Here is a 60,948-nt window from a genome sequence, read left to right on the forward strand (position 1 = left end):
CGCTCTGTTTTTAAAGATCCTCCTTGGAACACCGTCCGTCCTGGAACACGTGCAATTTCCATGCTGTGGGTGGGAAAATCTATAGCCAAGCTCTACCGATTATGTTTATTACGTATCTTCTGTGCCTCTAACACGTCTACGTTTCTGCCCCACCCGCCTTCGTTCTCATAGGAAACCAACTACTGCTGCCGCTGACATAATAAATGCCTGTTGTTTTAAGCCACTGAGTGTGGGGGCATTTCGTTATGCAGCAATAGATAACTGATGTAGGTGTTATTGTCAACTTAATTTTTTCAATTTTAATAAGAAGCCTTCCTGCTAGCAAGAGTCACCCAACAGCGGTTGGGGGCCTGAGGGAAGAGAAGGTTGGAGGCTGGAGAGATGGTGGCTCTCCTACATTTGGAAGCCTGAAGCCTGCTGCAAACCAGTGACGGGTTTCGCACATCCTGCTGGCATGGCCTCATCCTGTTCACCATCGCATCTGCTCCACTAGTGCAACACAAACCCAGTGAGCGCCAACTGAGCGTTGGAGGGACTCAGGGTAAGCTAGCCAACGAAACAAGCAGGGACCCCCACCCGTGCCGGGCAGCGTTGGAGGGACTCAGGGTAAGCTAGCCAATGAAACAAGCAGGGACCCCCACCTGTGCCGGGCATTGTTGGAGGGACTCAGGGTAAGCTAGCCAATGAAACAAGCAGGGACCCCCACCCGTGCCAGGCAGTGTTGGAGGGACTCAGGGTAAGCTAGCCAATGAAACAAGCAGGGACCCCCACCCTTGGGAGCGTGCTTCCGAGGACCTCTTGTGTGGTGACTCTTTGGACGTGATTGTCACCCCAGGCACAGATGACTACCTTGCTTGGTAATAAGGACATGCCTCGCTCACACCACTCAGGAAATCACAGAAAGCCAGGCTGTCCCCAGCACGCTGGCTGCCCCAGCTCAGCACGCCTGCTGCACCCTAGAATCACAGCCGTGCCCGTGGACCTCGGTCCTCGCTGCCCATGGGACCGGCCGGCTCCTCAACAGGCAGCATTGGGAGTGTTGGGATCGGGGCAGCAGGTCCCCAAGGCTCTCCAGCTTGCAGGAGACACCCGACCCCGGAGCCCTGCCCCCCACAAGGCTGTGCCCGACTTCACGTGTCAGTGAAGGCATCCGGCTGGCCAAGGGTGTGGCTGCATCCCCAATGGGCATGACCGGACCTGGCCTGGCCCTTCCCAAGCACCTCACCGGCACTTTCTTTAAAGAGTCTCAGCTGTTTAGGAAGGGCTTCTGTCTGCAGAAATCAGAAGAGAAAGGGGCAAACAACGTGGAGTTAAGAGCTTCCAGCCGCTGAGCCATCCGGTTTGTGAGTGCACAGAAGAGCTCAGAACGGCCGAGCGGCGTGGCTGCCAGGGGTCCCCACCGGAGGCCTGCCATCCGCCTTGTGTAGAACAAGGCCTTCCAAGTGACATTTTCCTATGTGGTTTTAAGCAAATGCTCCAACACAATATTTGCACTAAGTTGCCTTTTATGCTTTTGTAAGCTCCCAGGCCAACTCACAGATAAATCTTTGAAAATAAGGGCAGCTTAGCCAAAAGGTCAGGGGTTTAAAAACCAAACAATGAGCTTAGGCAGAGGGAGAGCACAATCGCTGCATCCTCCTGCTTTGGCTGGCAGAGGGACAGACTCCAGTGGCCATTGCTGTGGACTTCCTCTTTGTGGGGGTCTCAACAGAGGCGCCTGATGGCCCAGCCCGTGGTCAGGCCCCAGTGTTACCAAGACAGTGGTGAGCGCCTGGACCTCACACTGTCCAGCACCTGTACTCCCTGGCATGGTGTGGACGCTAAGGTCCCCGCCCAAACCTCTGTACTTGGCCGGGTGCAGTGGCTTACGCCAGCAATCCCAGCACTTTGGGAGGCCAAGGTGGGTGGATCACGAGGTCAGGAGATGGAGACCATCCTGGCTAACATGGTGAAATCCTGTCTCTACTAAAAATACAAAAAAATTAGCCGGGTGTGGTGATGAGCGCCTGTAGTCCCAGCTATTCGGGAGGCTGAGGCAGGAAAATGGCGAGAACCTGGGAGGCGGAGCTTGCAGTGAGCCAAGATCGCGCCACTGCCCTCGAGCCTGGGTGACAGAGCGAGACTCCATCTCAACAAATAAAAAAAATAAAAAAATAAAAAAACCTGTGTACTTAACTGGTGAATCATGTCTTCCAGAGGACAAATCTGGCCTACTCCAGCCTATTCTAGTTGGATGGAACACCTCACCTCACACCCGACAGCCCATTCGACCTCGTTCATTCCCCGTGGAGACCCATCAGTAACAGCCCTGCCCTTCATTCAGCCGCTATTCCCATTTTACAGACGACTCAATCGAGGCACAGAGACGCTAAGCACACTCGCCCAAATGTGAAGTAGCAGGGCCAACATTCAATCCTATCTACTGGCTTCCAGCAAAGGGATCACTGGCGTTTCCTTTGATGCCAAGATTTCTAAGCTCTGATGTTTGTGAGCTGCAGCCCCCTGACAAGAGTATCAGGCTTCGGTTGAACAGAGACGTCCAAAGCAGGGCGAGAACGGACGAATAAGCACAGAGTCCCGCTGCCAGCCATCAGCTCAGAAGGCTTGAATTCTCCTAGCTGGGCGGGCCCGGGGGGGGGTTCCTCAGCCTCCCGCTTCCCTCAACACCCTGCGACCCCCGCCCCAGCCTGCCCAGGTTTCCTGCTCCCAGCACAGCAGGTGCAGCCAGCCATGTGCACGAAGGCCAGGCTGGTTCCCTGGGCTGCACTCGAGCAGCTCCTCCCAGCCCTGCACACATGGGGCAGCAGCTCTACCCAACCTCTCCCAGGGGTTCTGGGGAGGAGGGAGCAGGGGAGGGTGCGGGGAGGGCCCAGAGAAGGGATAGTAGTGCCCTGGGGGCCCCTGGGCAACCCAGACATGGGTGGGGGCAAGCTTGTGCCTGGCCACCTATGCCAGTGCCACCAGGTGCTGGGGGAGACACGGAAAGGACAGGAATCTTGCCCTCACCTGGCTCCCGAGCCAGGGGCCGGGGCACCCTGTGAGGACGCTCAGAGGGAGGGAGTGTGCGAAGCCTGCAGGGCCTGGGAGGATGCGTGCTGGGGCTGCCCCTCCCAAATCCTGCTGGGGCGTAGGCTCTCAGGGTGGCTTCTGATGACAAATCCAGGCAGTAATAAGGGGCCCAGGGCGTCACATCCCATAGCGTCATGAGACCAGCCCAGGGTGCCGGATGCAGGGCCCTGAGTGGGGAGGGTGCTGCTCTGGGCACCTGCTTTCTGCCCTCCCTCATTCACCCCTCCCCAGACTTTGATGAAACCATCTGTGGCTCCCGGCCTCTGCAGGACCCAGCCCCTCAGCTCCTCAGCCCCTGCGGGTGTCCCTCGGTACTGCCTCACGCCATCCTGCCCCAGGTGATAACTATACCCTGAGCCCCCACCATTCCCACTGGGCATATCCCAGAAATACGCATTCACAGACCAGGCACGCCCATGACTGCGGCCAGATTTTAAAAGGAATCACAAGAAATGTAATCTCCAGTGGTCCTGGAGCCCCCTGGGCACCCAGCTTCTGGCACCCTGCGGACACCCAGGAGTGGGGGTCGGCCCAACCAGCTGCGCAGCCGCCCAGCCCTGCCAGCGGGGAGCTTCCTCCCTCCCTGCCCTCCGGATACACCCTCACCCCAACTGAGCGAGCCCAGGGTTGGGGGAGGTGCATAGTTCCCTTCCTAGCCGGTGCGAGAAATTGCGGAGAACAGGGAAGAGGGTGGCAGGAAGGGTCCGGTGCACGATACCCGCCGCGCCCGCTCGGAATCCGGGTTCCCTGGAGCGCTCACCCCAGCCCGCCCTGCCCCGGGGAGCGCGAGGGGGCGACCCGCCAGGCTGCACCCGGGCGGGGCGGGGATGGCGGCGGGGGCTGCCTCCCTCCTCCGCCGCCACCCCCCACTGCTGGGCGCGCCGCGCGGCCGCCGGCTCCGTGGAGACGCGCAGAACCGGGAGGGCGCGGGCGCGGCGGGAGGTGTGCGGGGCTGGGGTGCGCGGAGAGCGCGAGGGAGGAGATTCTGAGCGAGGGAGGGGAGCGCGCCTGGGCAGCAGTGCGTGCGCTCCTCCCGGCGCCACAAGCTCGCCCCGCGCAGCCCGAGCCGGGCTGGGCGCTGTCCTCGGGGGCCTGGGGAACCGCGCGGTTTGGAGATCGGAGGCACCTGGAACCCGTGGCAAGCGCCGAGCCGGGAGACAGCCCGAGGAACCACGGGTTCTGGAGCTAGGAGCCGGAAGCTGGGAGTCCGGAGGAGCGCGGAGCCCGGAGCCCGGAGCCCGGAGCCCGGGGCGGCGCGTCTGGGTCTGGCGCTTCCCGACTGGACGGCGCGCCCGCTGGTCTTCGCCACGCGCCCTCCCCTGGGCTCCCGTTCATCGGTCCCCGCCTGAGACGCGCCCACTCCTGCCCGGACTTCCAGCCCCGGAGGCGCCGGACAGAGCCGCGGACTCCAGCGCCCACCATGCGCCTCAACAGCTCCGCGCCGGGAACCCCGGGCACGCCGGCCGCCGACCCCTTCCAGCGGGCGCAGGCCGGACTGGAGGAGGCGCTGCTGGCCCCGGGCTTCGGCAACGCTTCGGGCAACGCGTCGGAGCGCGTCCTGGCGGCACCCAGCAGCGAGCTGGACGTGAACACCGACATCTACTCCAAGGTGCTGGTGACCGCCGTGTACCTGGCGCTCTTCGTGGTGGGCACGGTGGGCAACACGGTGACAGCGTTCACGCTGGCGCGGAAGAAGTCGCTGCAGAGCCTGCAGAGCACGGTGCATTACCACCTGGGCAGCCTGGCGCTGTCCGACCTGCTCACCCTGCTGCTGGCCATGCCCGTGGAGCTGTACAACTTCATCTGGGTGCACCACCCCTGGGCCTTCGGCGACGCCGGCTGCCGCGGCTACTACTTCCTGCGCGACGCCTGCACCTACGCCACGGCCCTCAACGTGGCCAGCCTGAGTGTGGAGCGCTACCTGGCCATCTGCCACCCCTTCAAGGCCAAGACCCTCATGTCCCGAAGCCGCACCAAGAAGTTCATCAGCGCCATCTGGCTCGCCTCGGCCCTGCTGGCGGTGCCTATGCTGTTCACCATGGGCGAGCAGAACCGCAGCGCCGACGGCCAGCACGCCGGCGGCCTGGTGTGCACCCCCACCATCCACACTGCCACCGTCAAGGTCGTCATACAGGTGAGCCTCAGTAACCAGCCCCGGGGCTCCCCTCTCCTTCACCCCAAAAGCAGTGCCAGTGGTGTGCCTTCTGGGTAGGGAGTGGGAGAGATGTCACAGAGACAGTCTACTCCTGCGAGGCTGGGAAGGCGGTTGGGGCAGCTTGGGGGCAGCTCCAGAGTTGCCAGGCTCAGCCCCTATCTTCTTCCCTCCTGTTGAGGGGATGGAGCCCCTGCCTGTGACCTCTCTGGTGTTGGTGGCTGGGCCTCGGACATCTCTGAATTCCTTAAGCCTAATGGAAACATGTGCGCTGGCACCTGCGTCTCCAAAGGAAGAGTAACACTTTCATCAGCTTCTCAAAAGACTGTGCCGCCAACAGGTGATGTTCCTTCCTCTGCAGAGAAGCCCCCAGACTGGCTCTGCCGGTGCCTCCCAGCTGCCTGCCCTGACCCAAACTTGGGAGTCAGAACAGAACCTGATGCCGTGTTGGGCCAGTTCTTAGTTTAGCCTCAGCTTTCCCATCTGTGTGATGGGGTAGTGATAGCATTGACCTCAGAAGGTAGAGCATTGGAGAGAGGATGCGTGGGAAGCGTTTGCATGGCCCCTGACACATAGAAGGGCTCACAGGCACTATTATTGCGGGATGGTGGGGACGATGTTTCTGCGGGGAAGGTTGTGAGGATCTGCGTGTGGCAGCGGTGTTGTGGTGAGGTGTGTAAAACTGGAGCCGAGTGACTAAGGGCCCTCTGAGGGTCTGAGCAAAGCGCCGTGGGAATGCGGGTGGGAAGCCCCCTTGGGAATCAGTTTGGCTGAGGGTCGTGGCACGGGGGGTTCCAGTGCTGGAGGGGAGGGCTGATCAAACCAAAGCCCCGAGCAGGAGGCTGGTGTCCAGGGAGGAAGTCAGGGCCGGTCAGGCACTTTGAAAGGCATCTTGGAAATGAGCAGCCTAGAAGTGTGGGGTTTCCTCCATTTCTGGTGGGCTAAGGAAGCCAGAGGGTGAAGGATCCGGGCAGAGTCGCCCACCTCTGCCCAGCTAGAGGGGCCAGGGTGGCTGGCTGTCCCCCCTGGCTCCCCACACACCAGCATCGGCAGCCTCCCAGCTAAGCTTCTGTAGTTGCCTGGGCACCCCGCGTATGCCAGTATGCCCGGTGGGGGTGGGGGCAGCAGTGCCAGGCAGGGGGTCACCTGTCTGTCACTCCCTGGGCCCTAACTGACCCTCCACTGGCCACCACCCAGGTGGGCTGGGGGGTGGAGGAGGGTAGAACTGAGCTCCCAGTCTCCCCGGCTGCACATAGAACTGGTGGCTACAGGTGTCCCCTCTCGGGGAGGCCCCTCCCACAGACACTGGTAGCAGGCAGTGAGTCAGGGCTGCTTTGCTTCTGCGGCGAGAGTCCCTCCCCTCACCAGAGGCAGAAGTAGGCACGGCCTGTGGGGTAAACACAGTGAGAAATGACCTCTCCCTCCCTTTGAGGCTTTATCTGCTCTCCCCAAGCTCCTGTCTTTGATTGGCATTGGCCAGGGGGAACCTCTCCCCAGTCCGCGTGGAGGGGCCCCAGGGGCGACAGCCACTCAGTCTTTCAGAAGGTGGGCAGTGGAGGGGTCAGTGCTGTCACTGCCCACCCAGGAGATACCCCCACTCAGACCCCGGATCCCCCCACTCAGACCCCCAATCCCCCCGCTCAGACCCCCGATCCCCCCACTCAGACCCCCGATCCCCCTGCTCCCCTGGCAAAAGGCCAGGAGCTCACCAGCCTCCTGCAGTCCTCAAAAACAAACAGCCGAAAAGCACAGGGGCGTGAGGACAGCTCGGCTCCGCCCCCCGGAAAGTGTCCTCCCCACGTGCGTGGGCTCTCTGCCAGGTACTTGGGATCGGGCACCTGGGGGACATCACTTTGCCTCCCAAAGCACCACCTGCCCAGCCTTGTTGCTCAGAGGCTGCGAGGCAGATTTGGCCAAGTCACGCTACGGCCGGCCACAGGCACTCGTCCAATTGCAGAGGCCTGTGACGTATCAACCGTAGGACAGCGGCCCCACGCCCTGCAGACGCCATGCTGGCCGAGCATTGCTGAAGGCACCCTTGGAGAACGTAGTTTCCATTTTTCTTTAAAGGGCTCAGCTGCGTGCCTGGGAGCGGCTGATTACAAGGGTGCTCCTCCATCCGATGCTGATGCTGATGACCTGGGGCTTTCCAGGGCCCCGATGCCAGCTGCTCTGTGTGCTCGAAAAGAACATTCCTCGTAGGAGAGGCCTTGGCTTCCCCTGACCCCTGCCCCACCATTTGCCATTTTACGAAAGGTTTCCCCGGAATTAGGGGGTTTACGGTCCCCACGTGGGCTTCTGGGCCATTGGCAGATCTGGGCAAACATCCACGGTTTTCAGATGGTGATGTCTGGCTGAAGAGGGGCTGGATACCCTGAGCTAAGTGTCTCCCTCTCAGTGACCATGTTTGGAAGTGTTGGGGCAGTGGCCAATCAAATGGCCCCTCTTTCCAAAACAGGGGTCCTTTCCTGCCCCAGCGTCTCCTACGAAATTTTGGCCTGGGCACTTGCAAACAGAAATTGTGTTTAGAAATGAGGTGGTTCAGTGATAACACTTTGGAGCAACTTACAATAATCCTCCCTGAAGCCAGCTGGGCATTTTCCTAGTGTGTAGCTGGGACTGGGAGTTGATGGTGGAGTGGGCAGGGCTCTCAGGTCAGCAGACAGGACCTGGTGCCCAGGACCCTCCCAAAGGCCCCAGACCTGGCCCTGGTGCCAGCAGGGTGACTGGGAGGAGGAGCTGGGGGCTCAGGGACCTACGGGTGCCCCTGGGTTCCCCTGGACTGTCCTACCCATCCTCTAACCCACCCGCACACGTGGCCCCACACGGGCAGATGGCCCTTGCTTCTTGGATGGTCCCCCATGGCCCAGGCCCAACCTCCAGCTCAGCTTTGACCTCGGCTGTGACAGGGTCCCAGTGGCACAGGATCTGTGTGGCAGGGCTCAGGGCTGATGGCCCAGATGGTGGGTCATCAGAGTCCCATGCTTATCTGTCCGTGGCGTGTATACTGAACGTGTGCACACATGTGTGTGTCCAGGGGCCCACAGTGGCAGGGGCCTGGGACTTCAGGTGTCCGATTCAAATCAGATGAGGTGGCTGCAGCCTTTGAAACAGTTTTAGAGACCCGCCCCTGACTATGGCCACACACGAAAGCAAACCCTCCCAGCCTCACAGGCACGAGTCCATTAGACCCTCCTGAGCAGCCGTGAGGACTCCTTTCATCATTGCCATTTTCTGCACCAAGGGAGTCCTGCTCCTGCAGGCTCAGCCTCCCTGCCTCCTCCTTGTTTTCTCTGAAAGCCTTCTTCATATTGAGTACAAACAGCAGTGCTCTTCGCTGGGTTAGACCCCAACTCAGAGGGCACCTGCTCCCTCCCAGGGGCAGACAGGGGCCTCAATTTGTGCAGGAGGCGCTGGTGTCCTACAACCCCTGCTCCAGAGGCGTCCAGGAGCAGACAGATCACAGGGCGACTTGGCGAACACCCCAGCCGTTCAGGGCTGGCAGAATTCCGGGAAAGGAGAGGCGGCTGAGACAGGGAAGGAGACAGGTTCCAGTGAAATCTGGCCATGGATTATTTCAGGGCTCCTGTCCCGTGCCCTCTAGGCTGTGCCCAGCAACCTCCACAGGCAGCATCCTTGTTCTTAGGAAGGATACAGAGGTGTTTAGAGTGTGGAGTCTGCAACTTATTCTCAAATCATTCAGAAAAAAAGGTGTGGCCAAATGGAAGGAGAGCAAGCGGACAGTGAATCAAGGGAGGAGACTGCTTGCGGGTCATGCGGCATTGGGCTGCAGCCCTGCCACGGGCAGCTGAGTGTCCTGGGCATTCTTCCTGCAACTGTTCTGCAGTAGGAACTTTTTCAAGTTAGAAAGTTGCAGAAGGCCGGGCGTGGTGGCTCACACCTGTAATCCCAGCACTTTGGGAGGCTGAGGCAGGCGGATCACCTGAGATCAGGAGTTCAAGCCCAGCCTGGCCAACATGGCGAAAACCCATTCTACTAAAAATACAAAAATTAGCTGGGCGTCGTGAAGGATGCCTGTAATCCCAGCTACTTGGGAGGCTGAGGCAGGAGAATCGCTTGAGCTTGGGAGGCGGAGGTTGCAGTGAGCCAAGATCACACCACTGCACTCCAGCCTGGGTGACAACTGTCTCAAAAAAAAAAAGAAAAAAAAAGTTGCAGAAGAAGTTCTTCAAGGGGTCCTTAGGAACAGCCTGCTCCACTCTGACCTCCCCTGGGGACGGGAAGGGGACCCACACCACGCAGCTGTGGGCAGCTCTGGCTCTGGCCATAGCGGCCACAGTGTCCTCACCTGCAGCGCAGGGCATAGAGGGCTGTTGGTGTGGGGCCAAGAGTCACACACTTCCTCCAGTCTGAGCCCATGACCCTTTAGAGGAAAGGAATGGAGTATTTTTCCTGCCTTTTCTATTCAAACGGTATTTTAGAATAACCCAAGAGTAGATAAAAGGCAGCGTCTCAGCCCAGAAATGTTCATCAATAAGTGAAAAAGGAGCAGGATGGTCAGAATACCACCCATCAGGTGCAATCCTGATAAATCAATGGATGCAGGCATGGATTCTTGACAGCTGCTGGGGTCACGAGGGGGAGAGAGTTAGGTGTGAGGTGAGCCCTGGTGTGCACACAGCCCCGTGGCATCCTTGGAGCAAAGCCATTGAATCTGAATCTCATGGAGCCCCTGATGCCAACACACAGGACACACCTGGGACAGAGGAACAGAGACAAATGTACCATTAGGATGCAGCCAGCAAAACCCAGACCACAAGAAACAGCTCCGAATAAACAACTCGTTCTGTTCTATAAACAGACAGTGAGGGAATCGGAGACGGTGGCCTGGTTTCTTAGCAAAGACTCGGACAAGTCAACCTGTCGCAGAAAGCCGGCACCAAAGCCGATCATTCTTCCTGCCAAGAAACAGCAAAGAAGCCTGGGTAGTGAATAGCTACAAATTCTTGTTGTCCAGAGCTGTTGTGGGTATGGTTTTCAAAATGGTCCTGCTCTCTTAGAGGTACACGCGGAAATGTTTACAGACAAAATGATGCAATGTCTCAGATTTACTGAAGCATGATCTGGGGGAAGGGGCTGTAGGAGGGCTACAGAGGAGACAAGATTGGTCTTAAGTCTGTAATCATGGAAAGTGAGTGTTGATGACATTTTTGGCATGTTTGAAAAATTTAGTAATTAAAAGTTGTCAAAAGGTTAAGGTGCTATATGTTGGAAATAAAGAATTTGGCGTATGAAATCACCGTTCAGATGGTGACTCTGAGGCTGTGGGGGGTGAGAGGGCAGGACAGGGAGGTGACCTTGGCCTTGTTCCAGGCACCAGACCTGCCTGTTGGAGCCAGGTGGGAGACGGCAGGGTGAGGACGTGCAGACATGCGGGCCCACCTCTGTACCCCGTAACCCCGTTTCCCAGATGAAGCAGAGGGCAGAACCACCTGTGCACATCACGTGGCTGGAGAGAGACGGGGCCTGGAGGTGCTCTCAGAAGGGAAGGCCTAGCCTGACCCTGTGGTGCTCCCCGTGGGGACAACGGTCAGGCTTTTGAGTGAGATGGGCAAGGGTGGGAACGTGAGGGGCCCAGAGCTGGCCATGGCCGGCTCTGACTGGGCTTGGAGTCCTCGAGAGTGACTTGGCCCAGAGTGGTTCAGGCTCACCTGTTCACAGCTCTGCATTGTGACCCGGGGTCAGCTCTCCCGGGCTGTCCTGCACTTGGACTGACAGCATTCTGAGGATGTTCAACTCCAAGGACAAATGGGGTCCTGGGGCTGTGCCTGCAGTTCTGTGGGTGCTGAGGGCAGCAAGGGGGTACGGCCACCCTGTGCTTGCCAAGAACCACCACAAGCCACCCCACAGGTGAGGCAGGCCTCAGGCAGCAGCCCAGGGATCTCCAGGTCTGTTCTCAGGGGCACTGGGGCTCCCAGCTGGTAACATCTGATGATGGGCAGAGAGGGCCCTGGGCTGAGCAGGGCCCGAGAGGACGTCCGGCCTGTGCACGAACCAGAGGCTGCCTTCGTTTTTCTCAATCATAGAAATAAATTCTCACATGGTGATCTAGTAGTTTGTATTAAGAGAAGAAAGAAGCTTTTCTTTATTTTTGATTCATGGTGAAACACACATCACTTAAAATGTGCTGTTTTACCATCTGGAAGGGCACAGTTGAGCGGCGTGAAGCACGTTGACATTGCTGTGCAACCGTCGCCACCATCCACCTCCAGAACCTTCTCTCTCCCCAGACTGACACTCTGTCCCCATTAAACCCTGACCCCCAGCGCCTGGTAACCTCTTTTCTGCTTTCTGGCTCGGTGAGGTGGATGACTCAGACTGGCGGAATCTCAGGCCTCCCCTGGGTCTTCTCTAAAATGCAGGTTCTTGAAGGCAGGCTTGCTGCTGAAAGACGCCAGACTCCAAGGCCCTGGGTGATTCCGAGCACTTGAGGTTCTGGAAAACGCTGAGCCGTTGGGACAGGAGGAAGGTCGGAGGAGGGGTGGGGTGGCCATAGGGACGCTGGGAACTCTGGGGTGACGGAAATGTTCTGTATCTTGGTTGTGGATCATAGCTCGTGGTTTCAGCGCGTTAGTCCCGCCTCCGTGAGTCTGTGTTGGTTGTGGTTCAAAGCTCGTGGGGCTATAGACTGAGGGGTGGATTTCAGCACGTGTTAGTCCTGCCTCCGTGAGTCTGTGAAAAACAACAGCAGCAGAGAGTGACCGAGCTGCCGTCCACTCAAGGCTGTTTCGGGTGGCCAGGTCCTCCCTCCTGTGGGCCTGTGTGCACTCAAGATCATCCTCCTCTGGACGGCATGAGCCCCCAACCCGGCAGCCCCTCACTCCCTGACCAGGCTGCTGCCTGCACGAGGCTAGCTCTGTAAGGGGGGCACGGAGGGGAATAGAGATCCTGGTTCTTGGCGCTTGGTGGGGATGGTGTTACTGAGGTCACAGCCATGGGGTCTGCCTGTCTCAGAGACCCCCACTGTTCCCCCGCCATGCCCTGGAGTTTGACCTTGCCATCGCCAGTGAAGGCACAGTGGCCAAGGGGCTGTCCCCGTCCATGTGTCACCCCAAGGGGAATGCACAGCTCCGGAGGGGGACCACCGGGCTCTGCAGCGTCAATGAAGAAACTGAGGCCCAGAGCGGGGCAAGGCGCCTGCCCCACCCTGGTGCCCACTGCTCTTCCCAAAAGCATTGCCAGTGGGGCACCACCCGCCCAGGAGGCCAAGGTGAGAGCCCTGGGTCTGGAGTGCCACGTGGACCTGGCACAGGTTGGAGAGGGGAGGTGCCCAGCATGCTGACCCACCCGAAGCCACCCGTGCCTACTTTGGGATTTTACATCCCTGTGCACCTGTGGGGGCTGCGTCCTACATACCCAGGGCTGGCTCCTGAAGACAGGCAGGGAAGCAAGAAGGAGATCAGGAGAATGCTTCCCAAGAATAGGTGGTTTTGGGTTGTCCCCAGTGGCTTGGAATGGCTGGCTTGCCAGAACCCAGGTTCAAATCCCAGCTTCACCACTGGCCAGCAGCACGACTCTGGGCAAATGGTGTGACCATCTGTGCCTCTGTTTCCCCATAAGCCAACTGGAGGTAGCGATTGCCCTGCAGTCTCACGAGTTAATGACATAAAACGCTGGAGACTGTGCCTGGGGTGGAAGAAGGACTCAATCGCCCGTGCGCATGATTTGTGTTCTCCCCTGGACAACGGCAGAAATGCAGCAGCGCTTGGGAGGGCCGGGAGCCTCCCCAGGCAGGAGGAATTCTCTTCTGAGCATCTGGGCTAACATCTTTCCTTCCTTCCTTCATTCACTCGTCATTCATTCACTGAACACCTACCACATGCCAGGATGGGAGTATAGCAGCCCAAAAAACTGGCAAAAAGTTCTGGCCCTTTGAACTCACGTCCCATCAGAGAAGACAGAAAATAAGCGAAATAAATAGGCACCATACATGGCCGGCAAGGAGTAACGAGAGCCGCAGAGAAAACCACACGGCGGGAGCGTGGGGGTGCAGGCAGGTCAGGAAGGCCTCGTGCAGACCCTGCAGGAGCACTCCGGTAGGCGTCGGGGAAGATGCCAGGTAGGGGAACAGCAGGTGCAAAGACCCCAGGGCAGGCACGTGCTGGGGGTGCTGGAGGAACAGCGCTGGCCTGGCGGGGTGGCCGGAGCGGAGGGAGCAGAGGGCCGTGTGAGAAGCCACGGGCAGAGCATGCCTCGTAGACCTCGCCACAGCTTTTATTCTGGAAGAAGTGAGTGGGCGTGGGAGATTCTAGGCAGAGCCGCCACGTGACTTACACGTTAAAGGGACAGTTCTGACTGCTTTGTGGAGAATGCATTTAGGGGTCAGAATGGTTGGGAAGCTGCTGCCAGATGCCTGGGGAGTGACCAAGCAGTCCTAGGCCAGGGTGGGGGTGGAGAAGGTGGCGGAGAGGGGTTGGATACCAGAGACGTGCTTTTCGTTGTTCCTACTTCATTTTTCGACTGACAGGCAATAAGATTCCCTTCTGTGCTTGTTCGCACCTATGAGCTTCGATAAATGCAGCCATGTATCCCCACTTCAGAAGACACACCGGCCCCCGCCCTCCAGCCCTGTGGCCCACCCGCCCCGATGCCCGCCCCTCCACCCACTGGTCCGCTCTCCTCCCCCACAGCTTTGCCTTTTCTGGGACGTCGAGTGAATGGAGCCAGCTGGGCTGTGGCCTCTCGAGCCGGCCTTCTTCCTTCACTGCATCCTCTGAGCTGTTGCCTGCATTGACCAGGCGTTCCTTTTTATTGTGCAGTCAGATCCATTGTGTGGATGGACCACGTTTTGTTGAGGTATTTGCCCACCAAAAGACTTCTGGGTTGTTTCTGGGTTTGGGCGATTATGAATAAAGTAGCTACAAATATTCACATATGATGAATTTTGTGTGACTATACATTTTAATTTCTCATGAGTAAATACGTAGCTTTCAGATTGCTGGGTCATACAGAAAGTGTATGTTTGCCAGTGTTTCCTGAGCGATGCGCTGTTTTGAATGTCCCTCGCCCTAGCCCTAACCCACATGAAGCAGTGGTCACTCTGCATCCTGGCCAGCTCCTGGTCTTGCCTCACTGCTCTGGCTATGACATCCAGTATGATGGTGAATAGGAGTGATGAGAGTAGACATCCTTGCCTTGCTTCCAGTCCTTTTTTTTTTCTTTCAAAAAAAAAAAGTTTTTCATTTATTTAAGTTTTTGTTAGAGCTCTTTATAAAGTTAGGAAAGTTTCCTTATATTCCTAGTGTGCTGAGAGATTTTTTCTTCATCGTGAATGAATGTTAAATTTTGTGCAGTGATTTTTCTGTCTCATCATGTGGCAAGATCATGTGGATTTTCTCCATTAGTCAGTTAATGTGGTGAATTATATTGATTACTTTCCAGTTGTGATAAAATGTACATCACGTAAAATTTACCACTTTAATCAATATAAGTGCACAGTTCTGTGGCACTAAGTACACTGTCACATGACTGTCCCCACCCTCCCTCTCAGTACATCGTCATGCGACCATCCCCACCCTCCCTCTCCAGAGCCCTTTACATCTTCCCAAACTGAAGCTCTGCACCTGTTAAACACTAACTCCCCATCTCCTCCTCCCCCAGCCCCTGGCAACCACCATTCTACTTTTTGTCTCTGTGAATTTGACCACTCCGGGGGCCAAATATAAGTGGAAAACCTTGGTTAATTCTTGAATGATGAACCAGCCTCACATTCCTGGGATAGACCTCATTTGGTCGTGTTTTAGCTGGTTTTGACTTGCTAGTGTTTTGCTGAGAATTTTTGTGTCTATGCTCATGAGAAATATTGGTCTGTAACTTTGTTTTCCTGGGTTATCTTCGTCTGGTTTTCTGGCCTCATAACATGAGCTGGGAGGTTCTTGTTCCTTTTGTGTTTTCTGTCAGAGGTTGTGTAGAATTGGCATGATTTCCTCTTTAAAGCTTTGGTAGATTCTCCAGCAAAACCATCCGGGCCTGGAGTTTTGTAGGAAGGTTTTTATAAATTCAATTCTTTTCAAAGAAACCAGGTGTAGTGGTTCATGCCTGTAATCCCAGCACCGTGGGAGGCCAAGGAGGGTGGATCACCTGAGGTCAGGAGTTTGAGACCAGCCTGGCCAACAGGATGAAACCCTGTCTCTACTAAAAATACAAAACTTAGCCAGGTGTGGTGGTGGGCACCTGTAGTCCTGGCGACTTGGGAGGCTAAGGCAGGAGAATCGCTTTAACTCGGGAGGTGGAGGTTGCAATGAACCGAGATCACGCCACTGCACACCAGCCTAGGTGACAGAGCGAGACTCCATCTCACAAGACAAATTATTTTAAAAGATAAAGGAATATTCAGGTTATATATTTCTCCTTGAGTAAGTGTTAGTAATTTGTATCTTTTGAGGAATTGGTCCATATAATCTATTTTGTCAAATTTTAGAGCATAGATTTATTTGTGGTATTCTGTCATCATCCTTTTAATGTCTGTAGGGTCAGTAATAGTGTCTCCTTGTTCATTTCTAATATTGGTAATCTGTGACTTCTCTCTTTTCTCCTTGGTCAATATGGCTAGGATTTTATTAACATTATTGTTCTTTTTCAAGAATGAGCTTTTGATTTCATTGATTTTTTTTCTATTGTCTTTTAGCTTTCAATTTTATTTATTTATATTTCTTTCTTCATTTCCTTTTTCTGCTTGCTTTGGGTTTAATTTGCTCTTCTTTTCCTAGATTTCCTAAGGTGGGAGCTTGGATTATTGATTTAAGATCTTTATTCTTTTCTAACATAAACATGAAATGCTATAAACATCCTCCTAATTAGTGCTTTAGTGGCATCTCAAAATTTTTGAACATTGTATTCTAATTTAGATCAAAATTTTTTTATATCTCGAGATTCCCTCTTTAACCTTTGTGTTATTTACAAATGTGTTGTTTAGTTTCCAAATGTTTGGGATTTTCCAGATATTACTTTTTTATCCATTTCTAATTTAACCCTATTATGTTTAGAGAACAAACGTGCATGATTAGATTCCTAATTTTGTGAGTGCTTGTTTCATGGTTTAGGATAATGGTCTATTCTGGTGAATGTCACATGCACACTTGAGCAGAATGTGCTGTGCTATCATTGCTGGGTATATTATTCTATGAAGGTCAATTTGTTGGATAGTGTTATAGTATTTAATTCTAGAATTTTTATTGGTTCTTTTAATATAGTTTCTTTTTGTCTTTTAAGAACTTTCATTTTTCCATTTATTTCAAGAGAGTTACCTTTACCTCAAGGAGCATGGTTGTAATGCCTGCTTTAAAGTCTTTGTCTGGTAAATCCATCCTCTGGGTCGTCTTGAGGGTGGCATATATTGATTCTCTTTTCCTTGAGCGTTAGTCCCATTTCCATGGTTCTTTTTCTGTTAAGTAATTTTGAATTAATTCCTGAACATTTTGAATTTTGTTGTGGTTCTTTGGGTTATGTTAGAATCCTCTGGAGAGGCAGCCCGCTTGGTCAGAGCTGCCGCTTTTGTCTCACTGTCTGTCCGTGTTGGTTCCAATGCAGGCCTGTTTTTGGGTCTTTTGCTGTTCAGCCATTCCACATGAAAGTGCCATTCAGGGGCAGGCTTAGATCTTGGAGATCGTTTATATCACAGCGGTTTTCAAGCCCTTAACTGTAATTGTTTAGGTGTGTTCCTTATATGTGGTAACTCCAGAACTTGTGTTGACTCATACACAGAACTGGGGGATCCCCTTGTTCAGCTCTCACCTCTCTGAGATTTCCTGTCACACTCTCTAGTTTCCAGGGATCCTTTCCTTAGGCCTCCAGCCAGGAAGCCCGAGTATTCCATGTTATGTCCTCTGCTGACTTCTTTAGATCCACTTCTCTGTATTTGCTCTTGGAATGGTTGCCCTGGAATATCAGTATGCCTCTGAGTGGACTCTGAGTTCTCAGAGTCTGATCAGATTCATATCATGCTGATTTACACCTGACACTTCCACCTTGATGTCTGTTTCAATGGACTCATTTTTTTCTTGTCAATGGGTCACATTTTACTTTCTTTGCATATCTAGTAATTTTTAACCTATACTAGACCTTGTAGATGACACATTAAAGAGACTGGATTGTGTTGTGTTCCTTTGGAGAGGGTTGATTCTTATTTTAGCAGGCAGTTCAGTGGCAGACTCGTCATCTTGAACTTGGGTTGGCTTGGTTTCATGCTTAGTTGAGTAAACAACTACGGAAAGCCCAAGGCATTTTCCAATGTCCCTTCTCACTTGGAAGAACTCAGTGTGCACCTTCAGCCTCCTCTGTGGATTCTGTCTTAGCTGGGATGGGTTTGGAGGCCTCGCTCTAGGGCTTCTCCATCCTCCTGTGGCATGGGCTTCCTGGCATCTCTGTTGGCTGCTTCATGTGTTAATGAGACTTCTTCCCCCTAGCTCTGCCAGGATGCCAGCCACCCTCTGATAAGCCTTTCGTGGCCTTGTTCTGTAGACGCTGGGCCAGCACAGATCCCACAGGAAAGCCGGTGTAGGCTTCTGAGGACTGTCACCATGCAGTCCCCCTCTCTAGCACCTGGCTCTGCAGATGTAGCCACAGCCACAGCCCCCATCTCTGATCTCTGCCTCCTTGGCTCAGATAGTAACGTTCTGCCCGGACCTCAGCTCTTACGTCTCCATCAGGAAACTGTCCCCAAACAGAGGCATGGTGATGATGGGCTCACCTTGCGAGTATCCGTGCCCTTAGGGACCACAGTCCTGAGGTTTGTCCAGGGTCTGAAAACAACTGCCTGATACATCGTGTACAATTTTATAGTTGTTTATGGCAGGAGAGCTAGTCCAGTACCCCTGGTGAAAGTCATCCGTAGATTTTAAACACTGCCTACTTTCAAAAAGATCTGAGGCAGCTTATGATAAAAGGCTTGGGCTCAAAGGAATTATTAAAACAATGTTGCAAAAGAACACAGAACAAAGAAATAGAGTTATCCAAGAAACATGAGTCTGAGGACAGCCACTGTGTTTGAGTAAATCTTACACTGAAGCTTATGAAAAAGAGCAACATTATTTGGACTTAAACATTTTTAGCCTGTTGTCTGTGAAAAGGTGAACTTACTGTAAATTTCAGTAACTCTCCTTTGACATATTTAAAGGTTAAGAGAATTCTTTCAAGAGCCTTGTTTTCTTATAACTCAAACACGGTTCCTCTCCTTAAAAACTCACACTTCCAGGCTGTCAGCGTTCAGAGAGTACGGGAGCTGTTTGGGAATCATTCCTGCTTGGGCATCACTCAATTGTAACTGCTCACAACAGCCGTGGGATGCTGCTGTCTGGGGTGTCACTTCCCAGTTGATTGGCAGAATCACGAAGCCCCCGGCTCCTGCGAGTCAGGGAGGGACCGCAAGTGTGTCTGGGCCGTGTCACTCCGGAGCTGCGAATAGAGCCGTCCGGAATGTGCTGGTCAGGAGCCAGGGCAAGGAACGCTCATTTGTCCACCTGTCGACTTCAGGCTGCGTGCCCAGCAGGATGTGCACAGTAGGAAGCGGCTGTCGGGGGTCACTATTTATTGCCTGGAGCTGAGGGATAAGCCGTTCCATCTGGGCTGACCCCACGGTGGAGGACCAGATCCAGGATCCCCGGACCAGGGCTCACCAGCATTTCCCATCACCGCCGCCCTGCCCTGCACCCTTAAGACACAGAAGCTGCCAGTGGGGACAGAGGTCTTTCCAGCCCAGGGACCTCCTCAGACACAGCAACCTGAAGCTCCTCTCTCTGGCCTGTCCTTAGTACAAGGAGCCCCCAAGCACGGGGCTTTATTTCCCCTGCACCTGTGATGGGCTGAGGGAGTCAGGGCCGAGCCAGCGAAACACTGGGGTTGCTTTGAAGCCGGCTTCAGGTGAACACGCTGACCCCCTGGGTGGTCTCCAGGTGGTCTTCCTGTGGCAGCAGGTCAGGTGGAGGCAGCAGCCTCTGGGGCAGGAGGCAGAGATGGGAGGGGCCATGGGCAAGAGGTCTGGCAGCTCCGTGTCTGCCCAGTGGCTTCAACCAGCTTGTAGGAGGCAGTGAGGAGTGGCTGCCCAAACGGCCCCACAGTCCCCACAGGCCTGGCACAGGGTTGAGGGTCCAAGATTCTGCCCCGCTCAGAAGTTTGCTTTGCCAAAGTGGCCCAAACTCTCAGGGGACCCGAGCCACGGCCTTCCAAGTCCTGGGAGGAGCCAAACTGCACCCAGACCCTTGCTGTACCCAGACCCCAGCTCAGAGGGCAGCAGCTCTCAGCGGAGCCCCGGGACAGTGGGGCCCCTGCAACCCCAGAGGCCCAGACGGTTAGGGACAAACACTCAGATGCTAGTGCAGTGACCTGGAAGCATGCCTCTAACCAAAGGAAGCATGCCTGGAACAGGGAGGGTCCCCGAGGCCCCTACCCTGGCGAACCTGCCACAGACTAGAAGCGGGTAATTGCAGGGCACTCAGACAAGGTTAACACCCATCAAACCTCCTGCAGTGGATTTTCCTGACAGCTTCTTCAAAAGGAGCCCGTCTACTGTATTAAAAATAACTGCATTTGTGTCTGATCAGCACAGAGATGCTCAGAAAGCCTCCAGTTAAAACCAGCGGGGCGGAGATCTGTGTTTTGACAGCTCCAACCCCAAATACATTTCGTGCTTCTGCCTGTCAGGAAGAACCACAGAAACCCCGAGGGTGTCCTGGGCAGGCACTGGTCTCTTGGGGCTGCAGAGGCTCAAAACACAGAAATGTGTCCTCCACGGCTCTGGAGGCCTGAAATCAGGGTCCTAGGCCCACACTCCACGGAGGCTCTAGGGGAGGACCCTTTCTGCCTCCTGCGGCTCCTGGAGGCTCTTGGCATTCCTTGGCTTGTGGCCGAATCGCTCCTTTCTCTGCTTCTGTCTCCACGTGGCTTCCCCCTGTGCGTCTCTGTGTCATCTAAGGATACCGGTCATTAGATTTAGGGCCCACTCCGATCCAGGATGATCTCATCGCACAGTCCTCAGTTACATCTGCACACTCTTTTCCCAAATAAGGTCACACAGGTTCCAATGGATGTATCTTTTCGGGGCTACCAATTACTCCACAACACCACAATTCAAGGGGAGAGGCAGCAGGCACCAGGCCTCCTCTCCCGGCTCCCCAGGGCAAGTGCTCCCCAGGGCACAGGATGGGGCTCCCTGGCTCCTGGTGGAAAGCAAGCACCAGAGCCCCAGATAAGTGCAAGGGGAGGAACAGGAAGGGGCTGGAGGGGCTACCCCAGCCCCCAGCCCCAGCTCAATTGCCTAGAACAGTCCCAAGACCAGCATCATTCTGGCCTCCCTGCAAGGGGGAAGGAAGAGGAGCAGGGGTAGGAGTGACCTTTCACAGCCACCCTGGCCTCATCCTGTGGGGCCTCCAGCCAGGTGAGGCCATGCGAGACACGGTGGGAAGCGGGAGGCGGGAGGCGAGTGGGCTCGGGGCATTTGCCGCCCTCTGCTGCTGCACTGTCGGCCCCGTCTCACCCCGGCTGCCTCCTGGTCCCATCACTGCCCACTCCTCTTGCTCCCTGGGGGATAAGGTGGAAAGAGGTCCCCTGGATTCAAGCCTTAGAATCCTGCAGCCACCCAACTGGCCGCCCCATCTGTCCACGCCTCATCCACTGTCCCTGAGCTCAATGTCTTCCAGTTGCTGGTTGGAGGTGCCAGCTGGTTCCTGCTGGGTCCATCTGACAGTGGCACAGGGAGGTTCAGGTGGGCATAGACGCCGCCGCCTCAGCTCTGAGTGTTATTGGTATCACCCCCCACCTTGAATCCCAGCAAACCAAGAGGAGGGAGGAGGACGGAGGGAGAGGGAGAAGAAGGGAGGTGGAGGAAGGGGGAGGTTGGAGGAGTGAGGGGGAGGGAGGAGGAGGGAGGCTAGCAGTGCCCAGGATCACCCAGCCCAGGAAGAGCGTGGAAAGGTGGCCGGTCCTGGCTCGAGGGTGGGGGGACTCTGGGTGGCTCTGCCCTGTACCCTGAAATCTCTGTACACCAACCTCATGGGCCAAGAGATCTGCTGCCCTGTCCCTGCCCTGGGGCTTGACCAGAATGTCGGGGGCAGCATTTGGGGTAGAATAAAATGGACATGCTCACCTGCCCTTGGGGTTTGCAGCCCCCACCGGGTCACCGGCAGCTCCATCCCAGCCCGAGGGGTGAGCAGCCCTTCCGAACCGCTCTCAACCCTTACTGTGGGGCCACCATTGTCCTGATTCTCTCCCCAAAATTGTCAGCTGGGATCACCTTGCAGAAACCCAGTTAAAACCCAAGCACAGGACTCCGAGGAGACAGATCTCCCAAGAGGCTCCAGCCTCCAAGAGCCGGCAGATCGGCCTGCGTCTGTCAAGGGAACTGCCGCGACTATTTGTCCATAAATAAAACCTGTTTTCATTTCTCCTGCCCTCAAGAAACTGCTGCTATCCGAGACCAGGCCCAGGAGTGTGGGCTGCTTAGAAAGGAAACCCAAGAGGCACCAGCAGGACCTCGCTTAGCACGGCATCCCCACTGCCCGCCCACGCGTCCCCAGGAGAATCAGCCATCCCAGGCATAGCAGGCTTTAGGATGCTGAGATTGCCTGGGCATGCTGGCTGGTGCCTGTGGCCCCTGCCTGGGAGGCTGAGGCAGGAGAATCGCTTGAGCCTGGGAGGTCAAGGCTGCAATGAGTCGTGATGGCACTACTGCACTCCAGCCTGGACGGCAGAGCAGGACCCTGTCTCAAAAAAAAAAAAATGGGGAATGGCTTCACAACTGTGGAGTGCTTTTCTCATTTTACTAGGTGAGGAGGAACAAGTCCATGCTCCCCGAGGCACAGGCACCTAAGACAAGCCTGGCCCCGGCTGCGTTAGTGGAGAAGGCTACAGATGGCCAAGATGCTCACAGGACGGGCACTTCCTGCCCAGGATTCCAATGTGGCCCCATCCACACTGGGATGGTTTTGAGAACCAGGTGACGGCACGTGTACCTGTCTTCTGAGCCCCATCTGGAAACTGCTTTGTGGACAGCCGTGGCCTTGGATGAAAGGGGTCCTTGCCAGAGCTTGTGGGGTGCACGGCCGGAGGAGAAGGGTTTCTGTGTCACCTGTTTTCATTGGTTCCAAGGCTCAAGGCCCTCCTGGAGTCCCCGAGAGACCGCCTCATCCGCCTGGGAAGCGGGTTGCCTGCATAAGCCAGGGCAGGACACATCAGCCCCACACAGGAGCCCGTGAGGGCTCCGCACTGGACCCATCCTGAGCCGGGGTCCTGCAGGCTTCCCGGCCCCACAGACCTGTCACCATGTGGATGCGCTCTCTCCGGCTCACAGGGCCTGAGGACAGGGTTTCCTCTCCACCCTCAGGGAGCAGCAAGGGCTGGGTAGAAGTGGGGGGTCCCAGCAAGTCCCAGCCCAGAGTGCCAGGAACAGGTGAGCTGGAGTGAGGAGTGAACACTGAAAACACACAGGCTGTCACCGCCTGGGGCCACAGGTTCTGCCCCAGAGACAGCGCCAGCTGGACTGCCGGCGGGTCTGGAGCCACCTGTGCACCTTGCCCGGCCGCCGGGCTCAGCACTGGTCTAAGGAGAGTCCGCTGTGGTACGGCCGCTGGGCAGTGGCTCTGAGCCCTCCGCGTCCAGCATCGAGGTGACTGAGGGGATAGCACAGAGAGGGTGGCTGGATGTGGATTTCCTGGAGGGGAGGCGGGAGTGCCTGAGCCACAAACAGGTTTCATCACAAAACCTGTGTCTGGCGTGGTGGCAGGGGGACCTGTGGGCTGAAAGCAGCAGCCCCTGGATCAGCAAGTGGCCCCGGCCTCAGAACTGCACAGCAGCGGCCACCAGGGCCACAGCCGAGGGCCAGAGTGGGAGAAGAGCAAGGGCAGGCGGGTATGGGTGCCGTGGCGAGGGTGGGGCCAAGTGGGCAAAGGGACAGACCTGTGTTCCCGGCACTCCCGGCGTGGGCCGACCCAGCACCCGGGGCCTGCACTCACTCACCTCCTGTCACAGCAGATGGTGCTGGGGACCCAGCGAGGCCTCAGGGCTGCCCGAGGCCCACGGTGCCTGCAGGGCCAAGGCAGGGCCAGTCTAGGCCCGGCCCCATCATCTGGCTCTTTACTCCCCCTCCTGGGGCTCCTTATGACCGCAAGGACGAGCCACGTTGGTGGAGGAGGGGTGTGGACTGGACAGCAGGGAGGGCTTCCTGGAGGAGGGGCTGAGTCGGCTTTGAAGTCAGGGGAAGGGAGTGGTGCACAGGTCCCCCCGAGTCTCCCAGCATCCGAGCCTTGATCAACAGGAGGGAGACGGTCACCTTGGGGTCGGTGCTCTCTCTTTCCCTCCCCGGCTACTCAGCTGGACCCCAGGGTCACCTCCTCCATGAAGCCCTGTTTCCCCATCCCTGCGGTCAGTGTATGCGGCAGCCCCACCCTGAGGAGGGGGTGGAGCTGGGTGGGTGCAGACACTACTGGTGATGAACAGACAGATGTCCCCGCAGGAGGGGACGGAGCTTCCGTTTCCAGCACCAGCTTCATTCCCGGGGATTTTTACTGTTCAGTTTCTAAAAATGGCAGAAGTTCATTTCTTAACATCCCCTTGGCAAGGCTGCTTCCATTTCGGTGAAAGTGGAGGCCGTTTTTGGTTTTCTCTGCCTGCCGGAGGCTGGGCCATGGTGTCTGCGGAAGACGCCGTGTGCACAGCTGGGCTTTCTTTGTGTGTGCCAGCATTGCTCAGGAAGGGGAAGGAAAAGGAAACTGAGTCGTGAAGGGCAGGCCAACACCCGGAGGCCAAGCAGGTTTCACGGCAGCCACTTCTGCCAAACGCCAGAGGCACATCCACCAGGTCACCTGGACAGCCCAGCCAGGTGCCCACCCAGTTTCTGTCACCTGCACCCAGAACCGGCCCTCAGTGGAGTCCTCGCTCCAGACAGAGGGGCTTCAGGACACTGAGAAGGGTCTTGGGGTAGATTCTTTTCTGAAGGAAGCCGGAGATGCTGAGTTGGAAAGGGACCCTAAGACTGTCCCCTGACCCCACCCAGCCCTTCCGGCGACACTCAGAAGAAGCTGCTGGCAAGAGCCAAGAGATGGATGTCCAGTCCTCAGTCTGTGCACACCTGAGGGGCTCGTGCCCTGCAGGGAGCTAAACCTGAGACTGAAGCTGTATCCAGACACACTTACTCACGGCATGTCCCAAATGCCTGACACCCACAGATCCACCCAAGTCTGCTTCTCTGCTGTGCCTGCAGCCCCCAGCAGTGGCTATCTGCATGGTCAAAGCCACTCCTCCCAACTTGGGGGCTCCGGGAGGAGGGCAGGGTGGGGAGAGAGTAGCTCCCTGGGAGCCCCAGGGTGGCCTGCTCAACACAGGCTCTGTGGCTTCCAGCCCACTGGGGAGAGATGAGACAAAGGGAGAATGGAAAGATCTGGAATTTCTTTCATGCATGGAGCGGGGGCAGTCCTCAGAAGCACAGCCTGAGACAGGGATTGTGGTGCAGGTGATGGATGGAGGGTGGGCCCTCAGGGGAGGAGAGGGAAACACAGGTGACACAGGTGTAGCTCAGAGCCTTATAGCCTCAGGAATCTCCCCCAGGGGTGCTTCCAGAATGCAGACCCCAAGGCTCACCCCAGACCAACTGGATCAGAATCTCCAGGGCAGAGACCTAGAACTTGGGTCTTGGGGTTTCTAATTTTTTTTTTTTTTTTGAGATGGAGTCTCACTCTGTCACCCAGGCTGGAGTGAAGTGGCACAATCTCAGCTCTCCACCTCCCAGATTCAAGTGATTCTCCTGCCTCAGCCTTCTGAGTAGCTGGGATTACAGGAGCCCGCCACCTCCCTCAGCTAATTTTTTATATTTTTGGTAGAGACAGGGTTTCACCATGTTGTCCAGGCTGGTCTCAAACTCCTGACCTCAAGTGATCCGCCTGCCTCGGCCTCCCAAAATGCTGGGATGACAGGCCTGAGCCACCACGCCTGGCCATCTAAATTGTTATTAATAGACTTTATTTTTTAGAACAGTTGTAGAGGAGCGTTGAGCCCACAGGACAGCGGCTCCATGGTGTCTCCTGGCTCCCACCTGTTAATAACAGGTGTCTCCCTGTTATTAACATTTTGCATTAGTGTGGTACATTGTTACAATTAATGAGCCAATATTGATACATTATTAAGGAAAGTCTGCAGTTTATATTAGGGTTCATCAGTCTTGTACCTTCTGTGGGTTGGGACAAATGTGTAATGTCCTATATCTACCATCCCAGGATCCTGCAGAAGAGTTTCATTGCCCTAAAAAATCCTTGGAGCCCCACCTGTTTATTCCTCCCTCCCCACAACCCCTGGCACCCACTGATCCTCTTACTGTCTTTCCAGTTTGTCTTACCCAGAACGTCACACAGCTGGGATTATACCGTATGCAGCCTTTTCAGGCCAGCTTCTTTCCCTTCGCAGTATGTAGTTGAGGTTTCTCCCTGTCTTTTCACGGCTTGATAGCTTGTTCTTTTTACGGCTGAATAATATTCCATTATCTGGATGTTCCCCAGCTTGTTTATTCACTCAGCTATTGATGGGCATCTTGGTTTTTGGCATTTATGAAGAAGGCTGCTATAAACATACATGTGCAGGTTTCTGTGTGGCTTTCGCCTCCTTTGGGAGTAGAAATGCCAAGGAGGGCGATCGTTGGAACACGTGGTAAGGATACGTTGAGCTTTGTAGGAAGTTGCTAAAGTGCCTTCCAGCACGGCTGCGCCATTTTGAATTCCCAGCAGCCATGGGTGAGGGTGGTTCTGTTGCTCCGCAGCCTTGCCAGCGTTTGGTGTCGTCAGGATCTTGGTTTTGGTTTTTGTAGCCATTCTCATTTGATCTCGTTGTTTTAATCGACATTTCTCTAATGACATATGATGTGGAGCATTTTTCTTGTGCTTATTTTTCCATTGCTACGTCTTCTTTGATGAGGTGTCTATTCAGATGTTTTGCCCATTTCTTCATGTTTGTTTCCTTATTGTTGAGTTGTAAAAGTTCTTTATATATTTTGGATAACACTCCTTTATCAAGTATTTTGCAAATATTTTTTCCTAGGCCGTATCTTGTCTTCTCATTCGTTTAACAGTGTCATTTTTAGAGCGTTTTTGTTTTGTTTTGTTTTTGTTTTTTGTTTTTTGTTTTTGAGACGGAGTTTCGCTCTTGTTGCCCAGGCTGGAGTGTAATGGTGCGATCTCGGCTCACCACAACCTCCGCCTCCCGGGTTCAAGTGATTCTCCTGCCTCAGCCTCCCGAGTAGCTGGGATTACAGGCGTGCACCACCATGCCCAGCTAATTTTGTATTTTTAGTAGAGATGGGGTTTCTCCATGTTGGTCAGGCTGGTCTTGAACTCCTGACCTCAGGTGATCCACCCGCCTTGGCCTCCGAAAGTGCTGGGATTACAGGTGTGAGCCACCGCGCCCGGCTGTGTAATTTCTTAATTTTAATGAAGTCTAGCTTATTCATTTTTTTTGTGGATTATGCTTTTGATGTTGTATCTAAAAACTCATTGCCAAACCCAAGATACCTAGATTTTATACCCAAGATACCTAGATTTTATTACCTAGAAATTTTATTATCTTGCATTTTATATTAAATAAAATGTGTTATTATCTATAAATTGTATTATCTTGCATTTTATATTAAGGTCTGTGAGGCCTTTTGAGTTAATTATCCTGAAAGGTATGAGACCCATTTTTTTCTGCATGTGGATGTCCATTTGTTCCAGCATCATCTGTTGAAAGACAGTCTTTTCAACATCAATAACTTTTGCTTCTTTCTCAAAGATCATTTGCCCATGCATGTGTCCGTCCACTTCTGGGCTCTCTTTTCTGTTCCATTGGAATATTTGTCTGTTCTTTAGCCACGATTACACTTTACTGGCTGGGTGTGGTGGCTCACGCCTGTAATCCCAGCACTTTGGGAGGCCGAGGCGGGTGGATCACTTGAGGTCAGGAGTTCGAGGCCAGTCTGGCCAATATGGTGAAACCCCATCTCTACTAAAAATACAAAAATTAGCCAGGTATGGTGGCAGGTGCCTGAAATCCCAGGTACTCAAGAGGCTGAGGCAGGAGAATCACTTGAACCCAGGAGGCAGAGGCTGTAGTGAGCCAAGATTGTGTCACCACACTCCAGCCTGGGCGACAGAGTGAGACTCCATTTCAAAAAAAAAAAAATTACACTGTACTGATAACTGGGGCTTTATAGCAAGTGTTGAAATCGGTAGTGTCCATCCTGTGAACTCACAGTATGACGTTAAATAGGAGTGAGGATAGGGGGCCTCCCTGCCTCCTTCCCTATCTTAGGAAGAAAAGCTTCAGGTTTGTCACCATTAAGTATGATATGGGCTGTAGGTTTTTAGTAGATGTTCTTTACCAAGCTGAGGGAGTTCCCTTGTATTCCTGGCTTGTGAAAGGTTTTTCTCACAGATGGGTGTTGGGTTTCGGAAAATGGTTCCTGCTGCCATGATGGATTTCGATAATCTGTTTCAGAACCCCGGAGCAGCCTCGCATGCCTGGAATAAATCCTGTGCTGTCTAATTCTTACCATGTAGCGCTGCATGAGATTCGCTGCTATTTGTATAATTCTTAGTATGTGGTGCTGGTTGGGAAATCCTGTGGTGTATAATTCTTAGTATGTGATGCTGGATTTGCTGCTGTTTTGTTGAGGGTTTTTGCATCTGTGTTCATGAGACATCTTGGTCTGCGTTTTCCTTTCTTGTAACATCCTTGGTTTTGTTATTGGGGTAATGCCGGCCTCGTAGAGTGAGTTATAAAGTGTTCCTCTGCTTCTATTTCCTGGAAGAGACTGTAGAGAGTATCTATCATCTGTTCCTTAAGTGCACGGTAGAATTCTAAGTCAGTGTCCCTGCGTGGCTCCGGGCACCCTGGTTCCCCATCTGACCCTCCGCTTGCTTTTCCTCGGGCTCTCCCTGCCTGGGCCTGGAGGGTCACAGCGGGCACAGGGGGCGGCTCAGGCTGAGAACCAACGGCGCTGACGTCGCCTAAAGGGGGTTCCCAGCTGGCAGCCTCCAGGTGCTGGAATGTTTCTCGGTGAGAAGCCGCCACGGGAGTCTGTGGACTTGTCACATCACCCGCAGGCGTGGCCCCGAGGCCACGTATCCAAGCAGCAGTGCCGTGCATATTCATGTCGGCATTGGACTTGCAAATTCTGAGTGAAGTAAATGTCATCGGCAGTGTGTAGACATTCTTTCGGAAGAAGATCTGTCAGAGAAAATGCAAGCTGATTACCAGCCTAACAGAGAAATGTGCATCCCGGTCCCCGCAAGGCCACCCTGGAGGTACCTCTGCACCTCCCAGGCACAGCTCTGGGGAGGCTGAAAATTAGCACCAATTAGGGAAGAATGAAGCTCTTGGTTCCCTCCTGAAGCACTTGGTTGAAGCTTGCTGCACTCCTTTCTGGGAGCAAATGAGCATCTCTCGGGACAGTTGTGTTTCCCTTGGGCAGGGAGCCACTGGCAGCTCCCCAGTGGGAATCGTGCCTTCTAGTCCAGATTTCCACTTTGGAAAGGGAAGGTTCTAGAAAGTTCTGGAAAGCTCGGCTGTGGCTGACTCCTGGCTTAGGGCTCACCCTAGCAATGCAGGGTGAGCCATGTGGGCTGGCTTCTGGGGATGGGGAGGAGAGACACACACATGGAGAAAAAGAGGGAGATAAAGAGAGAAGAGAGAGGGAGAGAGAAAAGGAAAGAGAGGAGAGAGGGAAAGGCAGAGAGAGAAACAGAGGGAGAAACACAAAGAGAGGGAGAGAAGGAGAGAGACAGACACAGAGAGAAAGGGAGGAACAGAGGAGAGAGAGGGGAGGAGGGGGAGGGAGACAGCACCCTCTTCTTCCTACCCTTGCCTGGGGTCTCGGCTGAGAGAGGGAAGGCTCTGTGCTGGGGAAGAGGCCTCCAGCGGGGAGTAGTGACTGATGAATGTATGATTGCTACTTTATCTCAATAGAGGATTCGAACAGCCCCCAAGCAGGGTCGCATTTTTAATGACGGTTTTGGGTGCTGAGCCAGCCCAGCTCGGAGGGGGTTTCGTTTCACAGATGAGGAGCTTGAGGCTGGGGGAAGCCACTTGCTCAGATTCACACGGCTGGGGCCAGCGGCAGGTTTGCCCGACCTCGAGTCTGCGCTTCTCATCCTGGAAGCGACCGCCTTGTCCCCTGCGCAGCCGCCTTCTCTGGCTCAGCCACGTGGGTTACTACTGAGTTTACTCTTCAGCCCTGGTGGGGGACGGGCAAGAGAGGGGGCGTGAGGGGCAGGCGGAGGCAGCGAGGTCTGGGATGAGAGCTTTTCTGGAGCCTTCTCTGGAATGTGACCCCCTTCCCCGCAAAAAAAAAAAAAAAATCTTGGCTCAGCTCTTGGGCTTCGGTGCAGTAGGGGCTTTGTGGCCGATGCAAAGGAAGCCGAGCTCTGCTCCCGGAAGGATGTGGCCCCTTGTCTTACCCAGGCTTCATTTTGGGGCCATCTTTTTAGGTGGTTGAAAATGAGTAACTCATCCTTGACCTTGTGCAATGCCCACGCCCTGTGTCCGGGGCTGACCTGGAGGCTCTGGGTTCTCTGCTGAGCAGAGCTGGGGCCAAGACCACTCCTGGGGAGCGAGGAGCAGGCGCTGGTGTGCCTGGCCCAGGTGGCTTCCCATAAAAGCTGCAGGCAGCCCTGTCTAATGTGGCAGCCCTGGGCCACATGTGGCCACTGGGCATTGAGACATGGCTGGTCTGAGTGAAGATGAGCTTCGGCCTGAAATCCGCACCGGGTTTTAGAGAGTTAATGCGGAAAGGCGGTATACAATAGCTCACTAATACCGTTGCACGTTGATATGATATTTTGAATACATTAAGTTAAATAAGATATCGTATTAAAATTATCATAGCTGTTTCCTTCCACTTTTGTAACATGGCTACTGGTACATTTAAGCCTCGCGTGGCCTGCATCCTATTTCCACGGGACTGTGCTGCCCGAGCCCCTCCCCGCTGATGAGAAGCAGCCCTTGGGTGGCCTTGGGGTGTGTCCAGAGCCTGTGCAGCCTCCCCTTGGGGTGGGGTGCTGCGTGCGGGGTGCCAGGCACCAGCCGGTGCTGAGGCCCCATGTGGAGGCAGCCCTGCATGATGGGCAGCAACCAGTGGGGTGCCATCGTGGGCGGTGATGTGCACACTAAAGAAAGATGCTCAGCTCCCTCCTCCGCCCCGCCTGGCCGCCAGCTCAGTGCCAAAACCATGGGCAGGGGGTGGGAGGCCACGGGTGCCCTTGGGGACCTACCAGGCCTGCAGGGTCCTTGGCAGAGGGGCAGTGCCTGGCACCAGGAGGACACTGTGCTGGAAGGTCAGCCTGTCCCCACAGCCAGGGATGCTACACGGGGCTCCCAGGTAGCCCCATTCATAGTTATTTGAATTGCTGTGATGGAGGCAGGCGGAAGAGGTGGGACTGCGAGGGAAGGCAGGGGCCCCCCGGGGAGAGAGTGGGTGCCTCCTTCCCTTTCCTCAAAGCCCAACGGCCTTGCAGTGATACTGCCACTCTACAGCAAAGAGCCAGCACCGCTGTGCACGCTGGAGTCTCACAGATGAGCCGATTATGTCTTTGTGACAAACACATTATTAGGAGTGAGATGAATTCCTTCTGTGGGCGGGGATGATTCAGAGAGAGGCGTCCCAGCCCCAGGAACAGCCTCCCCGCAAGGTGGCCTCAGCCTCCCCCATGCTCCCCTGGAGGCCGCTCCCTGACTTGGTGGGTGGGTAACACAGGAGTCCCCCCGACACGGCGAAGTGAGCTCACCTCCTGAGGCTGGCGTGCAGGGAAGTAGGAAAGGGCACACACTGTGACCGGGGACCAGGGACGGGGTCTTCCCCGCTGTGACCTGTGGGGCTGTGCAGGGGGCGGGAGCAGCCCCCATCCCAAAAGGAAATGGGACAGGAGTTGCCAAGAACAGTTCCCCTTACCCTCCAATTCCTCATGGGTTCAGCACTTTCTCTGAGGGGGTCTGGTCTGAATCCCAAATTCAGATTCTGTATTCAACTGTTCCCTTCATTACAAAGAACAAATTTCCGAGCCCAGTAATTCCCGTTTAAATTTGTCAATTTTCATCCCTCGATAGAAACTAGTATGTGGTGATCACAAAAGCCGGGGTATTAGCCCAGTGGACAGTTTGTTCTGAAACTTGTCCCTTCGGGGCAGGGCCTGGGTTAGGAGGCCTGAGATCTGCCTGGAGCCTGGGGTGCCTCGGGCAGGGGCGTCGTGGCTGGGGGTTCTCTGCACTTGCCCCATGGAGCAGGGCGGGAAGGGAAGCCAGGCTTCTTTCCCAGTCTGGGTCTGGGGCTGCTGCCCTTGGCAGCTGGGGAGACCCTGGGACCCCAGAGGCAGAGCCCCACTCTCTGTACCCTCAGGCGCAATGCCCTGAAAGACAGGCGCCACTTTGTCTTCAGAAAGGCAGGAACCAAACCCCTCTCACAGTTCCAGAAGCTTCCCTGAGTCCCAGTTTAGACGCAGAATCTCCTCTGTGGATCACTCCAACTGGGGAACCAGGAGAGGGGGTTTGGGAGAGGAGGGAAGCGGCTTCCACCTGTGGGTGGGGCAAAGAGAGGGCTCCCAGCTATGCAGGGCGGGCCCAAACCTCCAGCAGAGCCCCTTTCCCAGCGAGGACTCCGAGGACTCCGAGGCCCTGGCCTGTGGCTCCCAGGGAACAACCTGGACCCTCAGCATAGGACCCGCAAGCTGAGACCCTCCTCTGTTTTACTGCTTCATTTTCCATCTGTGACCAGGGCCCAGGCCACATGCACACACCTGGCGTAGGAGTTACTTCGTGATATGTTTGGCTGTGTCCCCACCCAAAATCTCATGGGAATTGTAATCCCCATAATGCCCCGTGTCAAGGGCAGGACCAGGGGGAGGTGACTGGATCGTGGGGGCGGTTCCCCCAGGCAGTTCTTGTGAGAGTGAATCTCATGAGATCTGATGGTTTTAGAAGCGTCTGGCGTTTGCCCTGCTCTCACTCACTCCGTCCTGCTGCCCAGTGAAGAAAGTGCCTGCTTCTCCCTCCACCATGATTGTAGGTCTCCTGAGGCCCCCCAGCCCTGCAGAACTATGAGTCAATTCAACCTCTTTCCTTTATAAACTACACAGTCTCGGCAGTTCTTTAGAGCAGTGCGAAAATGGACTCACACACTTGGCCTGGGCCCAGTCTTTCCCGGATGGATGGTGCGATGATCAGCCCCGTGTTCGTGAGGACAGGGCCAACCCAGACCCACCTGGAGTTGTAAAGTTTCATCAGCACTCAGCCCCACCTGCTCATGTACGTACTGCTATGGCTGTGTTGGCCACAGTGGCCACAGTGAGTGGTTCTGCTCAAAAGTTGAGATCCTCCGGCCCATGAAGCCACAGTGACTCACTCTCTGGACCTTCACAGAAAGCATTCACCCACCCCACCCTAGGATGCGTGTCCAGAGGTGAAATGGCTCCCTCTGTGCAGTCGGAGAGCCCCTTGACTCACGGCTGCACCCCTGCTCATAGGGCACAGCGGCAGGCACGTGACCTCTGTGGGGCCACTTGTCCTACTTGCAGGGAGGGGCCGAGCATGGGACGCAGCATCCACGCCTGCACGTAAACGAGCCCTCGTGGCCTTGCCCCACTCAGCCTGAGGAGAGCCTGGAGAGAGATGCCGTCCCTGCCTGGGCGCTGCGATCCTCCTTCCTTCCCACCTGCTCTCGTCCCCACATCTGCCCATCGCCAGGTCCAGCCCCGGATGCAGGCCACACCTGGGTCCCTCCCTGGCCCCACCCCTGAGAGCAAACCCAGAATGCAGTTGTGGCTGCAGCGGCCTCCTGCTTTACCTCCTGCTGCTGCTTCCCACTTCTGAGCTGCTCCAAGTCCAGGATTGATGACCTGACCCCTGCCCCCGGTCCTCCCCACCCCCCACACCCCTGCACCACCTCACACACTCTTACCTCCTTCCTCCTGGCCCACAGATGCCCTTCAGACCTGCAGCCTCTGCGTAAAGCTCCCTCCTCTGGAAAATGGCCCCTTGTCTCCCCCAGACCACGCTGCATGCCCCCTGGTCCTCCGCGACAGCCGCATCCCTTTCCCTGCAGTGCCCATCTGCCCACGTCTGCCCCCCTCCCCCTCCTCTGCCTATGCCAGGTGCCTCGGATGCATCAGGTGCACCGTCGGGGCTTTTGACGGCTCCATGAGGCGGGCCTGGGCACGCAGTGCACGCAGTGCACGCAGAGGGTGATGGAGGGTGCTAGATGGCCGGCCTGGATGAACCCAGGGACAGGGACAGACAAGGCAGGTGCAGCCACTGAGTTCTGGAACATTCCAAGAAGAGTCAGGCAAACTACTCCCTGCTCAGGTCTGCAGCCCGGCTTGGGGAGAAGCCTGCAGCTGTGGGGTCAGCCTCCCAGCTGCCAGCAGTAATAGCCCGAGCCATGGGGAGGCCTCGTTTCCTAAAAAGGCCTCAGCTGCCGCTGCATTCCTGCAGGGTGGAAGGACAGGCTGATGACCACCAGCGAAGCATCAGGAAAATCTCCCGGCGAGCCTATGAGCCGTACATCTGTCTCTCTCTAGAGACAGGCTTCTCCTGGAGCCAATCAGCCCTCTGGCTTTCATGGGCTCCTACCTTGCAAGGTGGCCACAGGCCTCAGCCGTGCCTGTGTTGGCAGGGAGCCCTGTGCACTGCCTCTCTTCTGCCCGTGGGGTTAGCATGGCAGGAACCCGGGCTGGAGGCTGGGAACACATCCAGGCTCACGCTGGTCCTCGAGGTGGCTCCAGCCTTGCTGCTCTTGGCAGCAGAGATGGCGGAGGATCTAGGTCTCAGGCCAGAGATCTCCAAAATGGACCAGCCCATCCCCTTCCATCATGAGGAGGAGACACGGCCAGCACGAGAAGGGAAATATGCTCAGGGTCACTCAGCGAGGCCAAAATCCTGGGCTGCCTTGTTCTTGACTCTAGGATCTAGAAATGGGAAATCTGGGACTTGTCGCCTCCCCAGTGATCTATCTTTTACACACGCATGTTTTTGTGCACTGAGCCATTCATAAAACAGAAAAGCCAAGCCTGCTCACTGTTGTAAAGGAAAGCCCTGCGTGGCTGTGAGGCAGACGCGTGTGGAACCTCATGTCGTGTGGCGCCGTTGGGGACCCGTTGGGCTCTTGAAACTGAACCGGGACAGGCTGAGAGGCTCTCCAGGACACTTCTGGGCAGCAGGCCCCCTCTGGCTGTGCTTGACCCTGGCCCCTGGGCTCTCTTGGTTCACCAAGTCTCCCATGTCCTATGCTCTTGAGATCCCAGACTCGGCACTGGATGGGGTGGCCCTGGGTCCCACTGCTGTTCCAGAGCACTGGCCCTTCCTTTCGGCCACTCAGGGTAGAGACTGGAGCCCCTGGAATCACACAGAAGGGGCCTGGCTGAAGCCCAAAGGATAGAGATCTGGGGTTGAGCCAGAGCCTGGGGCCCCCTGAGCCCAGGGGCTGGGCAGCTGGGGAAGCAAGGAGAGCCAGGTGTCACTGAGTCAGTCCCTCCCATGCAGGTACTTGGGGGTGTGAGGGGCAGCCCCCGGCCTTCCTCTCTCACCCCTACGGCCTCTTCCGGTGGGTGAGGACACTTGGCTCTGTGTGTTCCCCATAATCAGATTCACCACAACAGGGCAGAACACTAATTCCCCTGACACCGCTGAGATGCTGTGTAGAGCCAGATGTCCGTGGGACATGGCGGCCAGCTTTGCCAGGGCGTGGCCACTAGGCACTGGGAGGGGCAGGATGTGCCTGATGCCCATATGTCTGCATGGCAGAAAGGCACACAGAGAACTGTGGGGCTGGAGGTGCAGCGGCCGGCGACGGCCAGAACTGGAGAACAGGCCGGCAGGGTGCGGGACGCATATGCTGTCCTGCAGGCAGCTGGGAACACTTGCTCTTTTCCAAATCTGTGCTCTGACATGGAAAGTTAAGTCGTGCTGGGACTGCTGGCCCCCGGCCGCACCGCCTCGTCCCCAGCTGCAGGGCCTCCCCCTTGATCACAGCAGCTCCTCCTTGGTCACAGCTGGGGCTTTGCACAAACTCCCCGCAAACCCAGGGCTTGGCGTTTGCGGGTCTCTGGGCTTTTCCTGCATGGAGCAGAGAACTTTTCCGGATGGTGTGGCTTTTTTCAAGGGACCGGGCTCCAAAGCGCTCTGTGCTAAGTGTGTTAGCTCCACTTCTAATCTGTCAAGTTAGTGCCCTGCGTTTTAGAAAAGTATGAACGAAAGCCTCAGCAAACCTGATCAAACGGGCTCATTCGCAGCCATAGGGTGAGCGGCAGGCAGATCTTACAAGCCGTGCAGGCCGGAGGGAAAAGGGTTGTGCCGACAGTCTGAGGGTGGAGACCAGAGCTGTGGACTCGAGCCCAGGGGAGCCCCCACCTGGCCACGGTTTCCTCATCTGAGAAACAGGAGTGCGAGGCCCTACCAGGGATCCTTCCTGCTCAGATCCCCAGAGAGGTGGGGGCTGTGACCGGGGCCAGAATTCCACCCCTCACTCACTGCTCTGTGCAGCCTCCTGGGCTTGTCAAGAGTTTTTAAAGCCCTGTCGTGCTTCCCAGCAGATGCCTTGTGGGTGTGAGCATTCTCATGGGCTTGAAGCTGGCAGATATTTGAAAACATGGCAGAGACCTGCAGCCCGCAGCCTCAGCCGCAGCCTCAACCGCTGGCTGTCACCTGCCGCTGCCTGTGATTTACTCTTGAGAAGTGCTGGAGCAGCTGAAAAGCAACTCGCCCAGCACTGCCCTCAGAGTGACTAATGGGGCACACCGGGGTTCTGGGCCCCGGCCAGGCTCAGCGAGGGGAGGGCCGTTCCCGGGGCTGAGGGCCAGGGGCCTCCCCTCCTCCTGTCCTGGAGGGCACCTGCCCAGCACAGGTAGAGCAGGCAAGGGTGTCAGGAAGGCTCTTTCCCTAATCTGACTAAGGCCCTCTGGGCTAAGTCAGTGGTCTCCCGGCAGCCAGGCTGCTGCCAGTCCCGCAGCTCAGCCGGGCACAGACAGGATGTGGCTTCCAGGGGCTTCTGTTCTGCCAAGTCCCCACTCAGACAATGGCCTCTATAGCTCCAGCAATCAGGAGGGAAAAGATTCCAACTCCCACACTCAGGGCTCCCTGCTGCCTGGAAGAGGAGAGGAGGGCAAACCTCTTGCAGAGGTGACGGGTGACTCACCAGCCCCGCTCAGAGGAGGGGTCTGCAGGTGGCCAGAGTTCTCCTGATGGGGTCCTTGCCCCCAGCTGGCTTGGGGGTCCCTACACCGGCCCCCTGCCCCACACTATGTTCCTCCCACCCCATGTCTGTGCGCCCCTTCGAGCATGCCTGGGCACTGTCCATGGTACTGAACCCCTGAGGCTCCCTGGGGCTCTGGCATTCTCTTGAGCCTCTCCCAGAAATTCCAAACCAGAAGAAAAGTGCAGGGAGCAGAGTGGAGAAGCCATGGACAGAGGCTGTGGGGCAGGCTCAGTCCCTGAGAGGTCGCCAAGGAGCCACAGCCTTGGACTAGATGCTCTCAAAACCTGGCAATGGCCCATAGAAGGCATCTGCTCAGGTGAGGCACATGCCACAAAGCTTCACCAGTGGGGATGAGGATCTGCTTGTAGGATGGCCCCTGATGGAGGAAGTGAGAGCTCAGGCTGTGGGATCAGGCCCCTGGGTTCACAACTGTGCCTGGGTTTCTTTATCTACAAAAGGAGCCTGACAGGAGCCTCTGCCTCACAGATGAGACCTGTGTGCCTGAGGTGGTGCACACAGAGTATGTGTAGACCCCAGGACAGTCGATGTCAGCTAGAAAGTGAAGGTTAGAGGAATTCAAACCGTTATTTTTAATACTGAGCCAAAACCTGCACATCAGAGCTCTCGGATGGAGGCGTGGACGGGGTCGTGATGGGCCAAGTACTAGCCGGAAGCTGCGCTGTCCATTTCATCCCCTCCCCACAGTGGTCCCACAGACACCGAGGTGGCTCACACGGCCCCTCCAGGTCACACGCCTGTTCTCTCTCCAGTCCTGCCCTCAGGGACTCAGAAACGCTGGCGTTCCAGGAGGTGGTGTGTGGGCTCCTCCTCAGGCCAGGTCCGTGGTCACTGCTGACCACACGGCAATGTACGGCTTTGCAGGCCCCCGTCCACCATGAGTCAGGCGTGTCCCCACTGGGCAGCAAGTCCTACAGCTTTGCATTCCAGATCCCAGCAGCATCTCGAGCCGGGCCTGGTACTGCTTAGATGCCTGGGAGGGAGGACCGAGGAAAGAGACTGGGGACTGAGGGACAGCACAGTATCCCAAGCTGGCCACTACCAGAACCTTCTAGAACAAGGTCACACTGGCAGTTCTTTATGCCTTCCGTCCTCTGCTCCCCAGACACCTGTTTACACAGGGCCCTAGGTCTCAGGTTTCCTGTGAGTGGCCGCTGCTTTTCCCTGGGTCCCTCCATGGTGTCTCCTCTGAGGACAGCCACTGGTCAGAGCCTCCTGGATGACCTCACTCCTGGAAAGCGCTGGGCTGTGTCACCTTAAAGACCCCTTTGCTCTCTTGGCCCTGGCACCCCACCTCTGGCATGGGGAGCAGAGACCCACCAGGGTTCCCATCCCTCTCCCCGCCGTGTTTCCCCAGTTCCAGGGCTGTGAGGTGGTCACAGTGGCTTTGGTGTGGCCGTGGGGTTCCTGTTCATCCCAGGGCACCTGTCACGGGACATACCCACAGCACAGGCAAGTGGAATGTTCTCTGAGTTTAGCTTTGTTTGTGTAGGTAGTTCACTGTGGGAGTCTAGCTTTTGGGGACACACCTGAGACCCTCCCAGCTACCCTGCCCTCTCCCCAAATCAGCTCGGTAGGCTCCAATCCAGAGAGTCAGGCTGGGAGGGGAGCACGGAGCCGCCCCTGCTGGACACGTATCCCGGCCATCTCAGGCCCACCCATTGCCTCATTGCTCCCTGCCCCCGGTCCAGTCAGCTGAGTGCCCCGTGGTGTGGGTGCGTCGTGACATGGCGACCAGCCCCAAAGGGTGAGCCTTTGAGTTCTTCACCAATCGTTGGGGTTTTGAACAAGCCTGTGCTGACGGCCCTGGCACACAGCGTTTCTGAATTAACTCTGCCGTCGTTCCTGGCCTCAGCTGTGGTGGGGAAGGCAGGTCGGGGTCATGAGAACCCTGAGGGTTGCTCCCAAGTCAGTGTTTGCTGGGTCTAGCGGGGGCCTCTCCACCTGGAGTCTGTCTGGGAGGTTAGAAGAGACCGTCCGTGAGCCTGGGCCCTGCTGGGGCTGGTCATCTGCTCAGGGAGGGGGCGATCCCCTGCCAGCCCAGCAAGGCCACCCCAGCGGTCACCCCCTTGGGAGGGTGTGGACAGGAGCCTCCCCTCCCACCCACCCCGCAGCCTCTGCAGCCATCTTACAAAGCCTCTGGGTTCTGCAAAGCAAAAGGGGTTTTGCACCTTCCCACTCAGCACAGGCTGGCTGCGGAGCCGGGAAGCAGTGTGCCAGTCTGGGGCTGTCTCTTGATCTAAACACAATGGGATGAATTAGAGAGAAAGGCAGAATACAAAACAAGCAATTGCTCTCGAAGAGCGAGGTGAGAACACCCTGCCTGAGGTCGAGGGGCTGAGGCCGGCTGTCTGGAGCCTGTGTCGGGGGCACCCTCCTGCTGCCTGGCTGTGCCCTCACCTGTGGGCAGGCATACCGTGTGCACCCCTCCCGCTCCCCACCTGGTCTCCACGGCCAAGCTCAGACCAACCACCCAGAGGCTGCGCCGCCGTCCAGATCCCCCTAACACACCTGCTGTTTCATTATCTAACCTTTCACTCCACCTCCGTCCTCCCCATGAAAATTACACATGCGAGGGGCAGAGGCCAGGCTGTCCCTCCCACGGGTCCAGCCCCACCAGCCGTCGCCCCAGCGTGTCCCATCCCAGCCTCCCAAGCCGCGGTCCTGTGCCCCCCAATTTGCTTCCTTTCCCACGCCCAAGGGAGCACAGTCGGTGCTCCAGGAACTGAGGCAGCACCTCTAGGCTCGCTCTTTTAGAAATGAGGATGAGGGGCTGGACGCAGTGGCTCGTGTTTGTAATCCCAGCACTTTGGGAGGCCGAGGTGGGCGGGTCATGAGGTCAGGAGATCGAGACCATCCTGGCTAACATGGTGAAACCCTGTCTCTACTAAAAATACAAAAAAATTAGCCAGGCATGGCGGCGTGCACCTGTAGTCCCAGCTGCTGGGAAGACTGAGGCAGGAGAATGGCGTGAACCCGGGAGGTGGAGCTTGCAATGAGCTGAGATCACACCACTGCACTCCAGCCTGGGTGACAGAACAAGACTCCGTCTCAAAAAAAAAAAAAAAAAAAAAAAAATACAAAATTAGCCAGGCATGGTGGCACAGGCAAGTAATCCCAGCTACTCAGGAAGGCTGAGGCAGGAGAATCACTTGAACCTGGGAGACGGAGGTTGTGATAAGCAGAAATCGCGCCACTGCACTCCAGCCTGGGCAACAAGAGAAAAGCTCAGTCTCACAAAAAAAAAAGAGAGAAATGAGGCTGAGGCCCAGGAGGACCTGCCGAGCTCACAGCTGGCCAGGGAACAAGCCAGGCCCCCGCTTCTGGCACCAAACCCCAGGCACTCGGCTGCTTCCGAGAGGCTTGAGGCCCTACCAACCACTCAAACGCCATTCCCAGACCCAGACAGGGCTAGGAGGCAAGGGGTGGCAGCTGAGGGGTGCACACAGCAGAGGATACTGCCAGAAGCACGAATGAGATTCCCATGGAGGCAGCCCCACCTCCAGACCACCACGGCTGTCACAGCAGACACCCCTGTCTCCCACCATGACCTTCTGCTCTGGAACATCCACCCCTAAAACCTCAGACCCAGCCACTGAGGCCCATGGCCCAGAGCCCAGCTACCCAGCCGGCTCCAGGGCGGGTGGCCCAGCCAGTTCCTGCCACCTGAGGATGTTGGTACACACACCAGACTCAGAGGGAGACCCAGACAGACAGCGACACAAAGACAGAGAGAGAGACACAGAGAGGAAAGCAGAGACACAGAGAGACATGGAGAGAGACACAGAGACAGAGAAACAGACACACAGGGGAAAACAGACACAGGGAGACACAGAGACAGAGATACAGAGACACAGAGATACAGAGACACAAGAAAACAGAGACAGAGATAGAGACAGAGACAGAGACACAGAGATATAGAGATAGAGACACAGACTCAGGAAAACAGACAGAGAGAGACACAGGAGAACAGAGACACAGAGATACAGAGATAGAGACACAGAAACAACAGAGACACAGAGACAGAGACAGACACAGGAAAACAGTGAAAGACAGAGAGACACAGAGGAAAACACACAGATATACAGAGAGAGACACAACAGAGACACAGAGACAGACACAGGAAGGAAAACATACAAGGAGACAGAGACACAGAAAAACACAGAGAAAAACACAGAGACATCACAGGAGAAAGATACAAAGACAGATAGAGACACATATTCTGTCTCGCCTCCAAATCCAGCTTGGCGTGGACCTCGCTGGGACTGGATGGCCTTCTCTACAGCTGCTGAACAGCCTCGCCGTCCCCAGGGCTTCCCTGCTGTTGGCCATGACCCTCCCCTGCTGCTTGGAATTGCAAAGTCAGGCAGCCTGGGAGTCCCAGCCACCACGGGTCCCCCAGAATATTCATGGGGCTGGGCCAGGTGACTGCCTGCTCTCTTTAGAGACAAATCGAAAGGCGCCAGGGTGCTGTGGCATCAGTGGCGCTGAGGCATCCTCTGGCCGGCCCTGCATGGCCTTCAAGCTGCTTGAGTCCATTGGACAAAGTCCCTCAAGGCCACCCTACGTGGCCAGGGCTGAGACGCCTAGAGAGGTAGATGCTCAGCCTGGGCAGGGACAGGGGCCACACTAGCAGGGGTCAGAGAAGGGGTCAGCCAGGGGGAAGGTCAAGGCTGCCGCCCGGCGGGTCACCACCAGGCCCCCACACTACCCCAGCCTGGCCGTCTGCTTCCTGTTCAGTTCTCACCCCCTGAGTTCTCAGGTCTGTGAGTTTGCTGGACCGTCTGCCAGGAGAGCTCAGGGTCCCTGCAGGCTTGTGGGTGCCATCAGGTCAGAGATGAGAAGTCACCTCCAAGCAGAGGCCTTCTCGGAACCCCCAGCACTACTGCAGCCAGGCTGCCGCCAGCATTGCTGTGTCTGTAGCTCTTATTGGCCCTGAAGTCACTGCAGGTGGTTCTTTCAGTGGTCTCTCCTCCCCAGGATCCAAGACCTCTGACGGCAGGGGCTCCTGTGCCTTCTCCAAGGCAGTGATGTTTGTGGGAGGGAGGAAGGGAGAAAGGTGGAGGGAAGCTAGACTAACCAAGAAAAAAGAGAGAAGACATAGCTAAAATCAGAAATGAAAGAGGAGACTTTACAAGATGCCACAGAAATCAAAAGGATCATAATAAACTGTGAACAATTTTATACAAACCAGCTGGACAGCCTGGAAAAAATGGATACATTCCTAGAAACTCACAAGCTTCCTAGAGTCAATCGTGAGAAATGGAAAATCTGAAAGGACCAATAACAAAGAAGGAGATTGAATCAGTTACCAAAAACCTCCCAGAAAAGAAAACCCCAGGGCAGGGCCAGGTTGCTTCGCCGATGGATGCTACAAACATTTAAAGAAGAATTAACACCAGTCCTTATACAATTCCGAAAATGTGAAGAGGAAGGAACACTTTCTAACTCATCTTACAAGGTCAGCATTACCCTGATACCAAAGCCAGAGAAGGACACTATGAGAAAAGAACCAAGAGGCAAAAATCTTCAACAAAATACTGGCAAACTTCATTCAACAGCATGTTGAAAGGCTCATCCACCATGAGCAGGTGGGATTTATCCCTGGGATGCAAACACGGTTCAGCACACGTGAATCAGTAAATGTGATCCACCACACGAACAGAAGGAAGGACAAGAGCCAGTTGATCATCTCATTTGATACAGAAAAAGCATTTGACAAAACTCAGCATCCTTTCATGATAAAAACACTCAACAAACTGGGTGTTGAATGCATGCTACACAATAAAGGCCACGTATGACAGACCCACAGCTAACACCACACTCAGTGTAAAGGCCACGTATGACAGACCCACAGCTAACACCACGCTCAGTGTAAAGGCCACGTATGACAGACCCACAGCTAACACCACACTCAGTGTAAAGGCCATGTATGACAGACCCACAGCTAACACCACACTCAGTGTAAAGGCCACGTATGACAGACCCACAGCTAACACCACACTCAGTGTAAAGGCCACGCATGACAGACCCACAGCTAACACCACACTCAGTGTAAAGGCCACGTATGACAGACCCACAGCTAACACCACACTCAGTGTAAAGGCCACGTATGACAGACCCACAGCTAACACCACGCTCAGTGTAAAGGCCACGTATGACAGACCCACAGCTAACACCACACTCAGTGTAAAGGCCACGTATGACAGACCCACAGCTAACACCACGCTCAGTGTAAAGGCCACGTATGACAGACCCATAGCTAACACCACGCTCAGTGGTAAGAAGTAGAAAGCTTTTTCTCTAAGGTCAGGCAAAGCAAGGATGCTCTACTCAACATGGTCCTGGAAGGCCTAGCCAGAGCCATTAAGCAAGATAAAGCAGTAAAAGGCATTCACATCAGAAACGAAGAAGTAAAATTGTCTCTGCAGATGACATGAACTTATGTATAGAAAACCCTAAAGACTCCACAAAAACAAAAACAAAAACAAAAAAAAACCGTTAGCACTAATAAACACATTCAATAAAGTTGCAGGATACAAAATTGGCATATGAAAATAAGTTGTGTTTCTATACACTAGCAATGAATTATCCCAAAAAGAAATCAAGAGGGCCAGGCGCAGTGGCTGACACCTGTAATCCCAGCAGTTTGGGAGCCCGAGGCGGGTGGATCACCTGAGGTCAGGGGTTTGAAACCAGCCTGGCCAACATGGCAAAGCCCAGTATCTACTAAAAATACAAAATTAGCTGGGCGTGGTGGTGTGTGCCTATAATCCCAGCTACTTGGGAGGCTGAGGCAGGAGAATTGCTTGAACCTGAGAGGCGGAGGTTGCAGTGAGCCAAAATTGTGCCATTGCACTCCAGCCTGGGCAACAAGAATGAGAATCTGTCTCAAAAAAAAAAAAAGAAAGAAAGAAAACAATCCCATTTACAATAGCATCAAAAAGAGTAAATTTAATCAAGGAAGTAAAAGACCTGTACACTGAATATAACATGATGAAAGAAATTGCACAAATAAATGGAAAGATACCTCATGTTCATGGATTGCAAGAATTCATATTGTTAAAATTTTCATACTACCCAAAGTGATCTACAGATTCAGTGCAATCCCTATCAAAATTTCGATGACATTTTACACAGAAATAGAAAAAAAAATCCTAGGATTCATAGTGAACCACAACAGACCTCAAATAGTCAAAGCAACATTAAGAAAGAGGAACAAAACTGGAGGCATCACACTTCCTAATTTCCTTTTATATTACAAAGCTATGGTAATCAAAACAGCATGGTACTAGTACCACATAGACCCATGGAACAGAACAGAGAGCCCAGAAATAAACCCACTTTCGTACAGTCAAATCATCTTTGACAAGGTGCTATGGTTTGAATGTCCCCTCCAAATCTTATTAAAACGTCATCCCCAGTGTGGCAGGATTGAGAGGTAGAGCCTTTCAGAGGTGATGGGATCTGTGAGGACTGGACCCTCATGAATGGATTAATCCATTCATAAATAAATGAGTTAAAGGATTAAGGGGCAATCACACAAGGGGAGCTGGTGGCTTTATAAGAAGAGAAAGAGAGACCTGAGCTAGCATGCTCTGCCCCCTCTGCACGCGACGCCCCACGCCACGGCGGAACTTTTCCGAGAGTCCCCCCAGCAAGAAGGCTTTCACCAGTCGCATCCCCTGGGCCTTGGACTTCCCAGCCTCCATAACCATGATAAATATCTGACTTTTCTTTATAAATTACCCAGTTTCAGGTCTTCTGTCATAAGCAACATAAAATGGACTTAGACACAAGGGCACCAATACACAATGGGGAAAAAGCAGTCTCCTCAAACAGTGATGGGAAAACTGGATATCCCCATGCAAAAGAATGAAATTGTGGGCCAGGCGCAGTGGCTCACGCCTGTAATCCCAGCACTTTGGGAGGCCGAGGCGGGCGGATCATGAGGTCAGGAGATCGAGACCATCCTGGCTAACACGGTGAAACCCCGTCTCTACTAAAAATACAAAAAATTAGCCGGGTGTGGTGGCAGGTGCCTGTAGTCCCAGCTACTCGAGAGCCTGAAATTGTACCCTTATCTCACACCATGCGAAAAAAATCAGCTTAAAGTGGATTAAAGATCTAAACATAAAACCTGAAACTATAACACTGCTAGGAGAAAACATAGAAGAAAAGCTTCTTGACATTGGTCTTGGCAGTGATTTTTTTATGACAGCAAAAACACAGGCAACAAAAGCAACATAAATGAGACTACGTTAAATTGAAAAGTCTCTGCACAGCAAAAGAAACAGCAAAACGAAAAGGCAGTCTCTACAAAATGGGAGAAAAATAACCCATTTAAAAATGGAAAAGGGGCCTGAGTAGACATTTTTCCAAAGAAGAGCTACATATGGCCAATGGGTTTCTGAAAAGATGCTCAACACCACTAGTCATCAGGAAACTGCAAATCAAAACCACAGTGAGCTATCACTGTACACCTGTTAGGATGGCGATCATCAAAAAGCCGGCAGATAACTCATGGTGGGGACAATGTGGCGAAAAGGGGCCCCCGGTGCACTGTTGGTGAGAATGTATTAAATGGGTACAGCTGTTACGGAAAACAGTATGGGGGCTCCTCGGAAAAATTAAAGGTAGAACCACGGTAGGATCCAGCAATCCCACTTCTGGGTATTTATGCAAAGGAAGCGGAATCCGGATCTTGAAAAGATCCCTGCAAGCCCCTGTCCGCTGCGGCACTGTTCACAATCGCCAAGACACGGAATCAACCCAAGTGTCCCTCAGCAGAGCCGCAGATCGAGAGAGCATGGTGCAGATACACAGCAGAGTGCTGCTCCGTCTTGAAAAATAAGCAGATCTTGTCATTTGTGGTAGCCGCAACGAACCTGGAGGCATTATGGTAAGTGAAATAAGCCAGGCGCAGAAAGACAAATGCCGTGTGATCTCGCTTATGTGTGGAATCTGAAAAAGCCAAACTCGCGAAGACAGAGAGCAGAGCACTGAGTGCTGGGGGAGGGGAACGAGGAATGGGGAGAGGATGATCAAGGGCTACAAAGTTTCAGTTATAAGGCGAGTACATTCCGGAGCTTTGAGGTATGGTGTGAGGACCAGAGTTAACAATACTGCATTGCGGCCGGGCGCGGTGGCTCACGCCTGTAATCCCAGCACTTTGGGAGGCCGAGGGGGGCGGATCATGAGGTCAGGAGATCGAGACCATCCTGGCTAACATGGTGAAACCCCGTCTCTACTAAAAATACAAAAAAAATAGCTGGGCATGGTGGCGGGCGGATCACGAGGTCAGGAGATCGAGACCATCCTGGCTAACATGGTGAAACCCTGTCTCTACTAAAAATACAAAAAAATTAGCTGGGCATGGTGGCGGGCGCATGTAGTCCCAGCTACTCAGGAGGCTGAGGCAGGAGAATGGCATGAACCCAGGAGGCAGAGATTGCAGTGAGCCGAGATCACGCCACTGCACTCCAGCCTGGGCAACAGAGCGAGACTCTGTCTCAAAAAAAAAAAAAAAAAAAATACTGCATTGCACACTCAAAATGTCCTCAGAGAATAAATCCTGTGTTCCCACCATAATCAATGGGGGTAACTCTGTGAGGTGACGGATGTTTCATTAGCTCGATGGCGGTGATCATTTCACAATGTGTACATAGATGACAACATCACATTGTACAGTCAATAGATACAAATTTTTTTGCGATGGGCGTCTCACTCTGTTGCCCAGGCTGGAGTGCAGTGGCGACGTCATAGCTCACTGTAGCCTCAAACTCCTGGGCTCAAACAATCCTCCCATCTCAGCCTCCTAAGTAGCTGGCACTATAGGCATATGCCAGCATGCCTGGGTGATTTTTTTTAGTTTTTGTAGAGATGGGGTCTCACTGTGTTGCCCAGACTGGTCTCAAACTCCTGGCCTCAAGGGATCTTCCTGCCTCAGTCTCCCAAAATACTGTGATTACAGGAATGAGCCACGGTACCTGGCCAATAGATACAATTTTTATTTGTCAATTATCCCTCAATAAAGCTGGGGGAAAGGGTTAAAAATACATACATTTAAATTTAAAACTTCCATGATTTCTTATAGTAATGTTACGGTTTTTGGTTTTAGGTTTTAATCTTCTCACCATGTGGAATTTTTTTGGGGTAAGATCTCTATGAGTTAGGGTACGAACTCCAGGAACTAAGTCAAATTGTCTTATCCCTTAAGAAAAGGAATATTTATTTCACTCAAGACACACTGAAAGTCCAAGAATAATAGCTGCAGGCGCAGCTTGACCCAGGAGCACAAACAATGTCATGGGGTGCCCTGCTTCACCGGTGCTGGCTTCATTCTTAGGCAGGTCTTCTCTAAAAGGTAGGAAAATGGCACTGACGGCCACGGATGCATTTCCTGCTCAGTGAGCCCAGGCAAAGCTGGTGTCTAGCAAAGGTTTGGGGCTGGCCCTCATCAGACAAATGTGACTGATGCAAATGTTTGGCTGACCTGTCCAATGAGGGCCTACCCAGGCCTTTTGGGATGTGTTGATTGGCCAGGTCTGGGCCACATGCCAGCGGGATGGAGGGTGCACGGCTCCCCAGGGGAAGGAGGCGGGTGGGACAGGGGCCCTGAGGACCCAGCTTCCTGTGGTCCAGGCCGTCAGCTGTCCAGCGCCATGCCTGGGTGGCCAGTCTTCTCCCCGATGATCTGGATGCTGTCTCCATCACAGATGGAGCTTCTGTCTGATCTGGCACTGTCGATGCCAAATTCTCCTCATTAAGGTCACTCTCAGTGACACTCAGGTACATCCCAGTGGCTGGCAAGGCTGACGCTCCCTTGTCCTAGTGACCTGCCTTTCAAGAGCCTTTCTGGCCATTCTGAGACTATTTCCCACTTGAACTGTAGAGTCCGTGTGTCTATGCACAACAGCTCTCGTGTTTTATAGGGACTGGATGTATAGACATGATCTCAACGGGTCCTTCTGTCCAGGAAGGGGCCTGTCCTTCCCCTGGCTCAGTCCTCCCCTCACCTCCCCTCACCCCCAGCAGCATCGCAGGCTTTCCTCCGAGTCCCCGCGCTGCCGATGGACGTGCTCCCTTTGCTTGTTGTGGAGGTGAGGGGCAGCTCCTTACCCAGAGCGGGAGAGATTACAGGAAAGGACGGCGCAAGCCAAAGCCCCTGCTTCCAGCTGTGTGTCTGGGAAGAGAAGGCTGGCCCCAGGAGTCGGGGTGCATTCCCCTCACCCCCCAATCCTACTCGGCTTCAGTCTCCAGGGTGGGCAGGTGGGGGAGGCGGGGGAGGGCCAGACTTCCTCTGCAAGGCCCCGCCTCTGTCCCCACACGTGGCCCTGCGGCAGACTCTGCTCCCTCCCTCTGGAAACGGCAGGATCCTCCAACGGGGGCAGCCAGGGGGCCGGGGCCAGACCCTACAACCCACCAGCCCCCAGAGGTAGCTATTTTTGCAGCCAGCCCGTGTCGGTGAGGTTGGTATTTTAAATGTTTTGACATTTAAAATCTGTGTTGGATACATTGGTGCTGTTTAAACTATCCCCGGGCTGCGGTGACTCACAGGGAATGGGTTTGTCTCCTGAGGCTGGGCCTGGCCTCCCCTGTCCCCGCTCCCAGCAGCCGGAGTGGGAAGAGGGAGTTTCCACCTGCCCCCAGTCTCACCAGCACCTTGTTGTCCTGCAGAAGGTGGACTTCGGCCAGAGCAGGAGAACAGGAGGGACGCGGGACGGCCTCAGATCCGGACGCCCAAGCAGGGGAGGGCAGAACAGACCCGCCACCCAGCCAGGGTCAGCAGTGGTGATGGTGGCTCTCAGGAGCCCACACAGGTGGCAGGAGCAAGGGGCGCTGGGCTGGCAGGTGCAGGACGCTGCCTCCCAGGGGTTTGAGTGCCCCCTCTCCATGCATGTCCTCTGATCTGTTAGCAGAACTCTGCTCAAATGGAATGTGAGGGTAAACTCAGGCCGCCTCCTTCCTGAAGGCCTCTGAGTGCTTCTGAGTGGAGCCGGGAGCTTCGATGGGAGCAGGAAGGACCTCCAGAGGTGCCTCAGCCGGTGCCCAGAGGGGGCCAGGGAGAAAACCTGCCGACATTCCCACGACCCCAGCACCTCTCAGTGGCTGCCCTGTCCCATGGCCACCGCCGCCTTCATTAGCGAGACACGGCGAGGATTGTCCTCACCGGGACCATCCTGACTTGGACTGTTGAGGCCATGTGGCTCTGCCCTCCCTTGTGGCAGGAGGTTGGGAGGGAGGTGGCCCCTGCAGCCCAGCCCAGGGAATCCCACGGCAGATACCCCTGGACTTTCTACCGCAATCACAGCCACCAGCCACAGAGCTAGTACAGGCCGCTTCTCCAAGACACCCAAAAGCTTCTTGGAATCAGAAATTCAGCATGAGGATCCCGGGCAGCTTGGCAGAGAGGGGGCAGCCCCCATCCCCGGCACAGGATCGAACCCGCAAGTGTGGGAGCCAAAGACGCCAAGATCTGGCTTGCAGAGAAGAGCATCTTACAAAGAACCGAAGGCCAAGGAAGATTTTAAAGCCACTGATGGCTGTTATTCCACTGCCCCAGGGAGGGGTGCCGGTTTCTCCATTGGAAGCCGGGCCATGGCCGTCCTGGCTGGTTCTGCTGCTGCCAGTCCGCAGACATGTCCCCTTCCTGTTCTGAGCAGCAGCTCTGGTTGAGGAGGAGGCTAGGCCACTGCCCATCTGGGGAAGTCACAGCCACCCTGCCAGTGCCTACAGAGTCACGTCTCAGCCAGGAGTCGCAGAAGGAGCGGGACTCAGCTCAGGCCAGGCTCAAATCCAGGCACAGCCCCCCTTGCGCCGGAGTCTTTGGGCAGGACCTCTACCCTGTCCAGGACTCGGATCAGGTGCAGGGTAGCTATGATGACCCAGCCTTGGGGGTTGATGTGGAAGCTAGAGGTGGGGAGTGGGGGCTCCAGGTGCTGATAACAGGGGCCCTATACCTTTCAATGCCCTGAGAGGTAGCTGGGGTGGGAGGGAGGAAGGGGCCTCTATTAGTGTGAGCTGTCGGGACCTAGGAGAACTGTCTGCACACAGCTACAAGGCCAGGGCTTGGCTCTCCCACAAGACGGGCCTTGGGGTGGGGCAGCCACGTGCTTGTGGGCCTCAGCCATGCACACAACATGTCCAGACCTGGGAACCTAGAGCCTAGGGCCTTTGCCACAGCTGGGACACCCCAGTGGTTGTGTTCCTTGCTGTGTACAGGCGGGACCCTCGGGAGGGGCTCATGAAAGTGGGGGAGTCTGCAAACTTCTTCCCAGTCAGAGGCAGGGTCAGGGGCAGGCTGAGGGCCAGCTTACAACAGCAGCCAGGGGTGGCCATGTCTTCCGGGCAGCCGGGATAGGGCCGGACCTCCTGAACTTGTGTTGACTGAGCACCTCACACTGAGCAGGCCTGACACCCCAATCAGCACGGCAGGCATCCCAGCTGAGGGTGCATGAGTCCCGCTGCTGGCTCTGACAGCCTCGCCCTTCCTCTCCTGCAGGTCAACACCTTCATGTCCTTCATATTCCCCATGGTGGTCATCTCGGTCCTGAACACCATCATCGCCAACAAGCTGACCGTCATGGTACGCCAGGCGGCCGAGCAGGGCCAAGTGTGCACGGTCGGGGGCGAGCACAGCACATTCAGCATGGCCATCGAGCCTGGCAGGGTCCAGGCCCTGCGGCACGGCGTGCGCGTCCTACGTACGTAACCTCTGGGTCCTCCAGGGGCGGGAGGCAGGCCAGGGCTAGCAAAGGCAGCGAGCACTGAACCACCCCAAGCCTGGGCAAGGTTTAAAGACATAGGGATGGAGCTGTCAGGCCAAGACCCAAGGGTGCCAGCTCCCCCGAGGGGTGAGTGCCATTCTGCACTCCATCCCTCCATCCATCCATCCATCTATCCTTCCCTCCCTCCATCCATCCATCCTTCCTTCTCTCCATCCATCCATCCCTTCCTCCTTCTATCCCTCCACCCCTCCCTCCTCCCTTCATCCCTCCCTCCATCCATCCATCCTTCTCTCCCTCCTTCCCTCCATTCACTCCTCTACCTCTCCCTCCATCCATCCTTCTCTCCCTCCTTCCCTCCATTCACTCCTCTACCTCTCCCTCCATCCATCCCTCTCTCCCTCCTTCCCTCCATTCACTCCTCTACCTCTCCCTCCATCCATCCTTCTCTCCCTCCTTCCCTCCATTCACTCCTCTACCTCTCCCTCCATCCATCCTTCTCTCCCTCCTTCCCTCCATTCACTCCTCTACCTCTCCCTCCCTTCCTTCCTCCCTCCCTCCATCCACCCTCCCTCCCTCCCTCCATCCATCCTCCCTCCCTCCATCCCTCATTCCATCCCTCCCCCATCCATCCCTCATTCCATCCCTCCCTCTCTCCCTCCCTCCATTCATCCATCCATTGTCCCTCCCTCCCTCCATCCATCCTCCCTCCCTCCATCCCTCCCTCCCTCCATCCTCCCTCCCTCCATCCTCCCTCCCTCCATCCATCCTCCCTCCCTCCATCCATCCCTCCCTCCCTCCATCACTCCCTCCCTCCATCCTCCCTCCATCCCTCCCTCCCTCCATCCTCCCTCCCTCCATCCCTCCCTCCCTCCATCACTCCCTCCCTCCATCCTCCCTCCCTCCATCCATCCTCCCTCCCTCCCTCCATCCCTCCCTCCCTCCATCACTCCCTCCCTCCATCCTCCCTCCCTCCATCCTCCCTCCCTCCCTCCCTCCATCCCTCATTCCTTCCCTCCTTCTCTCCCTCCCTCCATCCTCCCTCCCTCCATCATTCCCTCCCTCCATCCATCCTCCCTCCCTCCATCCATCATCCCTCCCTCCCTCCATCCCTCATTCCATCCATCCATCCCTCCTTCCATCCCTCCTTCCCTCCCTTGTTCCATTCCTCCCTCCCTCCATCTATCCATCTCTCTGTCCATCTGTCCACTTGCTCACGTGCTCACTTATTCATTTGCTCAGCAGTTGGCTGAGTGCCCACCCTGGGTCTTGCCTATTCTTGCTCACAGGCATGGAGGCAGCAGAGGCAGGGGCATCCCTGCACTCTGGGGGAACAGGGGCTCCACCAAGGACACAAACACAGGCACCAGGCACCTTCAGCCAGTGATGAGCATGAAGAAAAAAATACCACCACCACCACCCCTGACTACATCTGGCAGCTGGGAGGGGCTCTCAGAGCAGGTGGCATCCTGCAAGTCCCAAGGACCAGGAGCCCATCTGGGCAACAGAGCTGCAGGCGAGGGGATGGCTGGAGCAAAGGCCCTGTGGTGGGAGGTGCTTGGCAAGAAGGCGGGGCAGGGGCAGGGCAGACGCTGCCAACCACACAGGGCTTGGAGAGTGTGATGGGAACTGGAGAGAATGAAGCCCTTTCATGCCTGAGACCCAGGTCTTCAGTTTGGTTTGCCTGAAGCATTTGGCTTGAGCTCCTCCCTGGTGCTGGCCCATTTTCAGGGCTTGTTCGAGGGTGTGGCCAGTCACAGGAGAGGCCCATAGCCAAGCACATTACCCTAAGAGAGCCTGGCTCTGGGCTCAGCCTTCCCTGCTCATGGGAACCAGCAAGGGCTTTGGACACGGAGCTCTCAGGGCTGGCGAAGCCCACAGCAGGGCAACGCCCATCCTGTCGGAACCCTGAGGACCAGCCCCAGCTCAGGACGGCTGGCTTGCCAACATCCAAGGTGTGTCCTGGGCCCAGTGTGTGCCTGTTGTTTTAATAGTAGCCATCCTAATAGATTTGAGGTGGCATCTCGTTGTGGTTTTGATTTGCATTTCTCCAGTGATTTAAGATTAATGATTAATAACATCTTTCATGTGCTTGTTGACCATTTGTATCTTCTTTGGAGAAATGTCTGAGTCCTTTGCCCATTTGTGAATTGGATTGTTTGTTTTCATGTTGAGTTTTAGGAGTTATACTCTCAAGGTTAACTCATTATCAGATGTGATTTGCAAATATTTTCTCCCTTTTTGTGAGCTGACTTCCACTCTCCTGATGGCATCCTTTGATACACAGAAATTCAGTGTTTATGTTGTTCAGTTTATCTACTTTTTTCTTTTGTGGCCTGTGCTTTTGGTGTCATACCCAAGAAATCATTGCCAAAATCAATGTTGTAAAGTAATTATGTTTTCTCCTAGGAGTTTTATGGTTTTAGTTCTTATGTTCAGGTCTTTAATCCACTTCAAGTCCATTTTTGTATATGGTGTGAGGGGAGGATCCACCTTCATACAAGTGGATGTCCCGTTTTCCTAACACCCTTTGTTGAATAGACTGTCCTTTCCCCACTGAATGGTCTTGGTGAAGATCACTTGACCATAAAGGTAAGGGTTCGTTTCTGAGATTTCTAGTCTATTCCCTTGGTCTACGTGTCTATCTTTATGCCAGCACCACACTGTAACTTTGTAGTAAGTTTTGAAATCAAGAAGTGTAAGACCTCCAACTTTATTTTCTTACAAGATTGTTTTGGCTGTCCAGGATCCTTTAAGATTTCATATGAATTTTAGCATAGATTTTTCTATTTCTGCCAAAAGCATTCTTGAAATCTGATATGGATTGCATTGAATCTGTAGAGTGCTTTGGGTAGTACTGACACCTTAACAATATTAAGTCTTCCAATCCATGAACATGGGATGTCTCCCTGCATCTCCCTCAGGCCATGCGTCTCCTTCTCTGAGGCCATATCTCTCTGTCTCTGAGGCCATATCTCTGTGTCTCTAAGCCCATGTCTCTGAGCCAGTGTCTACCTCCCTCAGCCCATGTCTCTCCCTCTCTGAGCCTGTGTCCTGTCTCTGAGCCTGTGTCCTGTCTCTGAGCTTATATCTCCCTCCCCAAGCCCACGTCTCTCCCTCTCTGAGCCTGTGTCTGGTCTCTGAGCCCATGTCTCCCCCACTGAGCCCACGCCTCTGTGCCTCAGGTGCAGTGGGTCTCTGAGCCCATGTCCTGTCTCTGAGCCCACATCTCTGTGCCTCAGGTGCAGTGGGTCTCTGAGCCCATGTCTCTGTGCCTCAGGTGCAGTGGGTCTCTGAGCCCACGCCTCTGTGCCTCAGGTGCAGTGGGTCTCTGAGCCCACGCCTCTGTGCCTCAGGTGCAGTGGTCATCGCCTTTGTGGTCTGCTGGCTGCCCTACCATGTGCGGCGCCTCATGTTCTGCTACATCTCGGATGAGCAGTGGACTCCGTGAGTACTGGGAACCGGGAAGTTGGGTGCTGAACACGTAAGTGCTCCCAAAACAGATGGTGGGTGTGGCAGGCACTGCTGAGGGGATCCACTCAGGTCAGGGGTGTGGTGAGTCCCCCGGCGACCCCCTGGGCAGGGTTGTGCTGTGACTGGGGCTGGGAGAAGGCCATGGAGGGACAGGTTCAAGGCAGGGGCTATTCAGGCCAGACTGGTGCAGAGAAAGAAAGTTGGTCCTAAGAGAGATGGCCCAGGCAGTTTCCCGAAGGTGAAAGAGAGACATCCCTGGCTCTGCTGGGGACATGGTGGGGGTGTCACCTCCTCATATGGCAGCTGTCAGAGCCCCAAGGCCACCCAGGTTGGACCCACAGGGCTCAGCCTGGAGTTATACTCAGGGCTGTGACTTACCGCAGCAAGAGCGCCAATACTGACAAAGCTTTGCTTATACAGCAAAGTCAGCAAAGGGAAAAGACACATGGAGTGGGGTCAGCGGGAGACCAGATGCAGCTTCCAGGGCCCCCTCCCAGAGGAGCCTCACAGGACGATATGGGGGCCTATCACAGGGGCACCCACTGCCTGGCAAAACCCCTACTGTTTGCACCAACAGTTCAGGGGCAGGGAGCCCCTCTCACCCAAAAATGGCAGAGCCTTCCCAAAATCCAAGGCCCCAGGCACCAGCCAGAGGCCAGCCTTGCCAGCTGGCCATCCTGAGATGGCAGCTTGGGGCCCACTTGTGAGCCCTTTTCTGTGCAGTGGGGCTGCCAGATCCCAGAATAAAAGGTTCCTTCCAGTGACAACCACTGGGGAGGGCGCACCTAGGACCAATGAGGAGGAGAAGGCACGGGGAACAGAGTGTGGCCCCCGCAAAAGCTTCTGAAACTCAGGGCTGCCTGGTGGTAATTGAGCTGCCTGGGGAGGGAGTGAGATCACTGTGGGGGGAGGCAACAAGCTGAGGGCAAGGTGTGTGGCTGCTGGGGAGGTGTGGAGGGGGTTCCTGCCCTGGCTGTTTGGTTAGGCCGGGACCAGCCAAGCCCTGGACCCTTGGATGCACAGAGCTGCGAAGGGCAATGCAGGCAGCTGCAAGGAGAGGCAGGGACGGACAAGCAGAGCCCACACTCCACCTAAAGAAGCCCAGGCTGGGTGGGACGCGGTGGCTCACGCCTGTAATCCCAGCACTTTGGGAGGCTGAGGCGGGTGGATCACGAGGTCAAGAGATCGAGACCATCCTAGCTAACACGGTGAAACCCCGTCTCTACCAAAAATACAAAAAATTAGCCAGGCGTGGTGGGGGGTGCCTATAGTCCCAGCTACTTGGGAGGCTGAGGCAGGAGAATGGTGTGAACCCGGGAGGCAGAGCTTGCAGTGAGCCGAGATTGCACCACTGCACTCCAGCCTGGGTGACAGAATGAGACTCCGTCTCAAAAAAAAAAGTAAAAATGATGGGCTGGGTACAGTGGCTCATGCCTATAATCCCAGCACTTTGGGAGGCCAAGGCAGGTGGATCACGAGGTCAGGAGTTTGAGATCATCCTGGCCAACATGGTGAAACCCTGTCTCAACTAAAAATACGAAACTTAGCTGGGTGTGGTGGCTCACGCCTGTAGTCCCAGCTACTCGGGAGGCTGAGGCAGGAGAATGGCGTGAACCCGGGAGGTGGAGCTTGCAGTGAGCCGAGATCGCGCCACTGCACTCCAGCCTGGGAGACAAAGTGAGACTCCGTCTCAAAAAAAAAAAAAGAAGAAGAAGCCCAGGCTGGGCGGGAGCACGACCAGAACTTGCAGCTGCTCAGGAGAAGCCAGACCCTGGAGCTTGTTATGAAATGTCCCCAAACAACCATTCTCAAGTGGTGTTTTAATTAGTGTCTGAGCCACCACGTCCCTCAGCCGCTGTGGCCCCGGCTGTCACCCTGCCTTGGGGCCCTCAAGAGTTCTCTCTGGGATCTGAGCGCCTCCCTCTCCCCGCAGGTTCTTCTATGACTTCTACCACTACTTCTACATGGTGACCAACGCACTCTTCTACGTCAGCTCCACCATCAACCCCATCCTGTACAACCTCGTCTCTGCCAACTTCCGCCACATCTTCCTGGCCACACTGGCCTGCCTCTGCCCAGTGTGGCGGCGCAGGAGGAAGAGGCCAGCCTTCTCGAGGAAGGCTAACAGCGTGTCCAGCAACCACACCCTCTCCAGCAATGCCACCCGCGAGACGCTGTACTAGGCTGTGCGCCCTGGAACATGTCCAGGAGGAGCCTGGCCATGGGTCCTTGCCCGCGACAGACAGAGCAGCCCCCACCCGGGAGCCTTGATGGGGGTCAGGCAGAGGCCAGCCTGCACTGGAGTCTGAGGCCTGGGACCCCCCTCCCACCCCCCAACCCGTGTTTCTCATTAGTGTCTCCCGGGCCTGTCCCCAATTCCTCCCCACCCCTCCCCCATCTCCTCTTTGAAAGCCAGAACAAGAGAGCGCTCCTCTCCCAGATAGGAAAAGGGCCTCTAACAAGGAAAAATTAGTGTGCAGCAGAAGGCAGTTTTCTTTGTTCTCAGACTAATGGATGGTTCCAGAGAAGGAAATGAAAGGTGCTGGGTGTGGCCGGGCCTCCGGCGGCCCGGCTGCTGTTCCCATGTCCACATCTCTGAGGCCTGCACCCCCTCTGTCTAGCTCGGGGAGTCCAGCCCCAGTCCCGCAGGCTCCGTGGCTTTGGGCCTCACGTGCAGACCCTGCCATGCAGACCCATGCCCCCCTCCCTCAGGCAGTTCCAAGAAAGCTCCCTGACTCACCCCTTCAGGCCTGGCAAGCTGGGGGCCCATCGCCGTGGGGAGTCCCTCCCACCACCCTCGCCGCAGGCAGCTGCAGCCCCCAGAGGGGACCACAAGCCCAAAAAGGACAAAAATGGGCTGGCCTGGAATGGCCCAGACCCCAGCCTCCCTTTGTCCCTCCCATCCTCACCCAGGCCAAGGCCCAGGGGCTCTGCCAGGACACCACATGGGAGGGGGCTCAGGCCTCAGCCTCAAGATCTTCAGCTGTGGCCTCTCGGGCTCAGCAGAAGGGACGCCGGATCAGGGGCCTGGTCTCCAGCACCTGCCCAAGTGGCCGTGGCCAGGATGGGGTGCGCATTCCGTGTGCTTTGCTTGTGGCTGTGCAGGCTGAGGTCTGGAACCAGGCCCAGAGCTGGCTTCAGGGTGGGGCCTTGAGAAGGGGAGTGTGGGACAGGGGCGATGGTGCCTGGTCTCTGAGTAAGATGCCAGGTCCCGGGAACTCAGGCTTCAGGTGAGAAGGAGCGGTGTGTCCAGGCACCGCTGGCCGGCAGCCCTGGGCTGAGGCACAGACTCATTTGTCACCTTCTGGTGGCGGCAGCCCTGGCCCCGGCCTCCAAGCAGTTGAAAAAGCTGGCGCCTCCTTGGTCTCTAGGATCCAGGCTCCACAGAGCACATGACTAGCCAGGCCCCTGGCTTAAGAAGGTCGCCTAAGCCTAAGAGAAGACAGTCCCAGGAGAAGCTGGCTGGGACCAGCCAGGAGCTGGGAGCCACAGGAAGCAAAAGTCAGCCTTTTCTTCAAGGGATTTCCCTGTCTCAGAGCAGCCTTTGCCCCAGGGAAATGGGCTCTGGGCTGGCTGCCTGCACTGGCCGTGTCGACCCGGGACCCGGACACCTGGTCTTGGGCTGTATTCAGCCACTTTGCCTTCTCTGGACTCAGTTTCCCCGTCTGAGAAATGAGAGTCGAATGCTACAGTATCTGCAGTCGCTTGGATCTGGCTGTTGAGTTGATGGGTTCCTTGAACCCCACAAAATCCCTCTCCAACCACAGGACCCTTCGGCTCACCAAGAACGGGGCCCAGGGGAGTCAGGCCCATTCGCTGCACTTCCTGCCAAACTTTGCCCCCACAAGCCTGGTCATCAGCCAGGCAGCCCTCCCAGTGCCCAAGGGCCACCAACCCCAGGGAAACAGGGCCAGCACAGAGGGGACTTCCTCCCCCACAGAGCTCCCATGACATGGTCTGCTCTGGGCAGAGGAGCTTTGCTGCCGGCCAGGGATGTCCAGGGGTCAGCGCAGTCCCTACCCCTGCTCAGGAGTGGGCTCAGAGTCTAGCAAATGCTAAGGCCCCTCAGGCTGGGCTCTGAACAAGGACCTGGACTCAAAGCCAGACAGGGCAGCCTCAGACCCTTCTCTGGGGCTCCTGGACCTCGGGCCATAATTTCTGAGCCTCGGTTTCCCCATCTAAGAAACAGATGTGGTCGTTCCGCCCTCTCAGCTGGATGAGACTGTCCTGGAGGACCCACCCCGGAACAGACAGAATGGTGTCACTCAGGATGGTGCTCTGAGAGAGGGCAGAGTGGATGCCCCACTGCCCTAGACCCTCGGTAGATGTGGGGTCTCTGGGGCGGGGTCTGTGGCTGTGACTGAAGTCGGCTTTTCCCGTTGATGTCTTGATGCTCCTATCTGTGCACTTACCGTAGGTAGGGACACGTGTCCATGCACCACAGACACACCCACGACACCTGATCTCGTATCACTAGCTCGCGGCCAGGTCATGATGTGGCCCCGGAAGCTGGCCCTGCGTGCCATGAGTGCGTCGGTCATGGAGTCCGGAGCCCCTGAGCCGGCCCCTGGTGACGGCGCAGCCCTCACAGCTCAAACGCCCACCCCCACTCCCGCCATCTGCAGGTGGTGAAAACAAACCCCGTGTATCTCTTAATAAAGGTGGCCGAAGGGCCTCGATGTGGACTTGAGTGTTGAGGGCCTGCATGTGCCCACCCACCCACTCATTCATTCACTCATTCATTCAGACACGCACCGACGCAGCAGCCAGCCTGCACTGGGCCTCTTACCAAAGTCTACAGGGCTCTGGTCCCAGAAGCTGGCGGGTGGGGGGCGCCGGGATCCCTCTGCTCACAGCCCACCCGCCCTCCCTAGTGCTTCAAGGAGCAGTGGGCCCCCTGCAGGGCCTAGTGACCACCGAGGGGCCTGTGTGGGCAAAAGTCCTCGCCGTCTCCTGAGCTTCAGTCTCCTGATCTGTGAGCTGAACACAGAGGACGCTCAGTGAAGCGGGGAGCCCGGGGTCCCATGACCGCTCAGCTCAGATCTCCATGGCCCCCTCTAGCCAGCCCAGGGGTCCTGTGGTTGTGGGGGAGGGGGCCATGGCCCCATCGAGGCCTTAGCAGTGGACAGATAGGCCCGGGTGCAGTACTGAGCCTCTGGCCTGGGCCCAGCCCTGTGCAGGCTACTGAGGAGACAGAAGATGCAGCTGAACCCTCACCCCCAGGGCTTCTGCTCTGAAAATGAGGGTTCCCAGGCACCTTCCAGACCCACCGTTTCCGATTCTCCCCCGCCAAGGCCCGGGTCATTCTCCATCCCTGGTTGGGCAGCTCTGGCTCTCTGCTGTGCTCCTTTTTAGGGCACCAAAAGCTTTTCTCCTGCTTGCCTGAGCCTGAGCCACAAGAGGCCGGTGACAGCAGAGTCTGCAGGGTGGTGCCCTGGGGTGTTTCTCATAAGCCTCCTGGGCCTCAGGATTAGGAGTGCTGGGCTCACCCTGTGGAGCTCAGCAAAAGAAGCATTTGCTTGGGCTTGAACAGTCCAGGAAGGCTGCCTGGAGGAGGAGGCAGGTGGGCCAGTGGGAGGCAGAGCCTGAGCAAGGGAGAGTGCAGGAGTGAGGGGTCTCCCCAGGGACATGAGGGGCTCAGAGTGGCTGGAGAGGAGAAAGGCAGGTGCTAGGGGAGCAGTAGGGGAGGGAGAAGGCGGGTTGAGAGCTTGAGGGATTTGAGCGCCCATGGAGGGGCTGAGTAGGGGCCTAGGGGGAGAGGGGAGGAGCCTTGGGGCCCTCGTGGTCAGGAGCCTGCCATGGTTCCTGGGTCCTGATGGCAGGGAGCACCCCTTCCTGAGGGGGTCCTCTTGGCCGTCCTCAGCAGCTCTGGCCCTGCCTCCCCCTCCCTGCAGCACTTAGAGATTCTCTAAGTGTTGTTTTCCTGTGCCTGGGGGCTCAGGACTCCTTCCTTTGGGGGCAGCCAGGTGGCAGCAGGGCTGGGAGGGGTCTGGGTGAGGGTGGGGAGATAAACTATAACCCTGATCATCTAAAGGGATCTTGGCACACGCTGCCAGGCCCCTCCCTCCCAGCACCCAGCACTCACCTTCACCTGCCCTCCCAAGGGGCGCTGCCCCAGATCCCCACCAGGCTCAGCCTGTCCTTACCTGTGCTAAAGCGTTAGTGGCCACAGCATCTCCTGGGAACAAAGATCCCCACACCTTAACCCAAAGGACAGCAGAAACACAGGACAACCCCACCCACCCTAGGGGCATGGTCCCCCACCTTCCCCTCCGAGCCGCACCTGCCCAGCTCAGAGGTGGGGATGGCTGGAGTGAGGACTCCTGGGCCCCTGATTCAGAAGAGGCTGCAGGGTCTCCGGGAAGACCCTCTCACCCAACAGCTGCTCTCTCTAGGAAGCCTTAAACCCCCGACAGAGGGAAGCCAGAGCCAGGAGGAGGCCGGATGGGGGCGAGGAGAGCCTGCTACCTCGGGGTCCCGCTTCCCCTCGGCTGTGCGTGGCCACAAGGTGGGCACAGGGAGAGGGCACCCACCATGTGGAGCCCTTGGGGGGGGCCTGTGTTGTGCACCCAGAGGCTGAGTGGCGAGCACTGGGTGAAGAGGGGATGCCAGCTCTTCCCCCGGCAGCACAGCACAGCACAGCCGTGAGGGCGCAGGTGGTGACGCACAGGGTCCTGGGCTGGACTCCAGCTCTGCCACTGTGAGCTGGGACGTGGGATAAGGTGGAAGTTAGCACTCAGGGCCCGGCCCGCAGGACCAAGGTTGGCCGCGTCAGGCGAGCTGGGAGGGAGGCGGAGGCTGCCTTCCTTGGCATCTGGCCTTGGCGGCCAGGCCAGTGTCCCTCCTGGCCCAGAGCGGTACCCGGGCCCTCGACTGCTGCCCTCCACGGGCTCCCTGCCTGAACCTGTCCACACCCCGATTCGTCCCCAGGGTTGGACACTCCGTGATGTTTAAGGTTAAGGAACTAGTGTCAATCATGAGCTTCGTGCCTGGCTGCCCGGCTCCTTCTCTGCCCCGACCTAGTCTGAGCCCCCTCCACCAACAGCGGAGCCTGGTGCCACCCGCTCCTGTCACTCTGGAGGTGGCCCAGGGTATAGCACTGCCTGCAGCCAGGTCCCTGCTCTCCTCTCCACTCTAGAGCCTCTCTCCCCTTCAAGCCTCTCCCTGGTCTGAGGCTCCCTCCCCTCTGAGCCTCCCTCCGAGCCTCTCTTCCCTCTCCTCTCTTCTCCCTGCTCCCCCCTCTCCTGCTTCCTCCCTGGAGCTAGGGGCTGTCTCTCTGACTGCATCTCTGGAGGAGG

General features: G+C 55.8%; 1 protein-coding gene across 1 annotated transcript; it reads left to right on the forward strand.

The window, feature by feature from the left end:
- Nucleotides 1–4,032: 4,032 nt before the first annotated feature.
- On the forward strand, nt 4,033–58,340 carry NTSR1 (neurotensin receptor 1). Its single transcript, XM_016938264.3, has 4 exons — nt 4,033–5,203; nt 49,954–50,155; nt 53,533–53,623; nt 55,584–58,340. The coding sequence occupies exons 1-4, from the start codon at nt 4,490–4,492 to the stop codon at nt 55,831–55,833; spliced, it is 1,257 nt and encodes a 418-aa protein (XP_016793753.3). The 5' UTR covers nt 4,033–4,489; the 3' UTR covers nt 55,834–58,340.
- Nucleotides 58,341–60,948: the final 2,608 nt, after the last annotated feature.

Source organism: Pan troglodytes, chromosome 21, assembly GCF_028858775.2.
Source record: "Pan troglodytes isolate AG18354 chromosome 21, NHGRI_mPanTro3-v2.0_pri, whole genome shotgun sequence".
NCBI lineage: Eukaryota > Metazoa > Chordata > Mammalia > Primates > Hominidae > Pan > Pan troglodytes.

Bases quoted from the DNA above. Each gene is read 5' to 3' on its own strand.
- NTSR1 (XM_016938264.3), top strand. From the start codon at position 4,490: ATGCGCCTCAACAGCTCCGCGCCGGGAACCCCGGGCACGCCGGCCGCC. The intron at 50,156-53,532 runs GTACGTAACCTC...TCTGTGCCTCAG, and splicing joins GCACGGCGTGCGCGTCCTAC to GTGCAGTGGTCATCGCCTTT. The intron at 53,624-55,583 runs GTGAGTACTGGG...CTCTCCCCGCAG, and splicing joins TCGGATGAGCAGTGGACTCC to GTTCTTCTATGACTTCTACC.